The following is a 72,089-nucleotide window of genomic DNA, read 5'->3' as shown; positions in this document are numbered from 1 at the left end:
GCTACGCAATGCTTAAAAAAGAAGAAAATCCAAGTGAGCTCAGAGCCAACACGTAGAGCGAAGACAAGTGCCGAGTTGATGGATGCTGGCATCCAGCAGGTCGAAGCGAATGTTACGGAGGGTGTCGCAAGACACGCTCCGTAGGAGTAGCTCCCGAGTATTGAAGCGACTAGAATAATCGGTAAAATGGTCAAAGAAGAAAAAGTTGATCCTAGAAGCAAGTCCAAGTGCCCGAGCACAAGGATAGGTGAAACCACAGAGGCACACCAATCAGAATTAGGCGTCCAGCCCCCGAGGTCGAGGACTGGTGGAGCCACAGAGGCACGCCAACCTGAAGTAGGTGCCCAGCCCTCGAGCGTGGGAGCCGGACGAGTTGTGGAAGCACGTTGAGTCGCCTCTTGGCCCGAGCTAGAGAGGTCATCTGGGTGACGGGAGGCACGCTGAGTTGTTGGCAGTGCCCAGCCCCCGAGCCTGGGAGCCGGACGAGTCATCAGGGTACGCTGAGTCGCCGCCCGCCCCGAGCCAAAGAGGTCGACCGGGCGACAGGAGGCACGCCGAGTCGTTGTCGGTGCCCAGCCCCCAAGCTTGGGAGCCGGACGAGTCATCAAAGTACGCCGAGTCGCCTCCCGCCCTGAGCCAGAGAGATCGGCCAGGCGATGGGAGGCATGCCGAGTCGGCGGCGGCGCCCAGCCTCCGAGCTTGGGAGCCGGACGAGTCATCGAAGTACGCCAAGGCACCTCCCGCCCCAAGCTAGAGAGGTCGGCCGGGCGATGGGAGGCACGCCAAGTCGGCGGCGGCGCACAACCCCGAGCCTGGGAGCCGGATGAGTCATCAAAGTACGCCGAGTCGCCTCCCGCCCCGAGCCAGGGAGGTCGGCTAGGCGACGGGAGGCACACCGAGTCAGCGGCGGCGCCCAGCCCCTGAGCTTGGGAGCCGGACAAGTCATCAAAGCATGCTGAGTCACCTCCCACCCCAAGCTAGAGAGATTGGCCAGGCGACGGGAGGCACGCCGATTCGTCAGTGGCGCCCAGCCCCGGAGCCTGGGAGCTGGACGAGTCGTCAGAGTACGCCGAGTCGGGACCTGTAAAATAAATCTTGCGGTGTATCAATCTGTGTAATGAAATATGTGATGTAATGAACTTAATCATATGCGGTTTGAGAAAAAGATGCTCTATCCCTCCCTTGGCACATACGACAGGACAACGTGCAGCTGAGGCCTGTGGCTGCTAAGTGCCTAGCCTTGTTTGACTATCGTCTTGCTGAGAGCGGATCTCGAGCTTGTTGGAGGGATGAATGCAAGGTTGTCTAGGCTTCGCGAGCTAGAACGCCGACCACACGAGTTAGTCGTATAGCCTCGAGAGGGGGAGAAGGAGAAAGCGTGACCCGGAGGTCGGCGCTTTGGGGGAAGTCCCCGAGCTTGAGAGCAAGCGGGCTGTTGAACAGGTCGGATAACCCCCCGAGCGTCAGGAACAGCTCGGGAAAAGGAACAGTAAGGCAGTAGGTACGCAAAGAACATCGGAGGTTTTATTTTTTCAATAACAAAGGAAAAAAAACAGAATGTAGCTTTTAAATCCTGAAGGTAGAAGCGCCGTAGGTGCTCGATGTTCCATGAATTGGGGGTGCCTGAGCCGTCCGCCTATTGGAGTCGTTAGGTACCTCGCTGGATGATCGTAGGTGCTTGTCACCTCTGCACTCGATGCATCAGGATGACGTAGACGTACGACATGCAAAACATCGAGATTGATATAATCCTTGTTAACTGAATGAATGAACGAACAAACAAATATGATTTTTTAAATAAAAGAAAAGGAAGAAGTGCATCATGTCACGCGTTATCCGATCTGAAATTTCTTTCGGACTTGTCTGCATGGCTTTTCTTGTAGAGGGAGCACACACGCGTATACATGCATGCATGCTTGCATCACACGTTGATGTGTCCCGACTTGACAAATGAATCTGCAGCCTTGTATGATGCAACTTTGGAGCCAAATCGTCAGCGACAATCCAAAACTCGGCGGCAGCTTACACGGTCGGTGTCTCCGACCAGAATACGGAACTCTGTTCCGTCTCGAACACCACGCCTGTGGACCTGTTTAGTTCCCAAATTGGGAGTGACAAAGTTTGCATTTTGCCATAAATGCGCAACTGTAGCATTTCATTTGTATTTATGAATTATTGTCCAAACATTGACTAATTAGGCTCAAAAGATTCGTCTCGCAAAGTACAACAAAACTGTGTAATTAGTTTTTGATTTCGTCTACATTTAGTACTCCATGCATGTACCGCAAGTTTCATGTGATGGGAATCTTCTTTTTGCATAGTGCCAAAGTTGGGAAAAGGGGGAACTAAACAAGGCCTAAAGCAGCTGTGAGACCTCGACCAGGATGCGGTGATAAATGCTGATGAATTCGCCTCGGTAACCAAGATAACAACACGACGAGACACGCTCGCGCGGAGTAGATCGAATCGCCGTAGCATCTTAGAGTTCCGATCTTGGATCAGATGTCGATGAAGATGAAAACCAGGTGCGGCGCAGGTAGGTGGGCGAGCGTGAGGAAGTCCTTCGTGCTCTTGGGGAAGACTACGTCGGGGTGGGATGCTATCGAGGTCGCTAAGAGGATCTTGCAACTACCCCTATCTGGCGCGCCAACTGTCGAATTTATAAGCCCGACAGTCTACCAGGAAGTTGCTTAAGTGGTTGATTTGTAGATGAGGGTGATTGCAAAACCAAGAATTCGAAGGTGATCATGAGAACACGAAGGGGACACGAGGGTTTTAGACAGGTTCGGATCTCCGGAGAGTAATACCCTACGTCCTGTATGTTGGATTGTATTGCTCAAGATTGATCTGATGCCTCAGCAGGCTCCCTTAGCCGCCTTCTATAGGCTGACGATCAAGAGTTACAAGTGGGTTTGAACTTAATCTACTTGGTTGTTACATGGGAGGTAATCTAAGTCGGATTACAACACGCGTCCCACGATATCCGGGCAAATTTGAACTGTCTAATTGCCTTGACGTGTACTCCAAGTAACTTCATATCCTCAGCCCGCACGCACTGGTCGGGAGGGCCCACTTGTCAGGTCCGGCCAGTATATTGATCGGTGGGGACCTATGGGGTACCCATATCCCTCAAAGGAGGTCACGGGAGGTTCCTGGGGAACTAGCTGTTAGACCCGGTACTAATACTCATATTAGTACCGGGTCAAAAACTAACCGGTACTAAAAGGTAGGATCAATGCTTAGTTTTTCAGTAGTGGGCTTATCGCTATTATGCGGTTTGAATATTGCTTCCATATGCAGCCCTAGGTGCGTGGCCAATGGATTAAGATCCAACATCCAACGTGCTTCTTCTCCACCCCTTCATCTTCCTCCCAAGTGTTCCGGGATCTAGAGGGAGCTCACTGGAGCATCATCAATCCCAAGGGACAGTCGCGGCGCGAGAGCAAATTGGGATGAGAATAAATAAGGCAGCCATAAATTCGAGTGCCGTGAGCCCAGAAATGCTCGGGCACGGTACTGTATACTCTCTCAATCTCAAATTACTATTCGTTTTGATTTTTCTAAATATATATTTCTTTGATGTATATAAGCTAAAATGAACAGTAGCATTTCCGAAACGGAAAAGAGGAGGGAGAGGGAACACCCGCCATCATCACTCGGCTAATCTAAGGCAATGCACGCCTCGTCCTCATCGATGGCTACGTCTTGGCAGCAATCCCACGGTCATTTTCGCCCAGGCAAATAATGCGCTATCTCACGTTAACATTTCTTCACACGACAATAATGCATCCATCATTCATGACTAAAAAAGTATCTATCGTCCGTTGGATCGTGATCCAACATCCCACGTTTTTCTTCGTCCATGAGTTCCGCTATCTAAGGGGAGCTCACAAGAGCATGAATCTGGAATCCCTAGCTCCTTAACCGCCCTCATGCTAAGAACTCGCTAGGCCTTGGGCCTTCGTGACTCATGCTAGATCTCACCAAAGTCGACGACTAACCACGTTAGCACAAATTAGGCAGCCACAAATTCGATTGCCAGAGAGATAGATCGAAATGCTCGAATCGCGTTACCACAAATTAGGATGAAAATTAAACAGTCACAAATTCGAGTACTGGAGAGACGCAAGTGCTCGGGTATGGTACTGAAAAAGTGGAGGTAGGTGGAACACCAGCCATCATCGTTCCGGTAATCTAAGGCAATGCACGCAGCACGCCCTCGTCCTTCTCAGCGATGACTACGTTTTGGCAGCAACCCCACGGTCATTTTCGCCCAGGCAAACAAAGCGCTATCTCACGTTAACATTTTTTTCACACGACAATAATGCATCCATCACTCACAAGATCACAACCTATATAAGAAAAAGAGCGTCGCCATCGTCCGTTGGGCTCCGTAGGTAGGTCCCACGGTTCTGTGTCGCGACACATGTGTATGTGTATTAACGTGTTAATCCAAGTGCATTAGGTGAGTGTGAGATGAAGCGACGGAGAGCACGGTGTGTTTGCGTCGATGGCTGCCCTGGCTACACGACGAACGAGCTATACCGGAGACAGAGCGACAGGTAATTAGAATAAAGAAAATCGCAGCCGGGTGCTGCTGCGTCGTCCCGGGCTGTCGCTTCGCTGGACGCAACATTTTGCTTGTTTTTGTGTTGGCGTCCACATCGTCCTCCCGTCAGTGCGATTTGACGTAGTCTTGCCTGTGAATAACCGGTGAAAAATGTGCCTTTCGCTCTATCATCACAGCTAAAAAAAGCTCTTTAGCAGGCACGGGGATATATGGACTGACTGTGGAGCCAGGATAAAATGCCAACTGCTGTCTGTCTCGAACTGTAGTTACTTCAAATTTTTCCCGAGTTCAATTTTGTAGCTTTCATTAAATTTACAGAAAAAGCTCCCAAATTCTATAATAGTAAAAAAAATTTTAGAACTAGTTTCCAAATTCTAAATATATGACGGAGGTAGCTTATTTGCTGCCTGTTCTTCTGTGCCTCTCTATCACTATTCACTTGTGATAAGTATCGGCCAAGGGTTCTAGAATTTATTGTAGATAGATGTTATAATTAGAACTCTTGGCCGGCTCTCTAAGTTGTTGCTCATGTAAATCTTGTGCCGATTGAGCACTTATATAACACGAAGGGCGGCCCCGTTAAGACACGCTTTTCCTATTGCCCTTTGATTTTACAGTCTCTTTGTCTCCTCTTTCAATCTCTCGCTACAAGCCCACAACGCAACTCACTTTTCCTCCTTTTCTTCTTATTTTCTCGGGAAGAAAAGAGTATTATATGTCTAGAAAATGATTTGCGAGTAGAGCCACTGAGACACAAGTTGGCCTCAATTTTAATTGTTGCCGGAGCCTCGCTCTTATCTGTGCATCTTTGGGTTTCATGTCCGTCAGAGAAGAGTACACAACCCGACAAGAAACCCAAAGTCAACGCCAATAGCTACGGCGTGTCCACACGCACACCACGCGCACCCGTACCTCACACGCTCGGCCGATCCAAGTCAACTGGTTTTGTCGGCCGCCGGCTTGCCGAGAAGCTGGAGGCAGCGCAGAGCCGCCGGCCGGCCGGTCAATCCACGGCAAGCAGGCAGGCAGGCGCGTACGGTTCGGCAGATGAAGCACTGCGAGCATGTGCGTTCCCGCGCATTTCCACATCAGAATTTATCGTATGAACTCATGATTGGCCATTGCACTTAAAATAGAATATCATCCGATCCTTCAAACCAAATATCTTCGAGCAAAGGTAAATAACAAAATTTTACCATATACAAACCCCATGGCCTTTGGTTTTTTGTCGTGACACGTGCTATTCTGGCGCTTCGTGTAACTGCACATTGAAACTAAATGACTAAAGTAAACAAAATTACGTAAATATGAATCGAAAGTTTGTTTTTCTTGCATTGAATTAAAATAAATTTGTACCTACTAAATACCTATTGCCACATGTGCTTCCTTGCTTCCATAGAAGATGAAAGATGCATATAGTAACCACAATACAAATAGAATGATTGCTATGGGTATGCTCGGTCTTACCCCCCTTTTTCTCTGTTTTCTTGTTGAAACCTTTTATTCCTGTCATATACAAAGCACATGCCTTTTTTTTTTAACTCATATTGCTATCACTACGCCACAAACGATTTGTGCTGGCGGCTAAAAGAGCTTTGTGCTAGCGGGCCAAGCACCCGCTAGCAACTTTGAGCCAGCACAGACCGCTCTGTGCTGGCGGGTGACATTAGCTACCCGCCAGCACAGAGGCTGTCTGTGCCCACCTACTAGGAATATTTATTTTCCCACCCTATATATTATTTCCCGTGGTTTATTTATAATTTCTATTTTCCGCCAGTTTTTAGCCGCCAAATTTTAATATGTATCTCCAACCACATAACAACAAACTTAAATAATAAATAATTCATATTATTAAAAATTGCATCATACATAATAGATATTCACATTATTCAACAAACTTGAATAATAAATAATTCAGATAATTCAACAATTGGAATAGAGCTATTCGTCCATCTACGACTTCGTCCATCTACGAAGACGTGTGCATTCGTCCGCCGCCAACACGCCATTTGGATCAAAGAATTCTCCTTCCTCATGACAAATCTCCCGTTGGATGAACCTCGTCATGTCCCTACAAATGTTGACGATGCCTTGGCCTTCGAGCGCCGCATCGCGAGTGTCGATCCTAGGCATTTGCAGATATGCAATAAATGAAGATTAGGATGTATTACCATTAGGAATTTAGCACATGGCAATGTATAAGAGACTTACCTCTTCGGGGTTCGTCCGGTACCTCCCATTGTTTCTGAGAAACTCGCACACGTAATATCCGCATGCGCAGTATCGGGAGGTTGCCTGTGGCACTGCAATCAAATCAAAAAATGATGAGTTGTTATAAATGACAAGTCTACATTACATGAAAAGAAACCAAGTTTTTATGTTCTTACCCATCTATGTGTTATTATTTTCATCGCTTTCTTCCTATTTTCAGGGCATTCCCCGCCTTTCATTACGTAAAGCCTGTGCACACTTTGAAGATATAAAGATAAGAGTTAGTAATACAACTTAGGTGCATAGAATCTCAACATCCATTTAAGTACTGCCATGGAATATCTTACTTTTGTACAATGCCTAGGAAGTCCTTGTTACTATCTTTGGTAAATCTGGCTGAGTCAAGGATCATTCCAAATCCTTGCTTGGGGTAAATCATGATGCAAATCCAGTGTTCTCTGCATTATATTAGAATAATTTATATTATAGATAGCATTAATTAGCACTTATATAGTAATTTAAACTAGCTAGCTTACTGAAAATTGTAAGCCCCCATGATCTGATTCTTGTGAGCCTTTTTCCTTATTACTCTTGCAATGTACACGGGCACTTTGTGCATTTTATCTTTGTGGGCTTTTTCCTTTATAGCATTTTTTCTCCGCTTGTGCCTGTGCTGCTTCCATTTCTGCTTTGACCCTTTCATTCAATTTGAACTTGTGCTCTGGCTCGCTAATTATTGCTGGGTCAAGGTACGCTACCTAGTACCTGCCGTTCATCAATTCTTCCTCTTTCCATTGCATCCTGCAAAATAGGTAGTTGCTTAGGTACTGGACATATTAAATGTATACGTATGTACGTAAAACTCGTGTATGCGGTACAGGTGGACTTACAAGCACTGTGTTTGAATGAGCTAGACATCGAGGTGTTGATGATGGTAAAGTCTGTGCAAATCTTTGAAATCGATCACAATCTCGTAATCGAGAGCGCCAAGGAAAATCTTTTTTGGGATACCCGCGATGATTGCTCGAATGCCTTACTTCATTGCATCCATGATCCATCCATGCAGCTTATTGAGTTCCCATGGGCCCTTCAGCAGATTCCACCAATACAAGAATGGTTTGCCATGCTCATATTTATCTGGGACTTCATCTGATGCAAAGAAATTGAGGCCTTCATCTATTTCCTTTCACTGAGAGGCGCCGCAAGGTACAGATTTCTCACCGGAAGATGAAGCCTTGTTCTTCATTATGTTTAAGACCTTGTCAACTTGTGTCAATGGATCCTTATTATCATATGTCCTGACCATATGAGGTACCGCTGGCCTCTGGGGAGGTGGAGGTGGTGGCCTCGACGATGTTGGATCAATAACTGGTACATCATCTACCCGTTCATCACCTTGGAGTAGTGATGTCCATTCCTCCTTAGTGAGACCTTCTAGAACAGGTGATAGCGCCATTGGCTGCTCACCCTCATTGGTAGCTCCCTGCACATGTGACTGAGTCGGCTGCCTGCCCTCATTGGTAGCTACTTGCACATGTGACTGCGTCAGCTGCGCCGTGTCAACATTTGACTGTAGCATGGGTTCATCTTGGCTTGACTGTGAGGTTTTCGGTGATGCATTAATACTCAGAATGATATCTCGGTGATGCCACAGAATGTACTGGTTCATCGCATCACCAAGAACCTCAATCCCCTCGTCAGTAGGGATGTCAAGCTTGCACGACTCATCCAACACAGTAACAACTTGCACCCAGGCGTATTCTGGCAAGGGTTACTTTGGGAACACATGATCCGTTACTGCCATGCCAGTTGCGACCTCTCGAAACTTATTTTGTTTCCTTCCATAAGGTATCACCAACCTGCATAGCATTAGTACCGAGCCTAACGGATAGTCCCCGATGGGGCTCCCGTAACCCCCCCCCCTTTAGTACCGGGTGGACACATTAGTACTAAAGGCCCTAAGACACATTAGTACCAGGTAGGAACCCCACCCGGTACTAAATCTCCCATATGGACCCCTCCCCGCGCTGCTCCTTATCCGGTACACGGTCTCCTCCTCTTCTACCTCCCCTCCCTTCCCCCCTCCACTTGGCCCTCACCGGTGGTGAGGAGTAGCGGCGGGGCGGAGCGATGGCGTGGAGGGGCGGGGTGGATGCGGCAGGGCAGAGACGGAGGCGGGACGGGGTAGAGGTGGCGACAGCGACGACAGGACGGAGGTGAGGCGGATGCGGTGGGGCAGAGGTAGAGGCGGGGTGGAGCGAGCGGGCGGGCCGGCAGCGGGGCGGCGGGGGTGCGGGGTCGGCAGGTAGGGGGATTTTGTTTTTTAAATTTTTTAATACCCATTATTACCGGTTATTTCAACCGGTACTAAAGGCCCTGCCTCTAGTACCAAATTGCCAGTACCGGTTGGAGAACCGATACTAGAGGGGGGTTCCCAACCAGTACTAGACATGGAATCCCTAGTAGTGTGTATCCACTTTTATTTCATCTACGGGATACCTCACATTTGCAATGGAGCCAGCACTACTCGGAGCAACGTATCCTTTGTTGGCAAGCTGTAGGGGTGGTTCTACCTGTCGTTGAGCATCGGATGCTGTCGGGTTGGTCATCGCTTGTGCTTGCTGGGAGGTGAAGAACTCAATCAGCTTCTGCTTGGCGATTGCTCTCATCTTCTCCTCAAGGTCTTTCTTATAACGGTCCCGCTTTCTGTAGCTTCGTTGGTCATTCTGGAATGCTTTACCCTAAGGCAATGTTGATGACATCCGTCGAACACACCTAGAGTGCTCCGCGGTTCTGATTGCGGTGGTTATCTGGTCTATCTCCCTATCCGGCTTGAAAATACCCTTCGTTTGCATCTCGGCGAGCTGTTCCAACCTCTCGTAAATTTCCATTGTTGTTGGGCGTTTGAATGTAACCTTGCCGTTGGGTGTGAATACCGGAATTCGAGCTAGCACCCAATTCCTGCTACACTCATCCAAGCCTTCAAACAAATCCGGTAAACTAGCTAACCTCCGTTCTTCTTCCTTTCTCCTCTATTTAGCGATCTTGGCCGCGTACCCTCCCGCACCCAAGTGATGGGGTTCTCGGCGGCTTTCATAGTCTTCCTTGTATTTTCTTTGCTCAAGGCTTTTGCTTCCAGCGTGTTCTTCTATTGTACGAACTCCTCCCACATTTCTGGAGGAATCCTACCGAAGTCATCCCAAGCATTCTTGCCTTTATTTACATATTTTGTATTAAGAATAGACCTCTAATTCCTAAAACATCTCCAAAAGACTCTTGCGGATTCCTCTTGACCTTCAGGAAAAGTGAACTTTTCTTTCAATTTGGCCCACAAAACATTCTTCATAGTGGTAGGCACATTCTTCCAGTTATTAGTCATGATCCAGATCTGCAATTTGTCCCTGATAATAGCTCCACATATGTTCCGAAACCTAGTAGCTATCCCCTCAGATAATATGGGCTCATCCTTGGAGCCAAGCATTTCTATGATGAGAGTACCTTTCTCAGGGATCTGGTTTTGGCTTCTTTTCCCACATTGCTTTTTTGGAGCACTACTGGAAGGAGTTGTAGCCGAAGGCTGTGGTGCAGAGGAAGCTACCTCCCCTTTCTGCAGAGTTGATGTTCTACGATGTAGCGGCGGTGAATGAACCGGGGATTGGTCATCGTTCTATAGAGAAAACAATAGCTGGAGTTTATCATCTTCATGTAAACAACAAACGTATCACTAGCTAGTATATGATGTGCATGCAGGTACCTGATGATCCGCGGTTGGATTGTATTCGGGATCATCTTCATCTAGATGCCTGCGAGTCCAAGGTGGGCTTGGTTCGTACTCAGGTGGAGTAGAATACGATCCAATTGAGCCGTCGGAATTAGAATCCTCGTCGGCGGATTCAGTCACTCTTAATATGCAAAATTGTAATACTTGCAATTAAAAATTATTCATGAATTTATGCATATCTCAACACAAATTTGTGCATATCAACAGAAAAATATTTCAATTGGTTCAAAATATTGCACTCAAAATATTTCTTATGCATTTTTTATGCAAGCCTTGTTTCATTTCTACTCTACTTAACATTTTTATTTTTATTTTTTCATTTTTTGCACCACTGGTTCAAAAATATTACTACATGGTAATCAAAATTAATTCGAAATTGAACTATGTGTGCATCTAATAAGATACAAAAAATTACACAAAAACTATATTTAGGCTCTTAGGTTCCATTCTAGCTCATTTACTGGAGATAGATGAAAAATTCAATTATCTTGTTTGGACAGTTCAAACTTATATATTCAAATTACCAAATAATAATTACAATAATATCTAAATTTGGTCATAAAATTCTACAAATTGAAGTGGCAACATATACATTGTTCCCAAAATGATACATCTCACATAGTTTCTTATAATTTAAGTCAAACTTTGAGATTTTAATACCTCATAACATGTTCGAACTCAAATTTGGACACGACCTTATGTTCACTATAACATTGGAAAATATCAAATTACATTAGCAATTATTATGCAAAAACATGTTTTTCTATCCTCTATTTAGTTGAACAGCAAAATATCTTTGAGTTCAAAGTTCAAATTTTAAATATCTTTGAGTTTGAATCGTTTCAGATTTTAAACTCACCAAGGCTTAGTGCCAGCCGGCTACGCGGAGGCCTCGGGGAGGGCCGGCGGCGGCGCGGAGGCACGGCTCGGGGAGGCGCCGGTGGTCAGGGAGGAGGCGCGGCTCCCGGAGGTGCCGGTGGTCGGGGAGGAGGCATGGCTCGGGGAGGAGCGGTAGCGCAGCATGATGTCGCGGCGGGGAGGAGGGAGGCAGCTCTCGCCAGTATGGCAAATACTTAAAGAATATAGACATGTTCTTAAACGGCACATCTACGACGTCTGTAGTTTCAGCCTGCTTCCTTCCCCTTTTCGACTTATCAGCACCACCTATTGACTTCTTACCGAGTTTGAACTTGACCTTCTCGCACATTTCAAATACTATTTTACCAGTAGCCGGTTTTGGAGCAAAATCATTCTCATTGGTGCCATCGAAGAAATCCTTCATCCTGCGGTATTTGTGCGTCTTCAATAAGAATCGCCTATGCTGCATGAACACTATCTTCATAGATCCCTTAAGGTACACAGATGATGTTCCATCTAGGTAAACTACGCATGTTGTCTTATCCTTTACCTAACCTGTCAAGGCAAACAGGGCGGGATAATCATTGATGGTAACAAAGATAATGACCCTTAGTGTGAAGTGCTCATGTCTGTACTCATCCCACATCCGAACTCCATCTTCCCAAAAGCTTCTGCATATCTTCCATCAATGGCTCAAGGAAAACATCTATGTCAATGCCAGACTGCTTCGGGCCTTGTATGAGAATGGTTAGCAAAAGGAACTTTCTCTTATGACAAAGCCATGGGGAAGGTTGTATATGGTCATCATCACTGGCCATGTGCTGTGCGTGCTGCTTCTTTCACCAAACAGATTCATGTCGTCTGTACTCAACGCGAACCGTACATTCCTTTTTTCATCTGAATACTCTGGATGATTGGCATCGAAGGTCCTCCACTGGCGAGCATCGGAAGGATGTTGAAGCTTTCCATCATCCTTTACTAGACGATCAGCATGCTAAGCGTCATTTTAGCGGTATTTGAGTTTGAGAATAAACATTTCAGACGGTCCACCACCGGCAAGTACCACATCACCAAGGTAGAGACTTTGTGCTGAGTCGTCGTGTCAGTACCTATGCAGGACTCATCCTCCATTGAGCACCAACACTTTTCTTTTCAACCTTCTTCCTCTTATTCTCGATGGAGGAACCGGCATGGTCCTCACAGAAATCGGCATTACTTTTGTAACGGCTAGCATCGCAATTTGGACACTTTTGCAATACCACGTACTCACCACGGTACAATATGTAGTGGTTCCTGCACGCGTGTATTCTCTGCACACGCATCTTCAATAGATTGATAATCTTCTTTGCTTCGTATGTGTTTTTTGGCACAAAGTTAGGCTTCGGGAGCAAATTGCCCAGCAGAGTAAGGAGATCATTGAAACTATTGTCTGACTAGCTGAATTTAGCCTTCATTCAGAAGATGAAGGATGAAACGCAACACTGTCCACTCCTTCCCACATCCCACATACATACGATCCTTTGCTGCCTTCTTGAGCGTCTCGAAATTCTCTAACCCTTTAGCACTCCCTAGCAACACTTCCGGTTCAATGTGGCGCAACATATCCTCCATATCAACATTACGTTCCTCGTCCACCTATGGTTCCACACGCAGATCTGTTTGATCACCATTTTAATCTCTACGGTCGTAATCATCATCCATCATAACATGATCATTTTCGTTTGCATCATCACCACCCACTTCATCAAAGCCAGTATCGATGTCTGTGTTGTTGGAAGTACCTCCTGCCTCTCCATGGTGGGACCAAATTGTGTACCCATCCACTAAACCTCACTTTATCAAATTCCTCTTGATGACATTAATATCCTCCCATACAATTTTGTTGCTACAGTCAAAACACGGATAACGTATTTGCTTTGTCTTGCAAATGCGAGCGTTCTTCTTTGCATCCTTTCGCTACCTCTAACATGAAAGTAGGCGAATGTCTCCGTATGCCATACATCCATGCTCTTTGATCCATCTTTAACAACTATGATAAGATTTCTATATTATATTGACTAATTTAATGAGCTATTCCATAAACTAAATTAAATTGTGGATGTATTAACTAATAAGTAGGAACAAATTTAATAAAAAATAATTCTATATTACCCTAAATGAAACTCAATTAAACAATTCTATATTACCCCAAAGCTAATGAAGCTAGAAATGATTTGAAATGGCACAAACTCACCTTATATAGCCACCTCCTCCTCCAAAGAAATCAAGAGCAAAATCTTCTCCCATAGATTTGGTGTTTTTGGAGCTTTTTTCGAGCAGTTAAACCTAGGATGTAATAATTCATAAGAAGAATGAAAAAAAATCAAACTCAATTATATATTAATTCAATGTATTTCATTAATTGAAACTATGCATGTAATAATTAATAAGTAGGGAAAATATAATAAAAACCAATTCTATATTGCCCTAAGTGAGAATCAATTGAACCATGGATGTAATAATTAATAAGAAGAAGGGAAAATTCAACTCAATTATATATTAAGATAATCAACTTCATTAATTAAAACAATGGATGTAATAATTAATAAGAAGGAAAAATATAATCAAACTCAATTCTATATTACATTAAAATGACAAACATAGCATTGTAATGGTTATAATATGACCATAGAATTTTATTCACAAAAAGAATCCATTTCTAGTTTTTTTTTTCTCTCTTCCCTCCTCTCTCTCTCCTAGTTCTATATCTAGATCTAGATGACAAGCTAATAAAGCTAGATATAATGAATAGAAGTTCAAAAAGAAGGTTGGAATGGCACAAACTCACCTTATATAGCCACCTCCTCCAAGGAAATCAAGAGCAAAACCTTCCCCCTTAGATTTGGTGTTTTTGGAGCTTTTCCCGAGCTCCTCTTGGGCAAGCTCCAAATGGAAGGTTGCCTGGGGAAGAAGACGAACAGGAGCATTTATGGCGGGCTCTGTGCTGGCGGGCGACATAAGCCAACCGCTAGCACAGATCACCCCATCTGTGTTGGCGGTGGGATTAGGTCGCCCACCAGCACAGTGGCCACTGTGCTGGCGGGTGCTCCTCCGCCGGCCCAAGGAAGCTTTATGCTAGCGGTGCCAATCACACCCGCTAGCACGCTAATTTTCCTGTGCCAGCATAAATTGTTTCTGGCGTAGTGTATATGGGTATGCCTTTTCACCTTATATACGAAGCGCATGTCATAGTTTCATTTTCAGTGAGTCATTTTCAAGCATTTATTGGGGAACTCCATCATGAAGTTTTGCAGTGTGAATATGATTACGAGACTGCGTGTACAAATGATCCAAATGATGAACTAATCCATCATTACAAATCGCCAGGTTGTTGAGCTCCATTTGACACTGGATGCGCCTAAATGGTACGTGGGATGAAAGTTAATATACAAAAAAAATATTGTCCTTATCAGTCAGGATGTCTTGCAAAGAAAAAGCCACAAATTGCATTATTACATTCAATTGGTGTTTTTCGAGCTAAGTTCTTACACTTTGTTTTTCATCCTAAGTTTTTTTTAAAAACACATTAAGCACGACCTGCCATCATTCAGTATTGTTCCCTTCATCAATTCTTCACGTGGCACTTTCAAGCATTTATGAAAGTGAAATCCCCATGTTGAAGCTCTGCCTGCAAAATGCATGATTACAAAGACTATGCGCATAAATTGTGCAAAATGATTAACTGAGCACCATTGCAAACTACCGAATTGTTGAGCACCCATTTGACACCGTATATACGGGGTACGCGCTGCCACCAAAAGTATGTGTTCCTAAGCGAATCTTGTACGTACATCAACTTAGTTACCACCTTGGTTCATCTTATTTTGCACTTTATATATTTAAAAATAAAGGGAGTACGTGATAGTACTCTCTTACGGATATGTATATAAACTGACTTGTTTGGCAAATACTATTACACCCTCACATATCCAACAAAAACAATATCCAATTGCTTCAAAAAATCTTCCACATATAAAAGAGATCAAGTATTATTGCCGTAGTTATCAAATCAATCGATCTTCTCCCTTAGGTATGTCATGTTCTTCCCAATTCCACAAAATAACCCTGAGTGATGTATCTCCACACTGAAAAACTCATCACATGAACCTATGGACAACAACACACAACACATCTACATGTCAGAATAAATTATTGATGAACTCGTATTTGTACCAATCATATGCGCACCATCACTACAAGTCCTAAAAAACCAAGCTTTATGTATACCACATCTACACGAACATAGCATTAACCCTAACATGAAATCAATTCAAATTGCATCTGCATATTGCTAAACCAATCTCATAAACTTCCTTAATCATCAAACTCCTTTTCTTTGCAATCTATCAACATGAAGCCAGAATCACTATTTACAAGGACCAAAAGCATGGAACATAAACTAACTGTACTCTGGAGGAAGGCTGTAAGGAATCGGTGCTCGTAGTCTAAGAGGGGGAGGGGGTGAATTAGGCAAACTTAAAATCCCTAGCCTATGGCTTCCACTACTTTTCATAAAATATAAACTAGATCATGCTATCTAGATGTGCAACTACAATTGATCTAGTGAACCTTCCCACTCAAAAGGAGTCTTGTAATCTAGAGCCAATCCTATCAAGATACCACTCTAGTAAGTAAAGGCACTCAAATTGCAAGTATGAAACGCGGAAATGTAAAGGAGTAGGTTAGGAAGGATGCAAACTCAGCACGACGATTTTATTCTGTGGTATCAATAGGCAAATGCCACCCCTAGTCCACATTGGAGCTCCACCAAGGATATGCTCCCGGTCACGAAGTCTCTTCCGGTCAAGGTCTTGGGCTCGCCACAAAGGCTCTCGCTAAGCTGGATGAGAAGCTTGCCACAAAGGAGGGTCTCCTCGTCCCCCGCACACGGTCGTTGATGCCGGCACATCAAGCTTATAATGGTGGTTCACTCCTTGAAGCAACACTTGCACTCACTCTCTCTAGGCCTATCGTAGCACTAATCACTCTCTAAGCTTGTGCTAAGCCTTGGATTATCTCTTTAGCACTTTTGGTGGCATGCATGTGTTCTTGATGAGTTTTGGTCTTCAATGGATGTGTGAACACTCCAACAACTCCAAATGGACGAGTAGAGGAGGTATAAATAGCTCAAGGACCTCAAAGAATTGTTGCTCTAACAGCTAGTAAAATCTGTGAGCATCGAATGATCTGATGATCACTTTGGGTAAGCATCAGATCATTTGGTGCCCTCTGCTAACGCATATAGCCGTTGGACCCCCTGCCTAAGATTACTCTGACACTTCATTCGATGCACCATCGGAACATCCGGTGCTGAAGCAGTTTTCCATGAAAACTCTCTGGATGATTTCAAAGTAATTATGCTTCGTTCGATGCTTCAACTTCTAGCCATCAAAACATCCGGTACTGTTGGATTTTCTCCATCTTCTCTGCGCATTGCTCCAACGCTTGTAAAAAGACCCCCCGTTGGATCATCCGGTGCACTTGAAGTTTTTCCCATTGTACTAATTGTTCCGATGGTTGCTCCAATGGACCATCGGATCATTTGGTGCAACTAATTTTTCTGAGTTCAATGCCGCCATTTGAGCACCATGAATACCATCGTTTGGACACTTGAATACATAGAATAAGACTAGATACCATAGCTTGGACACTTCAATACCATGATTTGGCTTACTTGAATACCATGATTTACCATGATTTGGACCTTCCCATGATTTGGATCACTTGAATACCATGATTTGGACCTTACCATGGTTTGATTTGCATTCTTGGGAGCCATAAAACCTACAAGGTACATGCTAGATAAGCCATTAGTCCCAATGACTATGTTGTCACTCAATCACACAAATCCCAAACTATTGCCTATGGGGCCATGTTTCTTTCAAAGGCCATCTGGCGCACGTCTCCGTGGTTCCATCACAATCGTTGAAGCAGGAGTAGACCCTAAGTTCTGCACAATCGTCCTGCGCCCACACCTCCAGCCGCCAATCCCCTCAGACCTACCTTGCTGCCGCCACTCACATCTTGTTTGCCTTAATGGGTGTAGAGGTTTATGTGCATAAAAAGGTTGTAATGTGTGCAATTTACTCTTAACAGAATTTAGCAATGTAACGATAAAAACTATTTCTTCTTCCACGCATTCTTGATTTAAAATTTGGTGGGGAATTCAGAGAGCATGAAGAGAAAATTACTAAAAAATTACAATAAATGGGGAAGGGAAGAAAGTCAAATTGCAATCAAGATAGCAATTCTCACCATGTGGGTTGAAGGGAAGCTGCAGCTTACATAGATTCAAGGGTTGTAAGTAGGCAGCATCGAAGCCAAAACTGGTGTCAATGCATGGCCTTGCAGGATGCCGCCCTGGTACAAGATCTCGTCGAAGCAATGGACTACCTTGGGGATTTGTATCCTTCTCATGCTATAGTATCGATGACGTCCACTAGGTGCGCTAGAAGAGGTGTCACTGGTGTCGACAGGCTGGGCAGGCATCGATAGTAGGTCCGTCCACATTTTTTTGAGGTCGGGGGGAGGGGATTGTCGCACATATATCTATGGGCCCTCCAGCAGGTATAGACAGTTCCAAATATAGGGTTGGACACCAAGATGTCTGGCATGGAGACTGTGGCGCAGGACGACGTAGTCTACATGAAATAGAAGAAACTAGTCGAGAATTAGAAAAGTACTCGCTGTAATAAGAGTAGGACTACTCTAGTCGTATCCGACTAGTATCCTTGTAACCAACCGAAATGGAACCCTGCCCCTGTGTATTTAAGGCGAGGCAGGGACTCCTCCAAAATAATTCAATACAACCAATGCAATACAACACACATGACATAGGGTATTACACTATTCAGCAGCCTGAATCTGTCTAAATCGTGTGTAGCATTCATCTTTGAGTTCTTGATCTCGGCGCGCCCCACCAACCAATCTACTACCTTGAGGATATCTTTTGTTAGATTGTCGGGTCTAAACACCGACACGGGATTGGAGAGTACGAAGCACGATCTACCCATGGCCCGTCATTCAGGGCGGGTGGCTCGTGAGTGCAGTGCATGGTGGATGGAGGCCAGGCAGGGCACACGTGGTTTCGTCAAAGAGGGTGGTGTCGCAGTTGTGTTTGTTGGCTCTCGCCGGCTGTCACTCAGTTGCCGATGGTTGCGGTCTGCTGCTAGGGTGAGCAGGCAGGAGAGACTTCAAATGATTGGATGGTGCCGTGGTGGGAAATTTTCCTGTACGTGAAAAATAGGGGAGAGAGATCGAGAGATGGGCTCAAATTTAAATCAGTGGAGGTGTTTTCCCCTTTTTTTACTGAGTTTTTCTCTCTCGTTTTAGACGCGGGTAGGCTTTTTTTTTCTTTTTTTTCTTTTTAGACATTAACATAGGGTGTTATTTATATAATATCGACCGATAGTCCAAGCAGTCCACCTACAAAACTATCTACCACGCCAACCTACGTCATACTACCATTATGGCAAAAATACGTTGACATGACCTAGCCGAAACCATATATGCACACAACAAAACTATTTGCTACCTATGATTGCACGTTTTGAAACTTAGGAGCCTTGAAGTCACACAATCTTACAAGTTATTGTATCATGAGTGCAATTTACTTTTTAAAAGATGTTAAATGGAAAATAATCATGAAGCAAAACTTCCAAAGTACTCTCTGGCTTGGGGGGCATGGTGGTCTAAAAGTAACACTAGATTAATGGCGTTAGTTATCATGCAATCCTAAATAGGACGAAGGGAAAAAATAATTACTCTTATGTGCATTCATGCATCTTTATCAGCTGATCGATTTACATGTGTTGAATCCGGAAATGGAGTTGTAATGTTGCTTTCGGATCGGACCTGCCATATTTGTGTCCTGCATAGAGAACTCCCATGGTGGGGCCTCTATTGTAGCACATACCAAGCCAATCAGGAGCAGCCACGTGTCCAACATATTGGCCGTAGTTATATGAGGTAGCTACACGCCAAAAAAAAAAGATGGGGGTTTGTACTGTAATTTCAATAAAAGGTTGGGAGACAACGATGATAATAACTAGTAAGCATCATCAGGACAGTGGGGCTACACTGTTATCCTTGCCATTTGTGGTGGGCCCACCACTCCCATGATTTGTTGTATTTTCATTTTCACTCTTTTGTGTGTTGCACCTTATCTAGATCTTGAACCTCCATATAAAAATTTGAACAAAAGAATTTAAGAAAATATATCAATGAGCATTATTGTTATTCATTATAGTATGATAATTTTTCCATTGAACATGTAGTTGTAATGGTAAACACGTTGCGATGCATAGATGGATGTTAAATTTGTGTGTTTTAAATTTGAAATAATATGTAAGAAAATTTGTTTTGTGCTCATGCATATATTGGTTTTCTTTGTACTAGGGGTGTGTGTGCCACTCAAAAATACAAGAGGAAGGTGTTGGTTTGTGAACTTTACAAAATAGCGTGTTTACGGTTAACGGACACATCCATATAAAAAGGTGGACAAGTAGATTCAAGCAAATATCTAAAAGATAAACAATATGGTTCATGTTATCATGGTGATATAATTTTCCACAACATAAAGCTTTAATAATAATTTCATGAAAATAAAGTATATTTTTCGTAACGTAATAGATGGAGGCGTATATAGTTTGTTAGGTTCAAGCTTAAATTTAGTCACTAGCAGCAGTGACTTCATCATGACATGATAACATGCAAAATTGTGCAAATACATCCTGGTTATCTTAAAACCGCCATTATGCAATGCATGGGACCTAGTTTGGGAAAAAAGAAACATATCTGCACCTATCTCCTCCAAAACAAACCAATAAAAGGCAAAGAGATAATGCCGTGGGGCCACCCATCAATTCACAAGCAACCTTGAACTGAAGCAAAAGTGAGGAACCGTGAGGGCATATCTGTCATTCCTAATTCTTTCAGGCCCTTACCTGCAAGCGCCCAATAGCATAACACGACAACCACACCTGAGCCTGCGGCCTCACTGCCATCCAGGGGTCGTCGTCCCCTCCCTCCCTCCCATTCCCTCTCGTCGCGGCATAAACAAACCAAGCCGAGGAAAAGCAAAGGCAAAACCCCACCTCCTCCGCTCCCCGTCCCCTGCTTTTCCTCCTCGCCTTCCATTAACCGGGGCTGTGCGCGGTGACGTCTGGGCGGCGGCGGCGGCAGAGATGGTGGAGATGGATGGCGCCGTGGGAGTAGGAGGCGGCGGGCAGGCGCCGGCGCCGGCGCCGCGGCTGTGGCGGCTGGTGGACGAGCGGTGCGACCTGCGCGCCATGGAGTCGGAGTACGTGCGGCGGTTCCACCGGCACGAGCCCCGCGACCACCAGTGCTCCTCCGCCGTCGCCAAGCACATCAAGGCGCCCGTCCACCTCGTAAGCGCCTCTGAATTGAACCTGCTTACTTTTTCCCCATGCCGCTGAATACAATCTATTTCGGCTGCTTCTTCTTCTTCTTCTTCTTCTGTTTCTTGGCGTCCGGATCTTTCCCCGTCGATCCGCCGCGGCGATGTCGTGCCGATCGGTTTCTCGATTTCTCCTCCGTTTTGTTTGGTCCCGTTCTGGAGTGCTGATGCGTCTCTCCTTGATTAGGAAAGATGCCGACTTGGTTCAGAGTCACCGCTCGTTTGGCCCATTTCTTCAATCGGGCACATCCATGCCTGATTTGGAGGCCGACTTAAACTGGTCCTGCCTTCTTGTTTATCTCATCGACACTCTTTTTTCCTTGTGATTGGTCGGGGGGATCAATTGATCGGAACCACGTCGCTTTCGCTGAAAGATAAGATTTCCATTTCCTCGCAAGAAGCCTGTGATTTTTATTTTATTTTTTTTGAATCGTCGCCCAGCTTTTGCTCCCGTGTAAGGTGTGGCTTTCCGAGATGAACATGAGATGCATGATTGGTCGCGAATGATAGCCAGCAAAGCCTCGCGGATTTTTAATTCGCCTTTCTGTACCTCGTCTCACGTGGGAAGATGCTTACCGCCACCTCGAGATCCCCGCTGAATCTGCTTTTCGCGAGATTATTTTGGGATTTCTAGGTGTTCTTGCATTGGCTGCCCTGTATTCCTTTTTAGGCCTTTGAAGGTTTGTAGCTTTATTCGGCAAGTAATCTAATAGAGATGGTGGTGGAGGAGGAGATATGCTTCACTTGGACTCCACTCCTTTGGATGTGGGTTCAGCACTTGCCAGAAGATTAGATGCAATTGGTAATCTTAAAAAGAAGCAGCTTTTGCAGAATTATGAGATGCTAGCTTGTGATGCATTGAGTTGATTATTTGAAAGGAAACCATCATTTTTGGGCCACTTTCCAGCCAAAGTTACCAGCATATGCTGAAAGGATGCTGCCTCAATTTCCAAGTGTGAATATGTGTATACAGTCCATAGCACTCTCAAGGCACTATACCTCATTTTATAATTGTGTACCTCTGATTAAAAGAGCTGTCATGTTCTTCAATCGTGCTTAGTTGACTTATACACCATTGTTCCTGCCATTCTTGTGATAATTTCTGGCTTCGTTTCAGCTGTTCACTGATAGGACAGGTTGAGTTATCAGGTATAGTTAGCTGGTTAGGGTCTTTATGTAGCACAGTTAATAGAGATTGACCTGTGTGCTGGAAATTTATTTCTTGATTGTTACATGTATGCGTGTGAATTGATCCTCGTCACCTTCCTAATCATAATCTGATCAAGTAATTGTCTAACAGGTTTGGTCTCTGGTGAGGCGGTTTGATCAACCACAGCTTTTCAAGCCCTTTGTGAGCCGGTGCGAAATGAAAGGAAACATTGAGATTGGCAGTGTGAGGGAGGTCAATGTGAAGTCTGGGCTGCCAGCCACAAGAAGCACGGAGAGACTGGAGCTGTTAGATGACAATGAGCACATACTCAGCGTCAAGTTTGTTGGAGGTGATCACAGGCTGCAGGTATGTTCTGTTCTTGATCTATACTGTCCAATGTTCATCTTACAATTCGTTTGGTTCAGGCTTGGTTGTGGTTCCAAGATGCAAAGTTCTTGATATGGTAGTTTGCATCAATCATATTGATAATGATCTCTTGCTTGCAACTTCTGTATTTGATATGCTCAACAAAAGGTTAAATACTTTGTGAACATAGGGTCATATGTATTGTCAGGATTATTCATTGATCAGGCATACTAATCTCAAAAGGTCATCACCAACTTTCATGTGGCTATCACAGATTTATTGGCCTAACTGCCGCATATTTTTTTATGCATTCAGTAAAGTTATGCAAAAATTGGTTTCTTAGTTGTTGCTCAGTAGCTGCATGTCGTAATATGCAAGTGAAGGAATACATGAAACTGATTTAATCCCTTTTTAATTGCAAGGTCAAATTGTGTGCACATGACAAGTTGATTCCCACTAATTTCCTTCAATAGCCTTTCCTTAGGTACAATGCATCTGTACTTGCAAACGGCGTACACTTGAAACGCATGACAGGTGTTCTTGGCATCTGTTGTTGTGCCCTTCTCCACCAACGATAAAGAATAATATGCTCATGCACAAATAATGGTGGGCTTAACCTATCGCTTGCAAATAAAATAGTGCTCTAATGCAAAGCACCTCTAGTCTCAGCTTATGGGGTGGTTGAACACGGGAGATATTTTCCACCTCATCTCCCCATCCTGACGTCTCCTGATTCATCTTGATGTGCTGCCATGCTATCTGATAGCCCCAACAAACTGTTGTCCTCTAACGAAAAAACAAGCACCGGTTGTTGTTATATATGTGTGATGTTTGTATGTTCTCAACTGCTTGGACTAACAAGTATGGCACTGACTGACCATCCTTTGACCTTACATGCCGAATTCGTTGCATGAGGATCTGTCACTCCCTTGTCGTGCTCCATCCATTTGCTCTCATCAGCGATGGCAACAAGTGGCTATGGTCACATGCACTGCATTTGGATAGTGCAAGCCACTTGTGACTTGTCTGAATCTAAGGGATGATGTAGTTATCCGCGCGCCTCTTAAGTTCGTTGAGGAGCACGAGCACCAGCTTTCCTGTTGCGCTAGCTACTCTTATCTAATTGACGTTCTTGTCATCTTCCTTTGCAGAACTACTCCTCCATCCTCACCGTCCACCCCGAGGTCATCGACGGCCGGCCAGGGACGCTGGTGATCGAGTCCTTCGTTGTGGACGTCCCCGACGGCAACACTAAGGACGAGACGTGCTACTTCGTGGAGGCCCTGCTCAAGTGCAACCTCAAGTCGCTCGCGGAGGTGTCAGAGAACCGTGTCACCGGGGATCAAACGGAGCCCCTTGACCGGTGATGGAGATGGGTCGATTCGGAACATCACTTTCCTTAGATTGTGCAGAGCTATTCTCCAATGGAGCCCCTAGGTTCTTGGAACTTGCATGAAAAAGAGTTTTGAGGAAGTGCTACTGCTGTGCTGTGTTCAAAATTATGTTTCCTCCTTGTGATTGTGTTTGCTGTTCTTCTCCAGCGTTGTATGTCGCCGAAGGAGAAGAATAGAATGCTGTGTTATTGTAGTGATGAAGTAAAAGAGAAAAAAAAAGTTAGAACTGTGAGACCCTGAACATCTGCAACCTGATCAATGTGGACTAGGGGGTTTCTCTGTAATTAGCTTCCCTCTAGATTGCTGCATACTGACTTCTCTCTGTTGTGTAGATTGGTGTAAATACATGCCCTTTGTGCAATTTCAGAGGGAATCATGAATCAGCTATGATTGTGATCGTCGAGGAAGAACCCTTGTTAGTTTCTTGAGGTACTGTAGTTTTTTAGATTAAGAGAGGTACTGTAGTTGAACTTGGTTTCCATGGAGAAACAAGACTAGCTCCCAAGCATTTTGCTTTGCTGACCTCGGCAAAAGTGGTCGATGGGGTGGTGCCGCCAAGCATGCTGAGAAGTCCAAATGTTTTCTACTGCCTAATTTTGTTGGATTCTACCTAGTTCCAACCCTTCCAATGATCAAGGGAAAAGAAAAGGAAAAAAAAAATCCTAGGCCTTCCATGCAACTTCTAGATCGCATATTTCAACATAGATGGCCCATTATGTGAAGCTGAAATGGGGAACTGTTGAAACTTTAGAAATCGAGCATGATTTGAAACTCTCCGTTATTGAGAATCAAATCCTCGTGAAGTTGAAAACCTGTTGATGGTGCAGCATTGTTTACAATATTCCATATTTTGTTTGCTTAGCTTTTATTAGTGGCAATCTCGATCTTTTGGCGTTTAGTGTCTGATGGTCACTTCAGTGGCAAAAGAAAGGTAATCGTCATGGTTTGAATTGCATGCTACCACAACGAGAGAGATTTTCCTTTTCTTCACTTAACCGTTTTTGTGGGCAGCAAAGTTTGACGTAAGGACACTAGTGGAGCCTTCATGATGTGTTTTTGCAAGCACTAGTAAAGTCTGTTTTGCGGTGTTAACTTTCCACTTGGAAATGTTACTTCCAGGAGCATAGGAATTCACAAGGAACAGCGTTTTAAATTTTATTTTTTTTCTGCCAAGGATTATTCCCTCACTACTCCATCTATGCTCTTTTCCTTTTGCCACTTCGGTCTTGTCGGTGCTGTTTGATTGTCGGAAACAAACCATTGAAATTCGTAAAGTAAAATACCATAAATAATCCTTAAAATTAGAAGATAATACAATTCCTTAGGTTTCAGAAGAATTCATGGATAACATTTTCTTTTAAATTTTGGAAGAGTTTCGCAATGGAACCTTTTCTTATATTACTTAACTTTAAAAGTGCATAGTATAACTGAACTCTCCTAGCAATGTGAAAGCAGTTCACCAGGAGGGAGTAGCTTGACCCTTGGTACTACTTAAGGGGTGACTGCATAACTTAAAATCAATTCGAGTACATGAGAGTCTCTATCATTTTTTTTTGGATAAAAGAGTCCCTATCATTTGGTCGCAAGAATAGAGTATATATATGAGACGTTGTTCACCTTAAAGTTCATGGAACTAAATCGGCTAGAACCAATTTCTAGAACAGAATTTCTATTTTATTATTTTTTTTGTAAGTGATCTTTCAGAAGTTGCTGGTATTATTTATTTCCAAAAATTACTTTTTTTCTGAATTTCATTTCCAATATTTTTTTCCATAATTCACATTACTACTGCATCTACGTCCTTTTTATTCCACTTGGTCCTATTGGTGTCATTTGATTGTCAAGAAAGTACTAAAAACCATAGAAAATTGACAAAGGAAATACCACAAATTCTAAATTATTAGGAAGATGCTAAAAATTCCTAAACTTTCATAAGTATTTGTGCATAACTTCTAGACTTTGCCAAAAAAAAAGCTAGACTTTGCGGCGTATTTGTTTTCTTATGCAACTCTCATTCCAGTGTGAAACCAGCTCATTGTAGGCGAACAACATGACCATTGGAATAACTTAGGGTTTATTACGTAACTTAAATCAATTCAAGTGGAATGCAATCCCTATCGTTCCTTCCACAACAGAAGATTGCGGCTTTGTTCACACACACTTTATAGAACTAAAATCGGACGGAACCAATTTCCTGAAAACAATCTCGCACTTTAGTATAAAATTTTCAAATGTGATACATTTTTCCCTCTCTCTCTGAAGTTGCTCGTACAGTTTATAAGTTTGTGTATTCGTTTTATTTTACTCAATTTATTTCCCAATATTTTTCTCAAAGGTCAAATGATGTTTACTTGATGAAAGTGCAAAACGAAATCACCATAGCTAGAAATGATGCCAAAAGATATGATTATCCTTTTATGGCCTTTCAATGCCAGAAAGAAAACTTTGTCCAACTTTTGACCTTGCAAGATTTCGACCCATAGGGCCATATATAAGTACAAGTTAAACAAACTTTATCTCGTCCTTGTTTGACGAAAACACAACATGGCATTTTTTTAACTTTATAAATTTTCCGTGACCTCCCGGGCAGCTGGGCTGGACGGGCCCACGCGCAGCCCCGGTCATGATGATGGATGGACGGTGCCTTCTCCTATCGCTGTCTTTCAACGCGCTACCACCACCAGTGAGTGGCCCAAGGCACGAGGGGCCCATGATCCCTATCAACTTTGCCCAGCCAATGAGCTAGGGGAGCCTCATCCATTGTCGCTGGGGCCACCTGCCAGTGGCTCCCACCGCGAGGACGATCCGTGGTGTTCAAATCACATGGGTTGTCCAAACAGTCATTGGGCTGCGGAATTAATTTGGCGGCTGACCGATCGATGCTTGATCATGAACGTTGGCCTCACAAGCTAGAAAGGCATAGTCAAATCTTTGAACCTCAGCCAGCAAAATATGAGGTCGGGGATTAAAGATACTTTTTTGGATGGAGGTTTGAAATTTTTTAAACAATACTTAATTTAGTTGGTTATATAGGTTTGGCAAAACCTACGCATCAGGATTTAGTTGCGTGCGTGTGTTCGTAGGAGCAAGTGTACGTGCCTGTATATGAACATCTGCGTTCGTACTGTGTAACTAAAAAAATATAGAATATATGCAACTCTCAAGTCTAATGATGCAAGTGGCGAACTCACGCAACCATTTTGTGGAACCTATGAGCTGAGGCACTTTACATAAATAGTAAAATGCAACCTAGTGCGAGAATGATATAATAGGGCCGCAGGTCACTAATGTAATAATGATGGTATTGTCAACTTACAATTCATTTTGGCATAAGAAATATATATATTATATATAAAATCACGCACGATGATCAACCTTTTAAATAGCTTTGGACCTTTGCCTGCAAAATACAAAGGTTGAGGGCGGGGCTAAAGATATCTTCTAGATGCGAACTGAGGGTAGCTCAATTGTTAAGGTTTCTTATGGTGAAATTTACTCACTTGGGTTTGAGTCCTCGACTTAGTACATGTATTTGAATTTTTATAGATTTATTCCAGAATTTAACTGGCATTGTTCTTTCGGTGATAGGCAACATATACCATCGACAGCGAGGTACCTGGGATGACTTCGTTAATCTCGAGCTGGCTCAATCTCTCAAAGGTGCGTGTATTCATATGTGTGAGTATACATACGTGTACGTGAGCTTACAAGTGTGTCTACTTCTGTAATCTTCTGGATAGAGTTTTGAGGAAAAAAATGACTTGGATCGTACAGGCATCCAAATCCATATAGTCCACATTTGACCTGCATCCTGCTGGCAGCGCCACGACCGGTAGAAGTCACCAGGCATGAATGAGACGCTGTTTTTTATCAATATATCATGACTCTGGAGGCTGATTTGTATCTTTTACAGTTGATGGAGACGTTCGTGCCGACACAAGCGGCACCACATCCCCTCCAACATTTCAGCTTACTTACACACGTACTTAGAGTAATTTCAAGAGACTGCTAATCTTACCTCTAATATCTTTTTTTAGAAAAAAAAGAGAGAAAAAATGAACTCCAACAATCCACCTAAACCTTCCCCAATTTTTTAGCGACGCTAAAAAACATCCTGCCACTGCGTATATTTTAGCGTTAGCGTTCCTCCCCCAATCCTGATTCCCACACGCTCGCGCGTCCCTTCCGATGGACCCAATATGATGACATGGCCTGTGTTTGAAATATTGGGGGCTATTTATTAGCGATCTGCTGTGGACTGATATATTTTTGGAGGAAATTTTTTTTGGAAGGACCCCCAATGCATAATTTTGGGGAAAAATTTTTTAGGATACTCTTGAAGTTGCTCTTACCCATGTAAATTGGTAATCAATTTTGACACTTGATCTCTCTTGATATACCACGTTAGTTACCTATACTAATTAAAAACTCATGTGTTTTGAACATCTTATCTACTACCAACCGTCTCGATTTTTCTACCCACGTAGTTTTCATTGTGCATCTAGATTTACATTATTATATCCAAACACATATAAAATTATTCATCTAGAATAGAAAATACGACTTATAATTTATAATTTGTACGGAGGGAGTAATTCTTTGCTTATCAAAGAGATCAGATCTGCCTTTATTTTTGAAAGGAGAGCTGAAATCTCTGCGTCTTGCCAGCTAAAAGATAGCTAGAGCCAAAATGGTCGACACTGGAAACTGGCTTGGCAGAAAATGAGTGCTGCAACAGAAAATGTACTTACGAGTCCACGAAATTCCATCTTCATGGACCACTCGCAGTATATTACGGACGACGATATCCCCCGTCGTTTCCAACTTTTGGGGGCCCAGAAAGTGCACGCAGAATGGGCCTAGGGAGAGTCACATGACCAGCAGCCGGCTCACCACTAAAAGCCCACTACCGAGAGAGACTCATCGCATTGCCCTATTAAAGTGGGATTTGGCCATAACCTACTGACCTTTCTGCAATTAGCTGTACTACTCGTTATATACTCACAATAATGTGTCTTATTTCTTTGGTGATTTGCTCGTAACGTTTGTCTGTTGCCAGATATGTACGTTGTTTTTTTGTTCGATGCCGCATCTCGTTCACTTCGATGGAGGGCATGGGTGATGGCTCGACCAAAGCACCAATTATTCAAGAAGATTATACAGTCCCTCCATTTTTCAAATGTTAACTAATTCACCTCGTCTAAGATGTCATATGTTGAAAAGACCTTTTTCATTTCGAGGATGGCGCTCCACTCCTCCTCCTCCCCTCCCCTCTCCCCTGCGCCGGCGGCCACTCCGGTCCCGGCGGCCACCACCACTGCCCAGCCTAGCTCGTCAGCGGCCACCCTAGCCACGGCGACCACCCTCCACCACCAATGGACCGCTGAGTGCCCCTCCTCCCCCTCCTTCCTCGGCTTCCGGCGGCCGGCCTGGGCTCAAATCCCATTCGGACCTCTTCCCCCTCTCTCCAGCGGCAAGACCGTTCTTTCCGAGCGGGTCCCTTGCTGGTTTCTCCCTGGAGGCCGACGAAGAGGAGATGGAGTGTATTGATTACAGCTTCACCCCCTCTCCTTCATACTCGCCGGCCAGCTACCGTGACGCCCTCCTTCGCTCCCCCGCCCCTGCCTCGGGCTCGCCGGCCCCTGCGGCGATGCTGCTGGCCGTCGAGGACCAGGTGGTCCCAGGGAAGGATGGTGCCTGCGGTGGAGACTCTGCGCCTAGGGAGAGAAAGAAGCACCGCCAACCCTTTCGCTGTGTTCGGAGAAGAAACCCACCCCCGCCTTTGGTTGCCACCTCGCCCTGCGCGGGGGACGGTCAACCGTTGTCGCACGAGCTTGCTGCCCGCCTCGGACCTGTGCTTGCCCCAGCTACTAGCACTGGTCCTCGCCGCCGGCCTCGAGAGGATGATAACGACTTCCAAGAGTATGTCTCTCGATCAACGCAGCGGCGGCTTCACCGCGAGACGGTGCAGTCACCACCCTCACCGCCGCCTCGGCGATCCCACCCGAGCTCGAGGGCCGCTGCCTGAACTGTCTCTCGTACACGCAATTGGTGGCGACATGTAAGCTCCCCCGACGGTGCCTGTGATGTCATGGCCTCTGCCACCTCACAAAGAACTACAACTGGCCTCGCTCGCTGCCGGCTACTCGGGTTGCGGCCAGGGCGGCGCCACCACCACGGCACGCGCCACCACCACGACGCTTCTACCATGACCAGGGGCCACCGACACTGCCGGTGTCATAGGTGTCGAGCCCCACCCCTTCGCCGCCACCATCTCACACTTCGATGGATTCCTCTGTGGGCACCTCGATGGGTGGTTGGACCCGGAGTGCTGATACTTGGAGTATAGCGTGGAGGCAAGGCTGTGCCTTTCGTTATCACTCAGGTGGGCAGCATGTCTTCTGAGTTCCAGCCGGCTGATGCCAAGTGTGCCGTCGTAGCTGCGGCAGGCCTCCAGGATGACGAGGTCACGGTCATGCCTTTTCATCTGGAGAGCTTCATGGTGAGCTGCCACAACCAGGCCACGAGGGACTGTGTCCTTGCTGCTAGTCCAATTCCACTGGCGGCCACCAGCTTGGCGCTGCAGCCATGGAACCGGCTGGCTCATGCGGAGACTGTCACTGCGTTCTCCAAGATGAAGCTGGAGCTCATCGGGATTCCAGCGCACGCTTAGGACTTGGACAAGGTGAGCAAGATCCTTGTTGCTTATTGTTGGGTTGAGCGGTTCGTGCCGGTGACGGCGAGCAAAGCAGACATATCCTAGTTCATGCTCACTGCTTGGACCCTAGACCCTATGGCCATTCCAAGACCCCAAGATGCAGCTCATCTTCGGCAGCCTCACCCCCTACCTCAGGCAGAAGCGTATGCTTGCATACCCTCTAGAGTTCCACCTCAAGAGCATTGTCGACTTCACGCCAAGATCATCATCCATGTCAGGACCCTCCTCCCCTTCGGATGATAGCGACAGTGGCCCTGATGGCAACCTCGACTGGTCCTACGGTTTCCGACAAGGAGCCGCAGGACCACAGTTGACGGCCTTCCCTCGTCGTGGGAGGGGTGGCGGTCTGGCCGGCCATGCTAGAGCTGGAGGTGGAAGTACGGCTAGGGGGATCACCACCCGCCAGATAGTGCGCAACCAGCCAAGTGAGAGCACCAAACTGCTAGCTGCCCCCGCGCTGCAAAAGCACTTTCCTAAAGTGGATTCAAATAGGCATGTCGCGATGACGACTGTCGGTGCTGAATTCACTTTGCAGCGGAACACGGGCGTGCAAGACAAGACAACGTCGGATCATCCCTGGAGAGAGTGCCCAGCCCGGTCAAGGAATTGGTGCAGTCTGTGACTTACCAAAGACAGCTGTGTGGCTTGGCCCGTCATGCTGGTGCTTTTGAAATCAGTTGCCACAAGGTAAGGATGGCAACGGGGCGGGTCCAGGTCGGGTGGAGCTTCTGCGGACCCGCCCTCGAAACCGAGAATAAAACCCAACCTGGCCCTGGAACCTCATTTCGGGTAAAAATATGCACCCACCCCCAAACCCCGCGGGCCCCAAAACCCGACGGGGACTCCGAAACCCAAGCCCCTCACCTATGCCAACGCCGCCGCCGCCCCTCACCTCTACTAGCACCACTGCACCCTCCTCTTGGCCGGTGGCCGTGCCATGCCCTCCATCCCCGCCGCGGGGAGGCGACCGGTGGGTGGCACAGAGGAGAGAGGGAGGAACGGCGGGCACAGAGGCGAACAACGCAGAGAAGGGAGGGAGGAGCAGCCGGCGAGATGGGGAGAGAGGGACGACTACTGGCTGGACTTAACTTCGGGGGCCTGTGAGCACCCGTGGGCGTAAATCAAAACCCGCTCCTACCTCGACCCATTTCGGGGTCTAGAATCCATAGCCCCAAGGGGGAGAAACCAGACCCGCCCCCGCACCCGCCGTGGGTTTTGGGTCTGAACCCACCCGCCATCCCTATCACTGGGTGTTCTGGCAGCCCCAGGAGCAGGATCCGATGTGCTTGGAGGCCATACTGTTCCTACCAACGAAGGGACACCACATGGCCAAGGATGGATCGGTGCGGCCACCTATGACTACCACGCCCTGTTACAGGTGTAAGCACATTGTGAGGAGGGACCGGTAGTGATCCTTGATCCCGTGATGGGCCACCTCAGTGGGACGGAGAATGCCTGCCTAGGCCCATTACAAGCTTGGGCCGATGGACCTACAAGAGAGATGACTGCTGGGCCAAGCAGTTCAAGGAGCTAGGACCATGAGGCCAATCATTGGACCCGACGACCCCGAACCCATAGGCCATTGCTGCCGATCCGGCAATTGAGGGGGATGCGGATGACGACGCGAAGCTATCAGCATTCACCAAGGCTGCACAGCGCAAGATTCGCTCCCCTCTTGCATCGAGGCTAGTCAAGATGAAGTGGGTAGTGCCGACACAGCTCGATGGTGGCAAGCGCGACCTCCCCAAACGCTGTGAGCGCCTTGCGAACCACCCACTCACCAAAGTGGCCTCATCCAAGCATGCCGAGGTGGTGGTGCTGCATCGGTTTGACGTTGTGCCTGAGACTTCTCCGGTCAATTCTGAAGTGAGAGAAGCATAAAGAAGTTCTACGCAGACGAGATACGAGGGAAGCACTTTGGTATGAGACCTGCTGCCATCCCTACGATGTGCTGCCCCAGCTCTGGGGTTGCAGGTGTAGCCACGGCGCCCTTGTGCCCTTGGTTGTGGAAGTTCCATGGATCAGATCATCCTGATTTCCTGGAATGTGCGTGGGCTGAACATCAGGGCCCAGCGCGATGTCGTGCGGGTGATGGTTGATGATTCTAGAGCTTTGATTGTTTGCTTGAAGGAGATGAAATTGGGGGTAATTACCCGTGATGTAATTGATTATATTACTTGGATCTCTAGGTGTAAATCTATCGGGTAATCAACTTGATCCTTTAGCTAAAAACAACATGTTCTGTGGCTAATCAAGAATAACCAAGAGGGAGAGAGAGAGCGAGAGAGATAGAGAGAGAGAGAGTATGAACACCGACCATCGGGCTTGGAGGACAAGCTCACCATGGCGGTGACGGCGACGTCGGCAGCGAGTGTGGGCAACAGCAGCATGGTGAGTGCGCGGTGCAGGTGGCGGTGGTGCGTCCCGCTGTTACAACGCCTAGTAGATTGGCCTTAGGGTTTTGTCAGGTGGGTCTGGTGGGCACGGTCAACCTTAGCATGTGTGCCCTTGGCTCCCCACCTCTCTCTTTATAGTGTTGCGCGACGGGGGCCACAACTATGAGTTGGTTGTGCGCCCCCGATCAGGGAGCGGGATCAGGGTCCAACTCGATTGTTGGACCGAGTCAGTGGAGATCAACTCTAATAGTAATCCTATCTATGTTAGGTAATCAATACAGTGAGTTTGAGTACCTGCCGGCGTTGAACACTAGAGGGGGTGCGATGATCACTTGCAGACGTGGCATTGCCTCCCTTTCTGACTCCCGCATTGGCTGTTTCTTCGTCACGACGAAAATCACCCCGATGTCCGGTGAGCCATTCTGGTGGCTCACGACATTGTACGGGCCGCAAGATGATGGAGACAAAGCGCTGTTCTTGGAGGAGCTAAAGGCGGTGCGCGATGAATGTGCCAGACCTTGGGTCGTGGCGGGCGATTTTAACTTGATCCTTGACCCGGCTGACAAGAACAACGCTTGCGTAAATAGAAGGAACATGGCAAGGTTCCGTCGCACGGTTGATACTTTAGAGCTCAGAGACGTCCACCTCCATGGGCGCGCATACACTTGGAGTAACAAACGAGCTAATCCTACCCTGGTCAAGCTGGATCGGGTCTTGGTAACAGTTGCTTCCTGGAAGCGCTATCCTTGGACGACTGTGATCATTTTCCACTCCTGTTGCAAGCAAACACATCTATTTGGAGTAAGCCTAGATTTCACCAGAGGGTGGCATTGCTCGGAAGATGTGACGAACGCTTTCAGGCACCTCAATTGCTTAATTCTGAACGTAGCCAAAGAGTTACAGAGTGAGAGGAATCGGTGCTCGTAGCCTAAGAGGGGGAGGGGGTGAATTAGGCAACTTAAAAGCTAAACCTATGGATTCCACTAGTTGCATCAAAACGTAAAATTGATCATGCTATCTAGATGTGCAATCTACGGTTGGTCTAGTATGAAACCCTCATCTCAAAACAAGTTTTGCAACCCATAGCCAATCCTATCAAGATACTACTCTAGAAAAGTAAAGGCACACAAGTTGCAAGAATGAAATGCGGAAACGTAAGGAGGGGATGAGGGGGGAAGCAAACTCTTGACACAAGGATTTATCCCATGGTATCGGTAGGCACTAAGCCACCACTAGTCCATGTTGTTGAAGTACTCACACAAGAGTATTGCTTCCCAGTCACCAAGTCTCTCCAAAGATGCCCCTTGACTTGCCATAAAAGGCTCAGCCACTAAAGCTCACGTCAAGTCCCGGTCACCTTGATGTTGTCTCCGCTAAGGAGCTTCTCCATGAAGGAAGAGAGTCTCCACGTCCCCCGTACAAGATCGTCGATGCCGCTCCACACCAAGCTGGAGGGTCGAAGACTTGCCGATGAGCCACCAAGGCTCCAAGGCGCCAGCATACCTCTTGTACAGCGATGGTTCACTCAAGAACCTGATCACAAGGTCGGCACACCTTCCTCTCACTTCTCTCTAGGACACTTTTGGTGGCATCAATATATTCTTGATGAGTCTTGGTCTTCAATGCATCCTAGGACACTCCAGCACATCCAAATAGGCGAGTGGTGGGGCTATAAATAGTCCTGAGGGCTCAAAGAGCCGTTGCTCCAACGACTAGTGAAAAAGGATACCATCGGATGTTCCGATGATCTATTTTTAGCCTGCATCAGAACATCTGGTGGAACTAGCCGTTGGCTTCCCACGGATAAGTTCCTCAGGAATTCATTCGACACTTTATCCGATGCCCCCATCGAATCATCTGGTGCTGATGGTTTTCTGGCCAAAACTTCTCTGCGTGATTTCAAAGTAAATATGCTTCGTCCGATGGTCAACTCCATAGGGCATCGGAACATCTGATGCTATAGAGTTTCCTCTGCCTCCTTAGTGAATTGCTCCAACGCTTGTATAATTACCCCCATCGGATCATCCGTGCACTCGAGATTTTTTCCTATTTTCCCGTTGGACTAATTGCTCCGATGGTTGCTTCGACGCTTCTCAGGTGGGGCATCGGAACATCCGATGGTGCATTTTTTATTCCAATTCGTCCAATGCAAGCACCAAAGATACCATCACTTGGATGGTCTAGAATTATTCTCTCTGTATTTTCTCTATCATTTGGATGTTTCAATACTATAGAATAATTCTAGATATCATGGCCTTGTCACTTAAATACCATAGCTTGGATACTCGAATACCATGGCTTGGATACTCGAATACCATGACTTGGATATCAAGAATACCATCATTTGGACCTTGCCATAATTTGGTTTGCATTCTTGGGACCTAGAAAACATATAAGGTACCTACTAGACAAAGCATTAGTCCCAATGACTATGTTGTCACTCAATCACCAAAATCACAAACTATCACCTAATGGGGCCTACACAGAGCTGGTCGGCAAGGAAGATGGGGTCGATAAAATCACAGCTCCTGATTGTTAAGGAGCTAATCCTGCAGCTTGACCGCACCTAGGAGTTGAGGATGCTGTCTAAGGCAGAGCTAGAATTGAGAAGCCAGCTGAAATAGGTGTCCTTGGGCCTTGCTTCTTTGGAACACACGATTGCCAGGCAGCGATCGCACATTCTGTACTTGAGCCAAGGCGACGCAAACACAAAATTCTTGCATCTACATGTAAACGGCCATCGACGGAAGAACCACATCACCAAGCTGCGATAAGACAATGGCATGGTCTACACGGCGGATGAGATGGTGGAAGCACTATTCAACTAATTCAATGATTTGCTTGGGCAAGAGCATGACAGGCCGCGCTCTGTCAACCTAGACGCGCTGGGAATCGCACCGAGGGATTTCTCACTGCCGGAACTGCCATTCATTGAAGAGGAAGTGTGGCAGGTAGTTCGTGCCATGCTACCTGACAAGGTGCCGGGGCCTAACGGCATGACGGGTGCCTTCTACCAATCGGCGTGGCCTGTCATCAAGATGGACATCCTCCAGGTGATCAATGCCTTCTTCACGGTGGACCAGCAGGGATTCTGGTGTGTCAATGGAGCCTTGCTCACTTTAGTTCCCAAGAAGCCGGACGCCCAAGCGCTGAGGGACTTCCGCCCAATTAGCTTGATCAATAGCTTTCCCAAGCTCCTCTGCAAGTTGTTGGCCAACCGATTGAGCCCACACATGAATGAACTCGTTCTCTGCAATCAAAGCGTGTTCATCAAAGGGAGATCTATCCTGGATAGTTTCAAATATGTTCAGCATTCAGCAGTTGTATTGAAGAAGCGCCATGTCCCTAAGCTGTTGCTAAAACTAGATATCTCGAAAGCTTTCGATACTGTGTCTTGGTAGTTCATTTTGGAAGTTCCTGAAGGTTGGGGATTTGGTCCAAGATGGTGAGATTGGATTTCTCTTCTCCTTTCCATGGCCTCAACCCATGTCATGCTCAATGGGCAGCCAGGCTCATCGATTGAACATTGACGGGGCTTGCGGCAAGGCGACCCCCTCTCCCCAATGCTATTTGTGATAGCAATGGATGTGTTGAATCGGTTGTTTGTCAGAGTAAGTGCAAATGGTGTTCTACAGCTACTAGGGGTGCCGAGCATCAACCACCATTGCAGTATGTATGCTGATGATGTGATACTGCTAGCTGAACCAACGGTAGGAGATGCCAGAGCAATCAGTCGTATCCTGGAGCTCTTCGGGGATGCATCTGGCCTACGGATGAACTTTGACAAATACTCCATCACGTCAATCTTTGGCACAACACAACAATTTCCAATTACCTACCTTGGAGCACCCCTCTCCATTGGAGCTCTCTCGCGATCACAATACATGCCATTGGTTGAGAAGGTAGTAGCAAAGTTGCGAGCATGGCAAGGACCGCTAATGAATAAAAGTGGTCAGTTGATGTTGGTGAAATCGATGCTCTCTGCGATGCCAGTGTACTTGACAATGTCTGATAAACTGCCGCCTTGGGTGATCAAGAAACTGGGCAGTATTTGAAGAAATTTCCTATGGACTGGGAAAGACACGTCGGTAAGGGCTCCTTTGGGAACTCGGAACCCCAAGGGGATCCCATCATTTTCCACAGGCTGGAAGCCCACGCGGGCAACTCACCACGGGCCGAATCGCCTTGTCGTTTGGGAGCCTATCAAACGGGGAGGCCTGACCGCATCCGTGAGTTTTCCCCAGGGCGAGCTGTCCTCACCTCGAGGGTCCTGGCGGCGCATCCCCCTCCACGTCCAGGTGCATCATCGTTAAGGTGCTGCCACCCCCCTCCACATCCCCATCCCTGCCCAGGAGCCGCTACCGTGCTCACCTCCCACCGCCGTCGCTACCGTGCTCACCCCCCGCCACCGCCGTCGTGCTCACCCCTCGCTGGCTTCTTCCTCATCTCTATCGCCGGCCTCGCGATCGCCACCACCTGCGTCCGAGCTTCAAGATCTACTCCAGGTTAGCTCCAAGAACCCTTCCAAGTTCCTCTCCTAGGTCTGACCTAGGTCTAATTCATACGGTGATGAGACGGGCGCAGGTAAGAGGTAGTCAAGGTGCTGTGGGAGATTATGGCGCCCATCTCCTAGATCTCCTGGATCTGCTAATTCTGAAGTTTTTTTTTGGTTTGATGTCAGCTCAAGTTCTAGGCCATCCTCGCCAAGGTAAACTTCAGCTACGACGTCAACAACCTCGACGACTGCTTGTTGATCTGTTATGTGCTGAATGCTGAATGCTATTTGTGAAAGGGTTGATGCAGAATCGTGTGATTTGATTGTTCATCATGAAGAGAGGGTTGTGCTGCTGTGATTTGATTGTTTATTCGGTCTTGAGTGTATAAAAAATATACTGTTTAGGATTGTGTTTGTATTTTGATGTTTCACAAAGGAAAACAATTGAGTGACATTCTTTAGTTGCACAAATTGTGACAAATTGTGACATTCTTTAGTTGCCCAAAATATATCTTGATATCTAGATAGGTTTCTAAATAGTTTGAGTGAGAGCTAAAATAGAATACTACATGCACTAAAATAGATAGGTTTCTAAGTTTAGGATTGTGTTTTGACTAAATTTTTAAAGAGTGCATCGATGTTGTTTCTCCTTTCCAGAATTCATGCGGTTAATTTAAAAATGCATCTGAAGAACTTCTATGACTCGGTAAATGCTTCTCTTAGTAGAGCTGCTTTTAGCATTAACTGTGACATGGAAAGTTACATACTGTTTCTGTTGGGGTTGGATTCAAGCATTTCACTTTTCTTCTTTTCTTTCATCATCATGTGATGCCTCTTGCTTGTAATAATTCATTTGTAGCCTGTAGTGCTTATTTTCATTAGTTTGGGCTGCGATTTCTTGAGCTGCAGAGCATTCGACTTAAAATGCTTTTGTCATGTTACTGCTAGTTGTGAAGTGAATGCTAGAAATCATCAATCATTTGCTCTGTTCAGGTCCTTGTCCAGTTCATTTGATAGCTCAACTAAGAGCAGTATAGTAACCTGGCATAGATCGTTTGGTGGTGGAGCAGTATAGTACTGTACAATTCAAAAATTATCTATTATCACACGAAGTAGTAACAACAGAGCTGCTCATTTGGTTAGTTGATTTCACTTAACTGTAGCAAAAGTTCCCAAAAAAATTAAGAGGTGCTTGGTTGTTGGAGGTTAAAGCCTGAGTGTGAACAAATCCTTGACAGAATCTATGTTGGTTGGCTGTAGAGCATATTTGTTGTTTTCCATTGACCTTGACTAAAGTTTCAAAGAGAGCATCTATGTTGTTTCTTCTTTTTTTTTCTAGACCATATGCATTTGAGTAACATAGTTAACTTGCCTTACCATATACATAGATATAAATAATGGAATCTTGGTAGGATGAAGTTAGGAGATTCATGCTAGAGGAGGAAGAAGAGGATGACGAGCTATTCCTAGTTATGGTTCCCACTCTTCAGTAGTGTTTATATGAGGAGAAAAGGCCGGAGCACACCTCAACTCTGCCTGGTGCTAAAAAGGTCATACAAATCTTGGAAGGCCACGAGAATTGGTGCAAAGTGGAGTTCAGGATGGAACCTGAGATATTTAAAGTTATAGCAAATTATCTTAGAGTGGAGAACTTATTACGTGACACCCGTGGTGTTAGAGTTGAGGAGTAGCTGGGAATGTTTGTGTTCATGCTCTCTCATAATGCAAGCACCAATAGGCTAAAAAAGGAATTCCAACATAGTGGTGAAACAATTCATAGAAAAATAACAGAGTTCTTCAAAATAATTCCAGCATTGACTCATAGATTCTTGAAGCTCCCAAATGCGAACCATACACATGTAAAGATTGCATCAGACCCTTGCTTAATGCCTTTCTTCCAGAACTGCATTGGGGCCATTGATGGCACTCATGTTCCTATCACCATTGCACAAGAAAGAGCTGCTCCCTACAGAAATAGGAAGGGAACCTTGTCACAGAACGTCATGTGTGTATGTGACTTTGATTTAAATTTTACTTTCATCTCATGTGGTTGGGAAGGATCTACATCCGATGCAGGGGTCCTACGGTATGCACGTGCGAAGGGTTTTCATGTGCCTGTGGGGAAGTTCTACCTTGTAGATGGTGCATGTGCAAATACTTCCTCATTCATTGCTCTATACCGAGGAGTAAGGTATCACCTTAGTGAGTTTAGGAGATATGGAAATCAGTATGCAAATTACAAAGAATTGTTCAACCATTGGCATGCGCAACTACGCAATCATATTGAAAGGACCTTTGGCATGTTAAAAAAGTGGTTTCCAATCTTGAAAGTTGGGACATTTCATCCAATAGAGAATCAAATTAAAATTCCAATGGCAGCTGCAGTATTTCATAATCTCATTAGAGGGCTAAATGGGGATGAAGTGTGGCTGGATCACCAACAAAATAATATCAACCCATCTGACTATATTGAGTTGCCAGAGGGGGATAACAACTAACCAAATGAACTGCAATCAAATGAAGGAAGAACCCTACGAGACCAAATTGCTCTTCAGATGTGGGCTGCCCGTAATAATTAGGTGAAGCATAAATATTGTCATGACAGCCTGCATTGTTTTTTTGCTTCATTGCTTATTTCTATATTGTTTTCATGACATCCTTTATATAATCTTATTTATTTCTTGCAGCCATATCAACGAAAAGGGCCACATGGAGCTACACGTACAAGAAGGGACTTGTGGATATTCTGAAAGAGCTTACCAACGTCCCAATGTTTAAGGGAAAAAAATGGGTGGACAACTGAAGGGTGGAGGAATATCACAAATAAATTCAATGATATGTTTCCAATGACACATTTCACGAAGCAGCAAGTGCAAGAAAAGGAGAAAGAGCTAAAAGAGGAAACTATAAGATAATAAAACGAGCGAGGAAAAGTGGTGTTGGCTGGAACGACACTCTGGGTATGATCATTGTAGAACCAAAAGGTTGGGAAAAGTTGATTAAGGTTAGGTCCCTTAAATGGACAATCAACTTTATATAGCAGCCCTTTATATAACAGTTAACTTTTATACAAACCATCTAATCATATGTTTTTGTTGTACTTCAATAAGATAACCACAAAGTTGCCAAATTCCGCAAGAAGCCATTTCCTTTATATAACAGCTTGGAATTATTGTATGAAGGTAATCCTTTCATCTTCCTTGTTTTAGTGCTGTGGTGTGGATGGTGCTTTAGAGAGTCACTTCATTGTAGATCATGTTCCTAGTTTGAACTCTCGCTATTGTAGATGCTAAGATGTTGATATTGTTACCTTGATTATTTGTTTAATAGGAAGTGTGGCCACAGGGAATTTAAATTTTACATCAATTCAGCCACCACCACAAAGAACTAAGCTGCCAAATGAATTCACTCCCCAGACAAGTATCTCAGAGCAAAGCAATCATAGCATGGCATCTATTGATAGAAATCCACTCAGTTTTGGACTTGGTGGTGTAGAAAGTATAGAAGTTCAATCTGCTCCAGCTAGTCATAATTCAGAGGGCCAAGATGTTACCGGTGGAAAGAAACACATAAAAGTCAGATGGCTGCAAAACTTGGGGATTACATTGACTTTAGAAAGGATCAGATTGGAAAAACTCTAGAAAAGTTAGAAGAGAAGAAAAGACGTGAAGAAGACTTCTCAACCGAGAAATGTATTGATATTGTGGATGCCATGGAAGGGCTATCGGATGAAAAATAGCTGATGCAAATGAAGTTTTCCAAAGTGAAACAAACAGAAAAATATTGGTGGACACAAAAAACCCAATTGTCCGACTGATTTGGTTGAAGAAAATGATTGCTCAGGTATGTTCCCTTTCCCTTTGCTCAGGTGTGTTTGTTGGATTAGGCTATTTCTATGATCTGCTTCATTTGAAATATTGTACTGACATGTGTCTGGAGGAGGCATGCTACTTACGAGCAGTTAGCCAGTTACTAGCTAGGATGCTTGGTGGTTATTTAACTAGATATCTCATTTGAGTCTGACAAGTTAATTTGGTCTGTCATCAACAAATTGCATATATGCATGTCTCATGGCTTAGTACATGTGTTCTGCTTATGCTTAGTTCTTTATTCAAATTTACCTTTCAGTTCCATTCCATATGTGCATGTACAGTTTATATATCTAATAATACTGACTAGTGCTTCCTGGGAGGAACATAGTAGTACTTTGGTGTTTTATCCTTTGTCTTATTTTTTTCAAACTGAACCGGCAACTTCAATTCTTCTTACAATTTTATCTAAATGTTCATGCCTAGTAGCAAATTACTGGTGTTTATTATCTCAGGATAATGAAAAATTGATCCTAATTATTGTTTTATTGTTTATTTTTTAGAATCAGTGAGTGTTGACTGGAAAATGGTGGTTTTGTTTTCTTAATATCTTGGATAATGGTGGATAATTGTGGTTTCATCGACTGGAAGGGGTGATGAGATGCTAGAATTTCTTATATAGCAAATACTTGCTGGAACTGGTTGATATTTGAATTAAACTTTGCATGAATTGCAATATATATGGACAAGAGAATTCTAATTTGTCTTGGATGTGTTTGTTCTTTGTGATTGGCTTTTTTGTTTCAGTTCAGGCTACAACAATCAATGGATTATTGCATATTATTCAGACCCTCAGTTCAGTTTATTCTTTCAATAATCTGTGGCTGATTTAAATTTCACAGAACCTTGATTGGTTGATCTGTGTGGTTTATTCCTTCAGTAATCTAGCCAATTTGGTCATTTCCTTCAGTAATCCTGGCAATTTCACTTTCATCCTGCCAGCCAAATCACAAATCAATTTTTATCCCTGTCGGGCTGCCCTTGGAGCCCCAAACAGCCGAAGCTGGGAGGGAGGCTTTTCTCCCCTACCTGGGGAGGGATGCGGAGGCCTAGGAAAATCAACCTGGGGATGTGCTGCTCGGGGCTGGTGGCCCCAATGCTTCCAAAGGAGGCCTAAGAGGGAAGAACGCCGTAGCTTGGCCCATTGTTTGCCGCCCGACAATGTATGGAGGGCTGGGTGTAATTGATCTCAAGCTTGTTGGATTCGCATTGCGAACACGGTGGCTTTGGCTGCAGAAGGTGGATGAAGGGCGCTCATGGTCAGCTCTCCAAATCCAAGTTGAACCTGAAGTTCAAGCCTTTTTCAGAGCATCAATAACAGTCAGCATTGGGAATGGCAAGCGCAATGTCACACTCGATTTTAAGGACAAAACTGAGTGCGTTGAATACATGTGCGCCAGGATCAAATTACATACATGTATGACATAAGTGAATAACAAAGATAGTGTCAAATTGAATAAAGAGAGTAATTAACCAGTTATTACATGACTGAAAGTCTTAGTAAAGCACATGCCTAAATTATTACGTAGCGGACTCCGAAGACGACGACGACACTACAAGCAGCTGACTGAAGAACCGTACGCCTTGAACTCCTCAAAGTCGTTAATGTACTCCACCAGATTATCTTGGTCTGAACAGCGGTTTTGCAAGGGTGAGTACACTTATGGTTGGTACTCAACAAGTCGTGGGGAATAGTGTAGTGTAAGGCAAATCAAGGTATGGCTAAGGCTTAATCAGCATCAACTTTTAATTAGGTTGGTCAAATTTTATTAGCAATTAACTAAGTGTAAGTTTATACCACCCAAAATTAAACAAAAACATAAATAAAGTAATAGCATAACCATGAATGAAATAACAACGATTTAAGTCCATCTTTCGATAATGCTATCATGTGAGGGTCCAGGCTGCTCTTAACCGTGAGCACGGCTGATCGATCAGTTTTACACTCTGCAGAGGTCGCACATCTTTACCCAGAAGTCGCGTAAAAGTTCAAAAGAACTTTGGACCCAACCATACGGTGTTTCTAAGGCACCATACCACACTTTCGAAGTGTGATTGCATAGGGACGCTACGAGGCCTTTACAAAGATTCCCTAATAAGAAGTGGTCCGCTAAGGTTTCATGATCGGCGCAGTGTATAACAGTCCCCTAGTGGTATAGTGTCTTAGCAAATCCTACTTCCCAAGAGAGCGAGTGCTATACACCAACTACTATCTCCCCCTCTTGCCCTTTTGGTAAGACCGCTTCAAACTAGAGTTTCTAATTATTCAGCCAAAACCATAGCCATTTAGTCTTGTGGTAGCACTATTTTCCTGGGTGGTCGCTTCATATTCCGATTAAACATTTATGATCTTGTATTAATGAAAGGTATAACAGAAGTAAAGCAGGATTAATCATTGAATTCAGTTAAACCACCATATCCCAAGTAAGCAATTAGCATGAGCTACCCAACATAAAAGTAAACCCGGTTGGTCAAGGCAAAGGTAAATAAAATATAGGCGAACCTTAATTGGGACCCAACATATTTAAACTATTAAGTGCGTAGCGATGTTGTATTGAACATGAAAGTAAAGGTGAATAGGAATTAACGAAGTGATTAAGGACACGACTTGCCTTCTTGGCCTTGCTCTTGCTGTTCGTACTCCTCGAAGGCTTGATCTTCAAATCCCTCAAACTGCGAACCGTCTACACACGTCACACGAGCACATACAAGCAAACAAATACATAACATAAGAAAAACAATACACCAACCATAATAAACAGAGAAAACCAGCTTGAAAAACTAATCTACGCTTTAAAACGAACACGTGGATATAAAGAACGCGAAAAATAGAGTTAAGATGCAAAAGACATGATTAAAACAAGTTTCAAGGCTTTTCTGCGAGAAAAACAAAACTTCCAGGGCTAAACTACGAAAAACCAAGGATCTATGCATAATTACACTTATAAACCAAAGGTTTAACGCGCAAAAACGTAACTCAGAATGGTGGGTTAATTTTACAAAAGAGTAGGGTTTAAAATAGAAGAAAACAGGACCGGCTTGTAAATGCTTTTAAACTAGATTGGACTGAGGGTTGATTTGCGGAAAATACGAGGGCTTAAATGCAAAATAGTTAGCTCAGAAAATAGGGACGGCTCGGTGAGGCTCGATCTAAGCCGTCAGATCGGCAGTAGGCGGCGGAGATTTGCGCGGCTTGGCTTGGCTTGAGCCCTGCGGAAGGCTCGGCTCGGCCCGCGGCTTGGAGCCGGAGGCGACGGAATCCGAGCGTCGGATCAGGATCCGACGGCGAGCGCTTGATCCGACGGCGAGCACTTGGGTTGCTGGCGTAAGCAATGGTGAGCGGCGATAGAGAGGTGAGGCGCGGTGGCGCATCGCCGGAGAGCGTGAAAATGTGCTCCAGGCCGCGTTTCGATGCGCGGTTTACACCAGAAGATCGAGAAGCTTGCGGCGAACTCGTTTTGCGCATCGGGAAGGATCGCGGCGCGGCGAAGCGCACCTTGCTGCGAGATCTAGCGGCGGCAGCAAAGAAACTCGGTGGCGGCTGCTAGGGTTTAAGGGGTGGCTGGGACTTGGTGCTGAGGTCGGGGGAGAGGCGGTGCTTATATAGGGTGGAGGTCGCCCGCCCTCGACTCGGTTGTGGAGAGGAGGCGCCGGGTAGAAGGAAAGCTCGGGCGCGGAAGAAAGGAAAGTGTGCGGCGCGCGGAAAGGAAAGAGCTGGGGGAGGAAGAAAGGAAGGTAGGGGATGGCGTTGACCGATGGGGCCCGCGCGACAGAGAGAGAAGGCGGCGAGCAGGTGAATCAGCTGGGCTGGCGCGAGTTGGGCCGAGAGAAGCGAACTGACCGAGGAGCTGGTGGCGTTGGGCTGCAAGGAGTTGGAGCCGGGCTGAAAGAAAAAGGAGAAGAAGGAAGAATGCAACCCAAGAGGAGAAAGAAAAGAAAGAAAAGGAAGGATTTTGAAACGGAAATTGAATTTGAGATTTAAATTTAATTCAAACACAAGCAACCAAAAATTATGCACCAGCATGAATGCACAATAAACTCCTATAGTGAATTATTTTAATTTGAGAAAATGAAATTAAATGCTTAGAAATTTAAATAACATCCTAATTGAGCAAATTTTTAGTGAATTTGAATTCTTTTAAATTTTAGGTGTTACACGCACACTGTTCTGGATTGATAATTGCATCGATGGGAAGTCCGTTTCCCAACTCGCTCCAACACTTTCTGAAATGATCGCCAAAAGAACCAGAAACAGCAGAGATCGACCTAGGTGCCTCGCTCCTGCCACTACCGATGAGCTTATGCAGCGCATCAAGCAGGACAGTGAGTGTCTAGCCGGTTGTCCATCTTGCATACCTCTGTAACGTGCAAGTGTCTAGCGTGAGTCACGCTCCGCGAAGTCTGTAAAAATTTATCCTTTCTATTTAATAAAATGATGCGCAGCTCTTACTTTAAAAGTACCATAATTTCATCAGGTTCTACAAATACTATACAACATAAAATTATGGTAAAAGCTAATGATTTAACGATCGTGCCACTATCCAAATCGTCAAACATTTGTAACCCGAGGGGGAGGGAGTAGTACATGGTTACTGTGGAACGTGTGCACACAAGCGTCCAAGAAGAGATAACCGCAAGAAATGGCTCTGGTCTGGTCCCTGGCTCTGCTTTGAGTCCTTTGACGCCTTGTGCATCAAACCATAAACGGCACGCATAAGATTGCGCACCACACCTGACCTCACCCAGGCTGTCTCGTCTCCTCCCGAGCCCGTGAACCCTTCTGATACTCCATTCTCCGATGCAGAGATGGATCTTATCCTGCCATGCATATGCATGCTGCCAGGCTGAAAAAGGCAATTGGAAAAGCAGATGCGATTAAGGAGCATGCATTAAGATAAACTAAGTTCATGTTTACAAAATGATTAACGGATGTAAATGAAATTGGGTTATAATTAAGCTAGGTGAATTCTTTGCAGTGCCAACCATGGCAGACCAGCTACATTTTGATATGATCCTTGTCAGACTGGCTTCAACCTTGAAGTTTGGTATACATGTTTAGGGCCTATTCATGTTCCACCCAAAGTTCTGAAATGGGGGAAAACCGATAACAACTGGGGTATGTCTGTCATATGTGCACCAGCAAGATCTCTGCATAAAGTTGCACTGCAGGCCAGAAGTGGCTCTCTTCACAAGACATTTGATATTTCATTGCTCCTTCACCGGTTCACCCTCCTCAGTCCTCACTCCTCACTCTCACACACTCACTCTCTGAAAGCTGCTGAAAGTAGCTAGCCACTCTCCCTCGTGCCAGCAGCCACCCCCCCATCCCTCCCTCTGGACTCATCTGCTTGGCATGCTCACACCGTCCTTGGATTCTTGCACTTGGAGCTTCCCTTCTTCTACCTCCCGGCACCACCGCCCAGCCGAGATTTGCATTGATCGCTAGCTCCCGCCCCGGCGCTTTCCTAGGGATCGCCACACCACACGCCGGGGGGAGAAAAAGCCCTTCTTGGAGCCCTCTGCTTGGCCTCTCTCCCCCTCGTCGCAAAGCTGCCGCTGGGTCTCGCAGCATGGCCGCGCCGTCGTCGCGCGGTAGCAGCCTCGCCGTGTTCGTCGTGCTGTTAGGCGCGCTCGCACTGCTCCAGTCGGCGGCGGGTGCGGCGACGTGCGTAGGCGTGGCGCCGGCGAAGCGCCGGCCGGAGGTGATATCCATCACGGACTTCGGCGGCGTGGGCGACGGGCGGACGCTCAACACGTGGGCGTTCCGCAAGGCCGTGTACCGCATCCAGCACCAGCGCCGCCGCGGCGGCACGGAGCTGCGCGTGCCGGCGGGGACGTGGCTCACCGGCAGCTTCAACCTCACCAGCCACATGACGCTCTTCCTCGCCAGGGGCGCCGTGCTCATGGCCACGGGGGACACGCGGGGGTGGCCGCTGGTGGAGCCGCTGCCGTCGTACGGGCGGGGGCGGGAGCTGCCGGGGCCGAGGTACGCTAGCTTCATCACCGGCGACGGCCTCCGGGATGTCGTCATCACGGGTGAGGCTCCCTCTGCTCTCCGTCCATGTCGCGTCGTGCAGTCGTGCTCACGTCGCTACTGTTTGCTCGAGAGTCCTGAAACTCCTGATCGATGGTCAGTAGACACGAGGTCTCGTCAGAGCAGACCGAAACAATCATCCTTTGCGCAAAAGGAATTTTTGCCATACGTAGTGTCAAAATGTTCACGACACGGACTGCATGATGAGAGTGTGTGAACAAAGTGAACCTGCCGAGTTGTGACAATCTTCTAGGTTCTAAAAACTAAGCCGAGCACTGGGAACAGGACGGGTTTTGGTAGCACAAGTTCAGATGGGAGATGTCTGATGTGGTACCACGGGTTAAAATATGCACTGGATCACAGCACTTTCATCAGTGGCCTGTTATTGTTAAACTAAGTTTCAGACCCATACTGGTAGCTGCAGAGCCTAAATTGTACCCCAGTACAACATGTGCACGCACGAATGCTGGGAAGTCACGGCCTGGATGTTTTTGCCTTAGCATTTTTGTGGGTTGTGGGCTTGTGGCCCAGTCTAATATTGCAACTATTGGTTAATTGTTTTTCACTCCGTGCTGATTGTTGCAGCACGAGGGTTTTATTTTTTATTTCCAGAGAACTTGCCTGATCAAACATTCACCAGAAGGGTTCATGAAACTGATGCTCCAGAAACAGTATCCTTGGATTGTGATTTCCTCCCTTTTTCCGCATTATTAGGTGACAAGGGAGTCATCGACGGCCAAGGGGAGGTGTGGTGGAACATGTGGAGGCGGAGGACTCTTCAGCACACCAGGCCAAACCTCGTGGAGTTCATGCATTCCACTGGCATCCACATCTCCAACATCGTTCTCAAGAACTCACCCTTCTGGAACATCCATCCTGTTTACTGCGAGTAAGCGCACAGTCGACACGATCATCCGTTTCTAGCTACCTGTAAATAGAAATGTTGCTTTTCAGTATTACCAGTCAGTGTGGTTCTGGAAACAGAATAGTAATTCAGACTTGATCGAAATCCCACGAGCAAAAAAAATCATAAAGTTCATTATGCAAACTAGTCTATCGACCCGTGCTCCAGCACGGGCTAATTAATATCTATTGTATTTAAAAATTATTTATAAATTAAACTTCTAGCTAAGAATCAAAATTGGTTACCTACTACTCTCTCATTTTTTTCAATATTTCAACATAATACTCATATTGACATGTACTTATCTTTATCCAATTGTAATTGATTTTTAATTAGTAATTACTCTATACACTTTTTCATCCATATTTACACTCTTTTCATTTTGTATCGCACCTCCATACATTGTGTTGAGCATAAAAATCAGTAATTTTTCATCACTTCCTCACATACATGTATAAATGGTCTATATAAAGACACTCATCATGCGCACATACATTAACCATGACATAAATATGTAATTTAGAATCATATATTAGTTTACTTTTTTGACATTTATGTATGATGCACATGAAGATAATTAGATTAAGATTTATATGTTTACTTTAGGTTATTTTTAATAACGACATACATGGGTAACTTAGATACAAATTTTGAATATCATTTTAAGTTATGCTTCATAATGATATGCATGAGTAAATTGAATGAAGATTATAAGGTTATTTTAGATTATTTTTTATATTGGACTCGGTAGTTTTGACATAGGTTTAGGGTTTATTTTAGAATATTTTCATAATGATAGTGGTAGGTAACCTTTTGGAAATATAAACCAATGACTATGATTATTAGAGTTTACAGGATTGATGTTTGATTTTTCTTATTATTGTGAGAATTTCTATGATTTATGTAACTCTCGTGATAACTAATGCGGAGTCTCCAATGGAAAAAAAAAATGAGGCCGTATTTGCTACAAAACTATTACCTGGAGCTACCTCTCATTTATTAAATATTCGAACACAATACTTATATAGATACATACCTATAATCTTCATCTGATTGTGATAGATTTTATTTAGTAATTACTCTATAACGTTTTCATCCACATTTACAATCTTTAATTTTTCACTTTGCATCGCTGGTATGCGCTTGAATTTGTTTAATGGATCATAAGCTTGAGCTACAATTTTAACATAGAAATCTATATTCTCAATAGAATAGAGATAGTGTATGAAATAGACGATTTAGAATCATATATTGGTTTATTTTTAATTAAGGTGATTTGGATTCAAATGTAGGGTTACCTCATGTTATTTTTTATAATAGCATATGTGGGTAATATATATATATATACAAATTTAAGGGGTTATTTATATATATACAAATTTAAGGGGTTATTTTAAGTTATTTTTGGAGTATTAGTGGTTGGAAATTTATTTGCAAATTTAGAAATTATTTTAAATATTATTTATAATAGCATAAGTAGGTAATTTTGATGACTATTAGGGGGTTCTTTAATTTATTTTATATAATGGCAGCTGGGTAATTTAGACATAGATTTAGGGGGTTACTTTAGGCTATTTTCGTAATGGCATAGGTAGATAATTTTTTAGAAAACATAATAGATCCAATGACTATGATGATTTGAGTTTACCGATTGATGGTCTAATGTTTTGCTTTTTTTAAGAATTTTTAGAATTTCTCTCTTTTTATAGAGTGTCCACCTAGAATCCTAGGTAGCTTCACCTGGATGCTTCAAAAGGAGCCTCAAATTAGTAATAGTAAGATTATGAATCCTAATCATTACTAATCTGACGATGTTCAGTTGCATACAACCATGACATGTGTGCCACAGAGAATGAAACACTTTATCATACTATATATGCATTTCATTCTTTCAGGAATGTGGTCGTAACCAACATGATGATCTTGGCACCACATGACTCCCCGAACACAGACGGAGTGGATCCAGGTATGCTGTTCCATCTCCATCTTTTCGTGGCCCGTGCTCAGAGAAATGTGTTGCCTTTGCCTGCAATGATTCATTTGGCCGACGTCCTCGTGCAGATTCCAGCAGCAACGTGTGCATCGAGGACTCGTACATCTCCACCGGCGACGACCTGGTGGCGATCAAGAGCGGGTGGGACGAGTACGGCATCGCCTACGGCCGGCCGAGCTCCGGCATCACCATCCGGCGCGTGCGCGGCTCGTCCCCGTTCAGCGGCATCGCGATCGGCAGCGAGGCCTCCGGCGGCGTGCGCGACGTCCTCGTGGAGGACTGCAGCATCTTCGACAGCGGCTACGGCATCCACATCAAGACCAGCGTCGGCCGCGGCGGCTACATCCGGAACGTCACCGTCGACAACGTGCGCATGAGCCGCGTGCGCAGCGGCGTCCGCATCGCCGGCGACGCCGGCGACCACCCCGACGGGCGGTTCAGCCAGCGAGCCGTGCCGATGGTGGACGCCGTGCGGATCAGGAACGTGTGGGGCGTCGGCATCCAGCAGCCCGGGTCGCTGGAGGGGATCAGGAACTCGCCCTTCACCCGGATCTGCCTCGACAACGTGAAGCTCTTCGGGTGGAGGACCGGCGCCGCGTGGCGGTGCAGGGACGTGCGCGGCGCCGCACTCGGCGTGCAGCCGTGGCCCTGCGCCGAGCTCGCCACCAGCTTCGCGTCGGCGGGCGGGTCCTGCGGCTAGTTAGTGCTTAGTTAGCTGGATTGATGCTGAATCAATGTGCTCTGTTTTTAGCCTGGGCTTGTGTTTTAGTAGTTGTGTTTGGGATTGATGTCTGTCTTGGGCTTTCTTAGGCTTTCTACTGCCTGTTCAGGGAAACTTTAGATATAATTTTTGTAGTATAATGTTTAGCTGATATGTGCTTCATCTGCTCTTTTTGTACCTTGCGATAATTTTTTTTTGCCAAACGCAGTGTAGTTTCAGGAATCATCTTTTTCAGTGTATTTAACTGTTTACGTTTATTCGTGTCAATCAATTTGTCTAAACTCCTCTTCAGTTGCCATTAGGAAAACCGAAGGGTCATGGAAATGCAATTCCTATATAGCCGTCATCTGGACGCCGCGGAGCCAACACGCCATGGCGTCGCTGTACGTCTCAGCTCTGCCATGCGGCGGTTATTAAACTCTGCCGTGCGGCGGTTATTAAATACTCCATTCGTTCCAAATTATAGATCGTTTTGGATTTTCTAGATTCATAGATGCTATTATGCATCTATCTAAGTTCATAATAAAATCTATGAATCTAAAAAAACCAAAACAACTTATAATTTGGAAAGAAGGGAATAACACCTTTATTCCATTAACTATTCATTCAGATAAAGCAACATATTTTGAACAAGAAGATGATTACCAGTACTTATTGTTTGATATTTAAATTTGCTCTTACAAAATTGACCAAGCTGCAGAGCAGCGGCGACTCTCTAAATCCTTGTGCCGAATCCGCGAGGCGAACACTATAAATTGGGGCCAAAATATTACTTCACGGCGACACTCCATACTGGTTCAAGCTGACTACTCCCAGTCCCAGCAGCAAGCTGAACCGCAACGAACTTGTACATTCTAGTCTGCACACGCCGTCGCCGATCACCATGCTCAACATGTACCCGAGGCTCCAGCTCCAGGCGAGCTCCGTCGACGACGGCGAGGACGAGAACGTGGACGACGACGGCTACAGCGCCTTCTACGGCTACGGCATCGCCGTGGTGTGCGTGACCATCTTCGTGTTCTGCGTGCTCGTCTCCACCGTCGTCAGCGTCTGGAAGGCGTGCGCCTTCGCCATCCTGGCCGCGCTGCTGCTCGGCGCCGCCGGCTGCTACGTGCCCAGGCGGTGGTTCCGCCGGAGCGGTCGGAGGGGCGCGGGCGCGGAGCTGGTCGTCGTCACGGTCGCGGCGGCGGGCGCCGTGCGGCCGGGCTACCCGTGTGGCGCTCAGGTGAAGGACGCGCCGTCGGCGTTCGCGTTCCAGTGCCCGGTCGAGGCGGGCGGCGGCGGGGGTGAGGCGGCGTCCGCGAGCTGCGTGGTGTGCTCGGTGTGCCTGGAGGACGTGCGCGGCGGCGAGATGGTGCGGCAGGTGCCGGCGTGCAGGCACGTTTTCCACGTAGGGTGCATCGACATGTGGCTGCACTCGCACCGGACGTGCCCGATGTGCCGCTGCGAGGTCTCGCCGGTGGCTAAGGTGACGACACCGAAAGACGCTGCGGCCGAGGAGGTGGCGCTGGAGTCGTCTGATGATCATGAATTGCCGCCGGTGTAACCAGCTTAGTGTGGCTATGTACATACTAGGAAGATTGGCGCGCCCGCTTCAAAGCAACGTGCTTCCTATTTTATTGGCTGAATGTTAAACATAGTGAATGAGTGAAATCAAGTAGGGTACACTGGGAAGATATGAAGAGGCAGTACTTTGGGTTTTGTCATATTAGAACATGAATGCAAAGGCAAGAATCAAATTCTTTCATATTGCAGTATGAGTAAAGCACTCTGGTTGAGAGGAGAAACTCATTGAAATTGAAGCAACAAAAGAATCAGGGGAAGAAATTTCATCATCATAATATTTTGCCTGGCTTACTGAATACGCATACATGGTTGGCATGGGTAAGAAGCTGTCTATCCTGCATACCTAAATTTCTGACATTGGTAGTGCAGTGGTGTTATTAATAAAGGAAACATAAATTTCAGGAAACAAACCACATATATATTGCAACCACTAAGATCTTTAACCGTTTCAAAAATGGTTTCTAATAGATTTTTAGTTTTGTATAAGCACATGATATATGCTACCGATCCGTCACTGCTCCTAATAGCTCCTTCATGTCTTAGGGCTGAAGGATGAACGTCCAATTCCGGAATTCAATACCTGCATATATAATTTAGGAGTTACACATTACATGCTGTCGCTTGATAAACATATTCAAGTTGGATTGGCAGTAGAAGGTTAACCTTGATTTTGTAGTTTTGACCAAACACCTGGACCAGATACAACAATGTCCTCTTGGGAATGACCTTTCTTCAAAGAGGTGCATCCAAAGATACCACCAAGACTGGTTTCCTCGTGCATTAAGGCTGCACGAAATAACACTTCCTTCATATTGATATGGTGGCTGCTGGTCAAATGCTCATATGAAAGTTTGTGAAATCAAGAATTAAGAAAAGTGAGAAAGCACAGACCTGCAATGCAGCTTGAAGGAAATGGTAACTCCCTCTGCATAGTTTGTTATTTTTTTGTTATGCCGTGCCCTTAAGAGGAAAACTTTGTGTTGTATCAATACATTGTTATGGTTGTTGAAGAATTAGCATCTTGACCTATGTTGGCACGGCACCATGGCAAATTATTGGAACAACTGCTATACAAAGGTAGGAGTAGGAAATTAGTACACAGTATCAAATTTGACCGCAAAAGGTAGAAAAATCCATGAACCAGTCAATGAGGTCGTAGTTATGTTGGAAGCAATTGAACATTAGAGCGTTTAATTTGCTAGGTAATTTGGACTTTACAAAGAATAAATATATAACTTTGATATGGTGTTAAAAACAGTAGAAATCAGAAACCTCATGGCTGCATGTCCATAAAAAAGGAAAATAAGTAAGGATCGCAACACCCTCATTTGTGGTGATGACTCGGTTTGAAAGAGCATGTATTCTTAAACAAAGAACCTGCAATTTCACCTTTGCAAAGCCTGAATTGGTACCTATTGTTGGTGTTTTTGTTAGATTAAACTGTCAAGAGGTAATGTGTAAAAAGGCCGCTTAAGCTATTTTTATAAGCAGAAACATCTGGCACCGTGCAATTTTTTAAAAAAATCTTCTAGTCGTTTACAAACCATTGATTACTGCACGTAGAAAGAGAAGAAACATCAATTGATTTATTTGTGACCATGGATAGCCGCACTTTGAACATCAATGAAATGAAGTTGCAACACCTAACCTAACTGCACGTCGAAATTTTTATTTAGTTGGCACCGGCGCCTATACATTCATAGCTCCCAAATTCTCTAGCACTGGCTTCACTAGCTGCAGTGTGTGCACCGGTGCCCAAACCTTCTCTCTCCGTTCGAAGCTTCACTTTAGATCACCAGTTCACCAATGTGGAGGACCTAACATTCGTTCTCGGTTGCATTACCAGTATTATTCAGTTGACCAGATTGAGCTCTTGCTGACCTGCCATGTTGCCGTACTTTTACACTGCACGGCAATGCGTCGCCGTCGAACATTCTCCGTCGCTCTGCCGTCAACAAAATCATTTACCATCCCACGACGAGAGACCTCCATCTCCATGATAAAAATTAGCAGACGGCGGGCGCCTGAAACTTGACCGGAATTGACGCCTCGACCCTCCGTGTCTCCCGTCAAACAACCACCGTATTTCTCTGCCCCGCCGTCGGCGCTCTCCACATGAGAACGCCGGCGCCGTGCGCTAATCCACGAGCTCCGGCGACGCCTATTAATTTCTTCCCGCCGCGCACCGCAGCACAACTGCACAACCATACAGAAAACCATACGAACTGCAACCTGCTAGCTAGTACACACTACACAGGCACGTCCGATTGTCCGAACAAGTGTGTTTGATCAAGATCATGCCGACCCTCCTCTCGGCGAGGTCACGTGGCACCCTCGCCGCCGGCGGCGAAGACGGCGGCGGGGCTGGGAACGGCGCGTGCTACGGCATCGCGGCCTGCACGGTGGCGCTGCTCCTGTTCTGCGCCCTGGCCGCCTCCGTCAGCGTCTGGATGGCGTTCGCGTTCGGCGGCCTCGTCCTGGTCGCCTTCGGCGTCGCCGGCTGCCTCGCGCCCGCGAGCTGGCGCGCCGGGCCGAGCGACGGCGGCGTCAGCGCCGATAGCGAGGCCGCGGCCGCGGGTGCAGCGGGAGTCGTCGCCGCGCGGGCGCGGCGACGGTTCGGGATGCCGAAGGCCGCGATCGACGCGCTGCCGACGTTCGCCTACACGGTTAACGGCGCCGAGGGCGGTGGCGGCGGCGACCTTGAGTCCGGGGCGGCAGCTGGCGGCGAGCAGTGCTCGGTGTGCCTCGAGGACGTCGAGGCCGGCGAGATGGTGCGGCAGCTGCCGGTGTGCAAGCACCTGTTCCACGCGGAGTGCATCGACATGTGGCTGCACTCGCACCGGACGTGCCCTGTGTGCCGGTGCAACCTCTTACGATCGCAGCGGAAAGTTGCTGCGGTAAAAGCTGCTGCGGCGGCGGCGGCGGCTGGTGAAGAGGGACTGCCGGCTGAAGATGCCTTACCATCGGTGTAGAGTTGTAGACGACTTCTTGCAGCGTGTGCATATCAGCGGAGCGCTTATTTTAGGATTAGAGGAGACACAATTTTCTCTGCATTTATATAATTGTCCAATTAGCTTTGAAACACAATTGTATTTGATCATTTTGTACAAAAACCATAAACATGATTCACAAGAAGAGCTAAATAGCTGTACTTTTTGAGTCAACTAGCACAATATGTGTGCTTCACAATAATGCGTGAACATATAACTTATTTTATGGAGCTTTAAGAGAGATACCGCCAACTGTCACCGGACAAGTTGTTGGCGGTCGTTATGCCCAAGTTTTACTCTATATTTTAGTGGTGTTGTTCATCATTTTTTTAAACGAATTGGCATGAGAGCTGCCTGTTGTATTAAAAAGGGTATTGTTCATCATATATAATCATTCATATAGTATGCACCACTTGAAGACTACATTAAACATGCTTTCAAGTATATATCCTCAATTTATATGCACATTGCTAAACTCTAGGAAATACGACAAAAGGCCCGTTCTTGATGAGGTGCCTTCGGGTGTGAACTTGTGGAGTGCAAATAGAAGATTTGTGCGAGGAAGATGAGCCTCGATTGGACCCAAAACCATTGTGGGAGGAAGGTGGGCTTATTGTTTTCGTCCTTGATTATATAGTTGAGCTTATTAATCTATAAGCTAAAACAAATAGGCTCGAGATTATACTAATGCATGCACATGCCAAATTATTTTAATCCAAAAGAATATCCCTCCCTAGCTTATAGATTATAAGATTGGATTGGATTAAATAATCAGGGGGGTTACATAATCCGGGGTGGAAACAGAAAAGATCTAAATTTGGGTTTATAATTTGTTTTGATAATTTGGGTTTATAATTAACATGTATTGAAGGACTTGTACCATCATATTGAGTTGAAGTGGTCAAATGATCTGGTTTGCAAAGCTAAAGGTTAGAATCTTGACATATTCATTGTTCAGGTTGATATGTGGGCTTTAGTCATAAAATTTTTTGTATGTAATTGTGTATTTTTGCGATGCTTCATAAATATGAAAAAGAAAGAAATTAGTAGTCAAGCACTCAATCTATTAGTTGGTTTCCTCTTGTGATCGATCGAAACATTTGTGGCAGCAAGGAGATATGAATCGGTTGAGTACCAAGCGCAACCACAAACGTGGTCAGGTCAGAGTCAGACAATGCACTTCTTCTCTAGCTTGACAGTGCGCTGGTAAGTTGACCGACTAATCCACCCATGTAAACGGAGAAATGGAGCTAACTATCCATGCTTCTTCAGCATCATGACACATCCATGCTGAGTGGCACCTCTATATATGTGACTCTGAAGATTACATTCCAGTCTTCTGATCTAAGAAGATCTGCTTGATCGTGGTACCAAGTAACCAGAAATTAGCAGAAGGATCAGCATACATAGCTTTATTAACTATCCCCAACAGGAAGACGACAACTAATCCTCAAAAGCAACAACAACAACACTGCACATCACATCACATGATCAACACACTGAGCTCCTCAAACCAAACACATCCAACAGAATCAACATGCATGGACGGAGCAAGCAAGCCAGACACCCCCACAAAGGTAATTAAGCTGAAAGGCGAGGGATGATATATACTGATACAGAGTAAACCGATGACATGAAAACGCAGTGCTAGGTTGACCACAACAGAGGTGGCCCAGTCGCCGCTATGTAGAACAGCTAGTTTTTCACCTCCTCCTTGGCAGCCTCCTCGCGTTGGGAGCGGCGGCCGTGGCCGAACATGCTCCTACTGATGGCCTTCTTCCTCCACCGCCTCTCCTTCTTCTCTTGCTCGTCTTCGTCGTCGCTGTCGTCGCCGTTGTTGTTCTTGCTGTGATGCGGCCGTTTCTTCATCTTCTTCTCAACGCGGCGGTGACGGTGGATCTGCTTCTTCGTCTCCTCCTCCTCCTCCTCCTCGTCGTTGCTCCGGCGGTGCTTCGTTATCTTCTTCTCCTTCTTCCCCTTGCCGTCGCAGCCGTGCTGCTTCTCCTTCTCCTTCTTGTCGTCGCCGTCGTGATTCTTCTTCTTTGTCTTCTCCTGCTCCTGCTCCTGCTCCTCATCGTCGTCTTCGATCTTCTCCTCCGTATTTTCATCACCCTGTTGACCTTCAGCGGCCTGCAACTTCTTGTCCATCAGCTCCTCCTCCTCGCTGTCGCTGGACGGGAGCGACCGATCGGGGTCCGGCTCCGCGACGAGCTCCACTGCCTCCTCAACCTCATCGGGCACGACGATGTCGTCGCTGTGCGGCAAGATGAGGAGCTCCTCCCCATCCGGAACCGCGTGCACCTCCGCCGCGGTCGCGGCTGCGGAGGAGGCGTTGGTGGTGAGGCCGGCTTCTTTGAGGGGGATGGAGTGAGCGATGGCCACGAGGGAGAATAGGAGGCAGATGGCCATGGCGGCCGAGACGCGGAGGGCCATGGTGGCGTACAGGCGCAGTAGCGTGTGTGCTTGGGATTCCGGCCGGGGGGAATGGAATGCGACGGCGGACTGGTTCGGAGGAAGCGAAGAAGACCGAGCTGGGATGGGGTGGTATTTGTATAGCACACGAGCAGCATGGGGCCCACGTGAGGTTGCTGGGTCCCAGTGCCTGTGGGATTCGCCGGTCGGGTTGCAGGTGGGTCAAAGTCAAACACGCTTATAAAAGATAACTACTTCCTCCGTGAAAAAAGTGATCGATTTGGCCCCACAAGAGCATGTACAACGCCCGTCTTTTTACTTCCGGACGCTAATTTTGTAAAAGGCCCCTCGACTCAGCTGAGAGACGGGCACGCCATCGGCCTTGCGAAGGAACAATTGGGGCTCGTGCTCCCAAGCCATATCGCCTGCTCCAGTACCGTTGTGCGTCCCCGCTCTCAAAGACGACGGCGAAGCTCGATCCCCTGCGGCGCTGGTGATTTCGCGGGGCCACGCGGGCAAAAATCCTTCCCTCCGCGCCAATTTCTCCCATAAAATTGCTTCCCCTCCGGCTCTCGAATCCGTTCTCAACCCCCAAGCTCAATCGAAGATGAGTCGAGGTCTAGATGCGGTGGCGACCCATGATTTGCTAGAGGCGGAGGCACAGCGGAAGCGGAAGGCCGCCGTGTTGCGGGAGTGGAAGGGGGCGGCGTCGGAAAAGTAGCAGAAGGGGGTGGCGGTGGCACTGCGGAAAGGGAAGGGGGTGGCAGCGGCCATCGTGGTGGAGTAGGAAGGCGCCCGCAACCTCAGCGGTGCACCAACCTCACCGGCAGCAGTAGCAGAAGGTACTAGCTCCTTTCAATCTCCATCGTCCTTCAGCAACCCCAACCTCACCGGCGCCCCCAACCTCCATTGTCTTGCCGAATGGAGCTTTCTAGAACCAAGAAATTGGTGGTAGTTCGATTGCTCATCCATGGATGCGTCCTCAAGCTTTGGATCCATCAACATGGTAACAAATCAATCTCAATTTTTGATAAGTGCTTGTTATTAGCATTTTGATTAGTCCTGTGATTTTGAGTAGTAGGAATTTCTCTCAAAACATTTCCACCTTTATAGCCTAAGCACGATGGATAAGAAGCATTAGCTCAGAGTAGTCACTGATACTTCATTGGGGCCTACCTAATTTATTTTTTAGTGGAATGGATTATTTTTGAAGTACTTTCACGTAGTTACCAAAATTGTTGTTAAGAGAAACTCTCTATGAAATAATTGTGTAAACCAACTGATGTGGCCAATGATTTGTCCATCTAAGATTACCTGATTATGAAAATTGGTCTGTCATATGTCTCCTCTAGACATAAACCCATTCAATAAGGAAACAATATGTTCTTACATCGAACCTTGTTTATTAGCATATTGATCAGTCCTGTAATGTTGAGAAGTGGGAATTCTCTCAAAATACAAATGTTAATGTGTCAATGGTGTGTTTAGTAATTTAATCCTTTATCCAATTGTACTATGTTCTGCAGAACTTTATCAAGAATCATCCTCAAATGTCTCTAATGGGACCTTCTCATTTTGTCCCATTCAAGCCACCACAGCCTTTGGACACTTCGCCATCACAAGAAGAAACAGCAACACCCCCGTTCATCACTGGTTAATAATAAGTGTATTAATGTCGATAGTGGGGATGAACTTGTTAGGAGTGAGAAGCGAATCCTGTGGACACAAGAAGAAGATGTTAGGCTAGTGAGTTGCTTAATTTAGTTGCTTTGTTTTTCAATTACATTGTAATTCAATTACAGCAATATAATACTTTCTATACGATTGTAGATGAGCTCTTGGTTGCTTAATTCGACGGTCTCATCCCAAGGAGCTGATAGGAAGAATGAGCAATATTGGTTTGATGTTATTGATCGTACAACCAGACTACTCCTGGCAATAGGAAAAGAAATCTTAAGCAAGCCAAAGACAAGTGGCACAAGATAAATAGATGGACTGACCTTTTCCACAATGCTTGGATTAAGGCTCAAAGAGTTTTCACTAGTGGATATAATGATCAAATGTGGATTAATAAGACACATGACTTCTATATGGAAGACAATGAACTTGGACCTTTTGTTTTAATGGATGTGTGGTATGCTGTCAAAAATGAGGCAAAGTGGGTAGCATACAATGATGGGCTAAAGGCAGCACGTAAAAGAAAGGGTCAGATAAGGAAGTGGCAGGTAAAGATTCATATGTTGTAGATGTTGAGGAGAATGTACAATGCCCTAGGCCAATTGGGCAAAAATCAGCTAAAAAGGCCGCCAAGGAAAATAAAACTAAGTCCAAGCTTTGTGATAGTGATATTGAGGAGCTCGATACACTGGGAAGAATCCAATATGAAGATCATGCAAACTGGGTTGAGGTATTGGAAGTACAGAAAAAGTTATCATCTGACAAGTTTGAAGCAGCAAAGCTTGCTCATCTTACAGCAAAAGAGCAAAAGGAGGCAGCAAAAGACCAAAAGGAAGCAAAAAGGTATAAAGCTGAAGCTAGGATGTTTGAAACCTATAACCGTCTTCTCTCGCAAGATGTAGGACTAATGTCAAATGAAGAAAAGGCTGATCATGTAGCAACAATGAAGTCTTTGAAGAAGAAATTATTTTTTTCCTATCTAGCAGATATTATCCTATCTACAAACTATTATCCTATCTTCAGTTTGAGTAAGCCTGTGTGCTGCTATTTTCTGAATGTGAATTTGATCATATATTCAATGTGAACTATGCTGATATCCTGTGTGAATGGCTGGTGGAATGGCACCGTGTGAAATGAATGGATGCATTCTTATTGTGACATATTCCAGTATAAATACATGGCCATCGGTGGCACTATGCATAGATACTTCTTTTCTCCACATTCCTGTCAATGTCGACTGAATCCACTGATGAAGAACTGGAAGCATGGGAACCTGAAGCCCTATCCGGTGAAGCCCTGTTAGCTGAACATGAAGATTTTGATCCAGTGGAGGTATACACGCTTGAAGATTTCATTGTCGAGGACCCAAGATTAGAAAAATTTTGGAGAAAAATCGGCGACAAGATTAAGGCTAAGTTTTAAGGGGAATCATCTAAACCACCTCGCTGTCGCCAAAGTGGGTTGAGAAGGTATATACCACGTAATCAAGAAGCTGGTTACGATGATTTTGTTGCAAATTATTTCTCTGCAAATCCTATCTACACCGACGAAATGTTTCGTAGGAGATTCCGGATGTCGAAACCTTTATTCCTTCAAATTGTGTCAGAGCTCAGTAATTGGGATCTTTTTTTACGCGAAGAGTGGATGCAACTGGTAGAGATGGACACTCACCCCTTCAAAAGTGTACTGCAGCTATTCGAATGCTAGCATATGGGTCACCGGCTGACCAACTTGATGAGGTATTGAAGATTGCAGCGAGCACATCTTTACTATGCTTAGGAAAATTTTCCCAAGGAGTGATATAGTGCTTTGGTGTGGAGTACATGTGCCCTCCGAGAAGTGATGAACTAGAAAAAATTCTACAAGATAAAGAGTCTCGTTGTTTTTTGGGTATGATAGGAAGCATTGACTGTATGCACTGGATGTGGAAGAATTGCCCTAAAAGTTGGGCTGGCATGTTTACTCATGGTGACAAACGTGTTCCTACTATGATCTTTCAAACAGTTGCATCACGAGATCTTCGTATATGGCATGCATTTTTGGTACTAGGGCCTATAATGATATGAATGTGCTGAATAAGTCAACGCTATTCATTGAGGTGATAAAAGGAGAAGCCCCTAGAGTACAATATATTGTAAATGGAACGCAATATGACACAGGACACTATCTTGCTGACGGGATTTATCCAGAGTGGACTGCCTTCGTGAAGACAATATCAAAACCTCAAATGGAGAAGCACAAATTATATGCACAACATCAAGAAGGGGCAAGATGTCGAGTGCGCATTTGGTGTCTTGCAATCTCGTTTTGATATTGTTAAACATCTGGCACGATTATGGAAATGGGATGATGTTGTTAACATCATGCAAGCTTGTATTATCCTCCATTGTATGATAGTCGAAGATGAGAAGGAGTTGGTCAAAATTCCATTGGATTTGAATGACAATCTGAGTGCAACAATTGTGCTACCACTGGAAGTGAGGACAAGTGATGATCCTAACCCATGCTTCGTAGAGGTACTTCGGAGAAACAAGGTTATCCGTGCTCGCTCTACACATAAGCAGCTCAAGAACAATTTGGTTGAGCATATTTGCTGCAAGGAAAACTAGACCTACATAAGTAATCTATTAAGTCTTTATGACTAATATATTGAGTCTTTATTATATAATCATATTATGTATTGCAAATATCAATTATTATAAATATATATTATATTTATGCTTCTAGGTCAAATTCATGTGTCAATGATTATACCCAAATTGCATTCTATTATACAAGCAACAAAATGGCTACACACATCAAATTTACACTAGATCATCATGATTTATGTGCCCACAAATGGATTAAATACTTCGCAGACAACCTAAAAGACAAAACTCTATACAGGTTGTCTGTTTCACTATCTGTATGTGACATGGCATTGGTCTTGTAGACGACAGCCGTCTAAACTGTTGAACATGCCCTAAAGCTGTTCGTTTAAAAAATTTTAGACAAGATAATAACAATGCTAAAAGTCCAAAATATCCTTAATAACTCTTCTTAATCGGATGAATTACCGAGTAGAATTAATTATGCATGCACGCTTGCAGTAATTGTCGGACCTATTAGTCTTCCTTATTTAGCGAGTCTGGCTCGGTCATTGATTGTGGGAGTACATGATTAATTCGTTAAGTGGATCAGAAAGTATTATGAGGGCTTTTATTGGATGGTCTGAAAATTATATGAACACTCTTTATGGGATAAATTTTGAAGGCTAAACAAATAGTCTTTTTGGGATGGAGGGAGTAGATACCTTTCTCAACGAGAATGACCGCCCCTCTTATAAAAAAACAAGAATGATCTCTCTCCGACTTCAAATACGTGCAGTGTAGGATATTGCTTTGGTTAAATATTAATATAGAATTAGAAAATTTCCAAAGGAGATCATATTTGAAAGTTCTTTCCACGATATATCTAGGGCCTATTTAGTTCCCAAATTTGGAGTGGCAAAATTTGCATTTTGCCATAAATGCGCAACTGTAGTATTTCGTTTGTATTTGTGAATTATTGTCCAAACATTGACTAATTAGGCTCAAAAGATTCGTCTCGCAAAGTACAACAAAACTGTGCAATTAGTTTTTTATTTTGTCTACATTTAGTACTCCATGCATGTACCGCAAGTTTGATGTGATGGGGAATCTTCTTTTTGCATAGTGCCAAAGTTAGAAATTTAGGGGTAACTAAACAAGAACCCTAGTTGCATATATCGTGCACTCTTTCCGTCCAAAAATATAATGTGTATTTTTTTAATTTAAAAAAGAACAAGTCTTGATTCAATGGTTACTCCATTAGAAAATAATTTAACAGTTTAGAGAAGTACATGGAAGTTGTCTAGCAGGTGCACGTACATTACCACGTAATAGCAACGATTTAATAGACAACCTTTTGTATTCAATTTTCTAAGTTGTTTTATATATAGTAATTACACAATATATTAATTTGTGCATAGAAAAAGGAAAAAAATTGTGCGAGTTGCAATAACAATTCGTACGATAATGAGGCTGTAGTCTTATAGTTTTAAATTTTACCTTATAAGGCGGCTAGAACAACCTCGTTCTCAACCTTCCTCTCTCCTCAACAACATAAGAAATCCTACGTCCTTGTATTTTGAGGATGAGAAGTGTATTGTTGTCAATGTATAATTCTTTATACTTTTATGGTTGAAGTTGAAGGAGTATAAATCACAAGAATTTTAAATGGACATGCATTTTAAGTCAGAAAAAGTAATTTGTTAAGGGATACCACCAGTGCTGGAGACTGGCTAAGAAACTACCCCAACCACATACCACCTGTGCATGCCCTCACCACCAGGTAACCACCTCACCACATATACGCCCCGGGCAAGCTCATGACAATTGCCAAGCACTGTGTGCTCGTTTTCTTATCTTTGTTTGAATATTCACTAACACATGGTCACAGTCGTCGTTCATCACCATCAATTGATTAATGCGATGAAAGACTAAGCAGCGCCGGATCCGGGCCTAGTATAATCACCGTACGTTTTTTATATTGTGTTGTGCCTTTCATCTGACCAAACAAAAGAAACTTATTATCGCCCTAGAAAAAAACTGAAAAAACAGTTGATTGGCCAGCGATGCGTGTTAACACTTGAGTGGCTAGCGGATTATATTGCTGTTTAATTTCCTTCTTGCTTCGAAGTGAAGGAGCTGCCATGCATGGCGAATGCTGCTTGCCAAAGCGTACTGTTGTGGCGCGTGATTTTTCGATGTACTGCTGACAAGGATATGATATGCGCTGCATTTTTAGAATAAGGGTTAGTGACATGATGGAGGTTTGTCAAAGTCACCGGTCTTGGTCACAACGGAATCAAATTTTTCAATGAGCGAGGCTGGATTAGATCACGATAATTACAATCATTTATCCTACATTTAGTTGACTGGTTATTGTAAAATATGTCCAGCCTCAGACCGTCATTATTTGCCTCAAAAGAGTCATACCACAAACGAAAAAAAAACTCCCTACGATTTTCCATCCGTCTGTTGGAGAGCATCAATGATATGGCTTCATAGTGCACATTGTGAAGTCAATGTCCGCATCAAGAGTGAATGATAGGCGGTTACAAAGCTTGCGGACTGTTAAAATTTTATTTAGAACATGTCACCTACAAACAAGTGCACGTATCTGATCTACTCACTTTGTCTCAAATTATAGATTTTTGGCTTTTGTAGATTCATAAATTCTATCAGGTAGCCCTGTTTGGCACGGCTCCACTCCTAAACTCCAGCAACTCCATCAAAAAATTCAGCCAAACACCCCAACTCCAAAACTTCATGGAGTTGCCAACTCCATGGAGCTGTAGTGCAAATGGAGGTGGAGTTTTGGAGCACCTCTTTTGCTGCTCCAGAAACCTCTCTTTTCAACCTCCTCGTGGAGTTGGTGGGTAATTACCCACCAATGCCACTGGTTACACAAAAAAATGTTTCATTCTATTCGACCGAGTCCCACTCGCCGCCCTCGTGGCCGGCCGGCCCCGCCGCCCGTCGCCGCCCGGTCGTCGCCCGTCGCCGCCCAAGCTGCTCCGCCGCCCGTCACCGCCCAGCGCCGCCCCCGTCGCCGCCCACCCCGCCGCCCGCCGCCCAGCCCCGCCGCCCGTCGCCGCCCACCCCGCCGCCCGCCGCCCACCCCGCCACCCGTGGAGGGTCTCCCGTGTGCGGCACAGTGCAGTGGAAAAAGGGGAAGAAGAAGATGGGATAGAGAGGATGACAAGTGGGGCCTTAATTGGGGGGCAACAATGGCAATCCACACTGAAATCGATCTTTTTTTGGAGCTGAGAGCACCCATCTAGCCAAACACCCTATTTTTGTTCTGGAGTTTTGGAGCGGAGCTGGCTCCATGTGGAGTTCTGGAGTGGAGCAGCTCCACTCGGAGTTGGAGCCATGCCAAACAGAACCATAGATATAGGGTATATTTAAGTTCATAATAAAATTTATGAATCTAGAAAAGTCAAAACAACCAAATACGAATGAAGTATTAAATAAGCATACTTTACCAAGACCATATAAATTTTCACTTAAATAATCATGTAGGCATGATTCTTGTTGGCGGAGATAGCGGGCAGCCCCCTCATCATCATCATCAGCGGAGATAAAATGAGGCCTGTACGAATTGGAGCCCATCCTGAGCCATCCACCAAGCAAGAATGTGGCCCAGTAGACCAGTGCCCAGTAGCCATTTCATTCCCCACCATAGTCCAATCGGCCAACGTCCAAGGGTCAACTCTAACTGCACTTGAGAAAAACGCACGCGGGCAAAAAGGGGGTGGTTATGGGCTGGGATAGAGTGATCTTGGAGTAAGTAAATTTGAAGACTTTCAAACCAACCTTGGAGTAAATTTGAATACTTAAATTTGACCGAATTTGTTAACCGTATGTTGAAATGATATTTGTGACCGAATATTGAGGCAGTTGATATTAAAAAAATTTGCATGAGCACACTCATGCGCCTATTGTTGGGCTATCCCTCCACATGGAGGATGACTTGGAGCCCAGCAATGTTCAAGAAAACAGCCCAAATGCTGCTCACAAGCCCAATTCCTGTGAGCCATTGATTTTGGTTGGAATCAATGGTGAAGATCGCTTCTTGCAAGAGAAAGGAAGCAAAGAAAACTCTAGCCCCCATCTTCTCCCAGTGCTGGACATCACTTGGTGAGGGGGAGAGAGAAAAACACTCACAACACAACTAAGAGAGGAGAGGAAAGAGAAGGAGAAGAAAATCTGCCAAAATTTTGGTGGCTCTAGGCAGATCGACCTCAAGCTCGTGATTGGAGGCTCAAACGAGCTTGGATTTGCACCAAACTTGGTGAGATTGTTCTAAACTTAGAGTACTTTGATCATTTAGTTGGTTTGAGGTTTGATTCAGCAGAGCATCAGATTTGGGAGTAGTTTTGTTAGTTCAGGTGACTACAGTTTTAGTACTGTGCAATTTCGGTAGATGATCAGTTTGGGTGCTGAAATGGTGTCCGATTGATTTGAAACTTTGTCAATGGTTTGGGGACTTGAGGAATTGAAATGCTATTTATGCATAGTGGACCTGAGTTTGTGAGATACAAACTGATTACCGAAGAGAACAGAATCTGTGCATTCTCTATTTGACAGTAGTCATACCTCTTATTAGTGGTTGTGGTTGTTGTTGCAAATGCCAAGTTGCATTATGGTGAATGTGTTACTTCTGGTGTAATCCTCTAGAGGTCCTAGAGAAGACTTCTTATAACCATTTTTTGATTATAGTGGAAGTTTGGAGTGGACCGATTGGTCCCGTGAGTTTTTACTCCTCACTTTGAGGAGGTTTTCCTACGTAAATCATTGTATCTTTGTGCATGTGATTATTATTATTCCGCTGCATATCTATTGGTAGATGTTTTTCTCATTGTTCATCACAAGATGATGGACTAATTGGTATATTGTTGCTGCCATTTATCCCAACAGAGTGGTATCAGAGTATTTGGTTTAGTTTGATTTCAACTTGATTTACTTGCTAATTTGCCTTGTGTTGAAGATGGAAGCAAATAGCAGCAGAATGATCTTATTGAATGGTACAAATTACTAAGCTTGAAAGGGTAATATGGAAGATTTACTCTATGTCAAGGAGTATTGGAAGCTAGTGTTTGCTGAGGCAAAACCAAATGATAAATCTGATGATGAATGGCAAGTTCTTCATCGTCAAGCTTGTTGGTTCATTCGACAATGGTTTGATGATAATGTTTTGAACCATATCAGTGAGGAGACACATGCACGTACCTTATGGTAGAAATCAGAGGAGTTGTATGCCCGAAAGAAAGGTACTAACAAGATGTTGTTGATCAAACAATTGATGAATCTGAGGTACCGAGAGGGTGTTCCTGTGGCTGATTATGTGAATGCTTTTCAAGGCATTATTAGTCAGCTATCTTCTATGGGAATCTCATTGAGGATGAGGTTAGAGCCTTGCTGCTACTTGGCTCATTGCCGGACACTTGGGAGACTTTGAAAGTCACTTTGTGCAATTCAGCCCCAAATGGTACTATTACTTGGAACCTTGTCAAGACAAAGGTGTTAAATGAAGATCCTAGAAGGATTGCTGAAAAGATAACTTGCTCCTCTCATTCTGAGGTGCTAGTCACTAAGTCACGGGTGAAAAGCAAGAGCCGAGGTCCGAAGAAAGGTGGAGCTGAAAGTAGAAGCAAGTCGAGAGGTAGAAACACCAAAATGGTGTGTTTTTATTGCCATGATAAAGGACACAAAAAGTGGCAATGCCGCAAATGGAAAAATGAGAAGGGTAAGAAAAATAAGGAAGCTTAGAAGCAAGATAGTGATAGTGACAGTGATGCTGGTCATATTACTTCTGCGGTTGAGGAGATGATGATTGTCATTGCTACTAGAAATGAAGGTAACGAGGGTTGTTCTTGTTTCACTGTTGAGCAGATCACTATAGCTTCTGATGGTGCAGCCATCAACCATGTGAATGGCGATGAGATAATTTGGATATCGGACAGCGGTGCTACCATACATGCTACATCTCACAGGGAGTACTTCACAAACGACACAGCTGGTGATTTTGGTGTTGTGAAGATGGGCAACAATGATAGGGCAGCCATCTTTTGAGATGTGCATTTGGAGACAGCAAATGGTACACAATTAGTCCTCAAGTTTGTGAGGTATGTTGAGGCGCTTTAGCTCAACATATTTTCAGTTGGACTGCTTGATGAAGATGGATATTCTAGCAGATTTGGAGATGAATAGTACAAGCTTACCAAAGGCAGCATGGTAGTAGCAAAAGGTAATAGAGTTTCACTTTTGTACCGTGTTTCTGCTAACCTCTCTAGTGTTTCTGTCAATGCATTAAAGGAATAAGACACTTGTGTTCTATGGCACAAGAAACTTGCGCACATGGTGAGAAGGGGATGATTGTGCTAGTGAAGAAAAATTTCTTAAAAGGGATGAAAGGTGTACATTAAAAAAATATGCAGATTGCCTAGCTAGGAAGTAGCACAGGGTTACTTTTAAGGGTCTACCTCCTCACAAGAAGCTAGAGTTATTGGATTTGGTGCATTCTGATGTTTGCAAAATGTCAGTAAGATCAACGGGTGGTGCTAAGTCTCTAGAAAAGTTTGGGCTTTTCCCTTGAAGTCCAAAGATCAAGTGCTAGGTGTATTCAAGCAATTTCAAGCCTTAGTTGAGAGAGAAACTGAGAAGAAGATCAAGTGCATTCGCACTAATAATGGAGGAGCGTATATTGGGCCATTTGATGCATATTGCAAAGAGCAAGGGATTATACACCAATTCACACCTCCGAAGACACCACAACTGAATGGTATTGCTGAGAGGATGAACAGAACAATTGTGGAGAGAGTGAGATGCATGCTATCACATGCAAAGCTACCTAAGAACTATTGGGGTGAGGCTTTGATGATTGCAGTTTATCTTATTAATCTCTCGCCGTCTTATCCTTTGCAGGGAGATGTTCCTAACGGGGTTTGGTACAACAAGGACATCTCTTATGATCACCTGAAAGTGTTTGGATGCAAGGCTTTTGTTCATATTCCTCAAGATGAAAGGTTGAAACTTGATGCTAAGACACGACGGTGTACCTTCCTTTGCTATGGATTGGATGAGTTTGGCTATAAACTATTTGATCCAATTGCAAAGAAGATTATGAGAAGTTGTGATGTTGTGTTTGTTGAAGACCAAACAATTGAGGATATTGTAAAGACAAAGGTGCAGGTTCCTCAGCAAGATCTATTGGTTGATTTAAGACCCAGTTTTTGCTGCTCCAGCTCCAGTACATGCTAAAATTGATGTTGTAGATGATGCACCAGATGATGTGCATGGTACAGGTGATGAAAATGCTCCCCAACAGCATGAGTTTGATCCTGAAATTGATAATCTGGACCAGCAGCCACCAGTACCAGAAGATCCACCAACACTTCCACTCAAAAGATCTAGCAGAGATGGAGTTCCTTCCACCAGGTATCCTTCAGATCCGTATGTGGTGTTACTATCTGATGGTTTAGAACCTGAGTGTTTTGTAGATGCAATGGAAGATGAGCACAAGAAGGAGTGGATGAAAGCTATGCAAGATGAAATGGATTCCTTGCTGAGGGATAAGGGTACCTATGGGTCCCCACCAACCAGGACACTGGTCGGCCCTGGCAAGTGGGCCTGCCCAACCATGCCGTGCACGCCAAGGCATGAAAACATGTGGAGCACAAGCTAGGAGGCCGGGCGAACGGATTCTGCCCGGATATCACGGCATACTTGTTGTAAACTGATTCAGATTGATTTCCATGTAACAACCGACTAGGATTAGATCCTATCTGCTTGTAACCCTAGGTCGTCAGCCTATATAAGGCGGCCAGGGACGCCTCCCGAGGGCATTTCAACTCTTCGTATCCTATACCAGCAATACAATCCACCAAAACACAGGACGTAGGGTATTACTCTTTGGAGGCCCAAACCTGTCTAAACCTTACGTCTCTATGTTACCATTCGTGTTCTTGGTCTTGCGATCTCCCCCACTTACAAATCTACCACCTGGGTAATCCCCTGGTGGACTGCCGGTCACTAAATCTGACAGTTGGCGCGCTAGGTAGGGGTGATCGTGAGATCCTCCCCAACGAACTCGATGGCATCTCGCCCTAGCATCATCTTCCCGACAACATGAAACTCACCCACCCAGCCAGCGAATTTGTTGGCAGTCATTCAAAGATCGAGTGAGTCGTTCTCAATGTTCTATATCAGATCGATCTAATTTTCTGATTGACTGATCTACATGTTATACCTTTTGTTCCCGATCTAATCGCGTGAGCTCTTCGTCCCTGGTCGAGAACTTTCCCACATCGGCAAACGCACGCACATCGAGGGCACCGACTAATTCGATGTGCAAGGCGGTCAGTCCGCCATGACGATCAACGACGGTGGCATTTATGAGTGTGCAAGGCGAATCGGTGCACCCATGTTGCATGCATCGGTCGACATACATGGCGGATTATATTCTTTTTTAATTTTTATTCAACCGATGCAATCCGTTGCTTGTTTTTGTCATTCATGGGGATTAGTTCAATCAATTTCTCGTTTAACTTGTTCTATGCATGACTGCTACCGTCATGATGCTGCGTGTTGTGAGAAGCAACGAGCAGGCGATCTTCATTCACACTCAACTGCCGGGTAGCCATCGCGTTTGTTGGTAGGCCGAGGTTCCATGCAGCTATGGGCACCGGGTCAAATCGGCTTTAAGCTTCATGACTCAGTAGCGACGTCCCATGGTCGCAACCACAGCTCCACGCACCGCTACCACCCAGACTCGACATTAACTTCATCAACAATTGTTCGCTGACCACGACGACAAAGATGATGATCATTAGCTGCCCGCTCGGGCACGACGATGATTACTCTGACTCGGCACGAATCAAGCTAAGTCTTATTCTCAATTAAATATTTTACGGCTTCCGTATATCTCCACACACCTTGATTCTCCTATGTCTCTGTGACTTTTGCCGACCACCCTGGTCATACCCTGACTGCTCATACAGCTTGTTCCGTCCACTAAACGGGCAGTCGGGGCTGCGCCCTACAAGTGCCCAGCGCACGCTTCCGCTTTTTCGCATAGCTCCGACTGCTTTGCGGCTTGTCCGTCTCTCTTAACGGTTGCTAAAGTATTTGGGTAGCACACGCTTTAATCCGTGAAACCTTCATCTTGTGATGCCCCATCTACAACCTTGAGATCCACTTTTAGCAGACTGCTGGCTAAGCAAGGCTAGGTGCTTAAATGTAACAGGCTAACTACTTGAGGAAATTACATGGCCCATAAGAGCAGGACGCGCAAGGATTTATTTATATGCCGAATAAAACTCCAAGTTATTCAATTATTAAATATTCTACAATATGCTACATAATGTTTGCATTATACTTTTACAGCTCAGAAACTACTTGGCTAGACTCCTGCCACCCGACCAACCTCCCAGGCTCGGGGGCTGGGTGCGGGAGGTGACTTAGCATGCTTTTGCAGCTCGTCCGGCTCCCAGGCTTAGGGGCTGGGCGCCACAGATGACTCAGTGTGCCTCCCGTTGCCTGGCCGACCTTTCTGGCTCGGGGTGAGAGGCGACTCGACGTACTTCTGCGACTCAACTGGCTCCCAAGCTCGGGGGCTGGGTGCCTTACTTTGGTCGACGTGCCTTCATGGCTCCACCAGTCCTTGCGCTCGGGGGCTGGACGCCTGTTTCAGGTCGGCATGCCTCCATGGCTCTGCCAGTCCTCGTGCTCGGGGGCTGGGCGCCTATTTCAGGTCGGCGTGGCTTTGTGGCTCCGCCAGTCACTGCGCTCGAGGGCTCTGCCGGTCCTCATGCTCAGGGGTTGGGTGTTATATTTAGATTCTTTTTGATATGGAAACAATATATTATTTTCTTGACCATTAAACCAATTATTTTAATCGCTTCAATGCTCGGAGTCTACTCCATATGGAGTGCGTCTTGCGATGACCTCCATGTGCTTCCC

General features: G+C 45.3%; 4 protein-coding genes across 4 annotated transcripts; all 4 read left to right on the top strand.

Moving 5' to 3' along the window:
- The first annotated feature begins 20,446 nt into the window (after positions 1-20,446).
- Positions 20,447-24,174, top strand: LOC101768693 (abscisic acid receptor PYL8). Its single transcript, XM_004951229.3, has 3 exons — positions 20,447-20,848; positions 22,178-22,393; positions 23,545-24,174. Exons 1-3 carry the CDS (start codon positions 20,645-20,647, stop codon positions 23,758-23,760), a joined length of 636 nt encoding a protein of 211 aa, XP_004951286.1. The 5' UTR covers positions 20,447-20,644; the 3' UTR covers positions 23,761-24,174.
- A 22,312-nt stretch (positions 24,175-46,486) lies between these two features.
- Positions 46,487-51,184, top strand: LOC101768290 (probable polygalacturonase). The gene is made up of 4 exons (XM_004951228.2): positions 46,487-47,301; positions 48,014-48,188; positions 50,099-50,169; positions 50,265-51,184. Exons 1-4 carry the CDS (start codon positions 46,836-46,838, stop codon positions 50,894-50,896), a joined length of 1,344 nt encoding a protein of 447 aa, XP_004951285.1. The 5' UTR covers positions 46,487-46,835; the 3' UTR covers positions 50,897-51,184.
- Positions 51,185-51,800: 616 nt separating this feature from the next.
- Positions 51,801-52,463, top strand: LOC101785972 (RING-H2 finger protein ATL39). Its single transcript, XM_012844328.1, has one exon. The coding sequence runs from the start codon at positions 51,801-51,803 to the stop codon at positions 52,461-52,463; it is 663 nt and encodes a 220-aa protein (XP_012699782.1).
- A 2,317-nt stretch (positions 52,464-54,780) lies between these two features.
- LOC111257031 (E3 ubiquitin-protein ligase Os03g0188200-like) lies at positions 54,781-55,455 on the top strand. The gene has a single exon (XM_022826007.1). It carries the CDS (start codon positions 54,781-54,783, stop codon positions 55,453-55,455), a length of 675 nt encoding a protein of 224 aa, XP_022681742.1.
- The last annotated feature ends 16,634 nt before the right edge of the window (positions 55,456-72,089 follow it).

Source organism: Setaria italica, chromosome I (assembly GCF_000263155.2).
Source record: "Setaria italica strain Yugu1 chromosome I, Setaria_italica_v2.0, whole genome shotgun sequence".
Lineage (NCBI taxonomy): Eukaryota > Viridiplantae > Streptophyta > Magnoliopsida > Poales > Poaceae > Setaria > Setaria italica.
Note: the sequence above shows the minus strand (reverse complement) of the source record. Positions and strands in the feature narration are given on the sequence as shown.

Excerpts from the sequence above, each read along its gene's own strand:
- LOC101768693 (XM_004951229.3), top strand. The coding sequence starts at position 20,645 with ATGGTGGAGATGGATGGCGCCGTGGGAGTAGGAGGCGGCGGGCAGGCG. Across the intron at positions 20,849-22,177 it reads TCAAGGCGCCCGTCCACCTC|GTTTGGTCTCTGGTGAGGCG; the intron begins GTAAGCGCCTCT and ends ATTGTCTAACAG. Across the intron at positions 22,394-23,544 it reads GAGGTGATCACAGGCTGCAG|AACTACTCCTCCATCCTCAC; the intron begins GTATGTTCTGTT and ends CTTCCTTTGCAG.
- LOC101768290 (XM_004951228.2), top strand. The coding sequence starts at position 46,836 with ATGGCCGCGCCGTCGTCGCGCGGTAGCAGCCTCGCCGTGTTCGTCGTG. Across the intron at positions 47,302-48,013 it reads CCGGGATGTCGTCATCACGG|GTGACAAGGGAGTCATCGAC; the intron begins GTGAGGCTCCCT and ends CCGCATTATTAG. Across the intron at positions 50,170-50,264 it reads CACAGACGGAGTGGATCCAG|ATTCCAGCAGCAACGTGTGC; the intron begins GTATGCTGTTCC and ends GTCCTCGTGCAG.
- LOC111257031 (XM_022826007.1), top strand. The coding sequence starts at position 54,781 with ATGCCGACCCTCCTCTCGGCGAGGTCACGTGGCACCCTCGCCGCCGGC.
- LOC101785972 (XM_012844328.1), top strand. The coding sequence starts at position 51,801 with ATGCTCAACATGTACCCGAGGCTCCAGCTCCAGGCGAGCTCCGTCGAC.